This window comes from Pituophis catenifer, unplaced genomic scaffold (assembly GCF_029215685.1).
Source record: "Pituophis catenifer annectens isolate HBS135680 unplaced genomic scaffold, rPitCat1.0.hap2 SCAF_2, whole genome shotgun sequence".
Taxonomy (NCBI): Eukaryota; Metazoa; Chordata; class Lepidosauria; order Squamata; family Colubridae; genus Pituophis; species Pituophis catenifer.
In genome coordinates, this window is record NW_027256882.1 from 182,352,172 (window position 1) to 182,424,260 (window position 72,089).

A 72,089-nucleotide genomic window follows, 5' to 3' on the forward strand; every position below is an offset into this window, starting at 1 on the left:
GGATCTGTCTGTCAATATTGAAATACTGTGTCCAGTTCTGCTCGCTACAATTCAGAAAAGATGCTGAGACTCTAGAAAGAGTGAAGAGAAGTGCAATAACAATAATAAGGGGTCTCAGATAAACAAAAGAGGGAGTTTACAAAAATAATGAATATACAAATTGTAAAGAAAGTCAAATATTTAGGGATCCAATTAACGGCAAGATGTGCAACTCTCAAAGAAGATAATTATGACAAATTGAAAGCAGAAATTGGATTTGTGCTTTCCACAAATCCACAAAATGGATTTGGAAAACTGGCAAAACCTTCAACTGCCCTATTGGGGAGAATAGCCACAATTAAGATGAATATCTTGCAGGGATTATTATACTGTTTCAGATGATTCCAATAAAATTGGGGGGGGGAATACTTTGAAGACCTAAATAAGTTGATATTAAAATTTGTATGGCAAGGGAGAAAGGCGAGGATAAAACTAAAACTGTTATAAGATCTTAAAAGTAGAGGAGGTTTTGGTCTTCTGGATTAGGAGTTATACTACCAAGCATTGGCACTTTCGTGGGTGAATCTGAGGAATGTAAGGCTATTGACATTAGAGGGTCATGATCTGCAATTGGGATGGCATGCCTTCTAATGGTATGAAAAGGCTACTTTTCATACCATTAGCTACGTAGCTACTTCCAGAGGCATCACATTAGAAATGCATTACTGCTAGCATGGACTAAAATTAAACAACAACACTATTTGAAAGTGCCAGTCTGGTTATTGATAATGGAGGCGTGCTAGAGCCAATCTAGCTGCCGTTATTATGTGTAAGATTAACTATTTTATTTCTCTCCTAATGTTTTCATTAATCTTGCCTAATAAAAAAATTTCTGGTTTAAACTCTATTTCCTCTTCTGTTATTTCTGTTAACCAAATTTTTATTTTTTCCCAGTATTTCCTAATTTTTGGGCAAAGCCACCAGACGTGGAAAAAAGAACCCTGTGCCTGCTTACATTTCCAGCAGGTTGGGTTCAAATTTGGATACATCTTCGCTAATCTTGAAGGGGCCAGATACCATCTATACCACATTTTATACTGATTCTCCCTATAAACTACTGATTTTGTCATGATATAATTGGTTTCCCATACCCTTTCCCATTCTTCTAATTGTATGCTATGTCCAATGTTTCTTGCCCATGCTATCATTTAACCAGTTCTTCTGCTAGATCGAATTCTAATAAATATTTATAAATTTTTGATATTAATTTTTCTTCCTTAGTTTCTAATAATTTATCTAATCGATTCGGTTTGGGGTCTATTCCTCCTTCCTCTTGATCTTTTTTATATCTTAATTTTATTTGTAAGTAGGGCCACCAGTCAATTGATATTCCTTGCTCCCTGAGTTCTTCCTGTGTTTTCAATACTCCTTGAGAATCCAATATTTATTTTATTTATTTAATCTAATTTTTATACCGCCCTTCTCCCAAAGGACTCAGGATGGTGCACAGCCCAAAAATAAAACAAACACATATATAAAATTTAAAAGCAATTTAAAAACATATTAAATAATTTGGCCCCAACATCATTAAAAAATAAAAGCAACCCATCAAAATTAATGTTTAGGCCAGCCCAGCTTTTTGGAACAATAATGTCTTGAGGGCACGGCGAAAGGTGCGTAGGTCAGGGATCATCTGTATCTCCAGGGGCAATTCATTTCAGAGGGCTGGTGCCCCCACAGAGAAGGGTTTCCCCCTGGGGGTCACCAGTTGACATTGTTTGACCGACGGCACTCTGAGGAGTCCCTCTCTGTGGGAGCGTACTGGCCGGTGGGAGGCTATCGGTAGAAGAAGGCGATCTCATAAGTATTACAAGTATTACCTTATTATTTTTTGTGTTGCTACTGTGTTGGGGTGCAACATTGTGGATAACCATCCAGGAACTTTCATATAATGTTTATTTTTAATTTCTCGCCATGTTCTGATTAGTGAATCTCTTATTATATGATTATTGAAATGCTTATATGTTTTGTTCCCGGTGTTCCACAAGAAGGCGTGCCACCCCTTCATCAGATCATGTCCTTCTAATTTTAATAATCTTTGATTTTCCAGAATCACCCACTCTTTAATCCATGTTAGACTTGTTGCTTTGTAATATTTTTCCCATGCTGGTAATCCGAATCCACCTCTAATTCTATCGTCTTGCAAAATACTTAATTTGATTCTTAGTTTCTTCCCTTCCCACACGAATTTTGTAGTTATTCTATCTAAATTATTAAAAAAAAAAAAATCCAATTTCACCGGGATTGTTTGAAATAAATAAAGGAGTCTCGGAAGGATGTTTGTTTTTATCTTTGCAATTCTCCCTAGAAGTGATAATTTCAATTTCCCCCATTTTTCTAAGTCCTCTTTTATTTGTTGGACTAAAGTTCCATAGTTATTGTCTTTTATAGTTGTGCTTCTCCTTGTCAGATTTATCCCTAAATACTCACCTTTTTTACTGCCTGTAGTCCTGATTCATTCGCTAGTTCTTCTACTTGTTTTACTGTCATATTTTTCGTTATCATTTTGGTCTTTTCCTTGTTAATTTTTAAACCCGCCACTTTTCCGAATTCCTACTTTTCTACTCTGAAGGGCTATTTTTCATACCATCAGCTACATAGCAACTTCCAGAGGCATCACATTAGAAATGCATTACTGCTAGCATGGACTAAAATTAAACAACACTATTTGAAAGTGCCAGGATGGTTATTGATAATGGAGGTGTGGATATATCCCAATGTTATAAATATGGATGAAATTATATATAAGGACATATTAAATGAAAGGGGAGAACTAAAAACAAATCAAGAACTAAAAAGATTAGGGATTGACCTATCATGATGGCCACAGTTGCAGATGCAATCCAGGTATGAAAAGGACAGACAGGAATATGGGTTTTATAATGAACCAAATGAGCTGGTCCAGATCTTAATGGGAACAGATCAAAAGCTAATTAAGAGGATATATATTAAATTGTAAATTGGAAGAAGAACAAATAAAAGAAACAATGATAATTTGGGCGAAGAATTTTGACTACACAATAGATTTGGACAGGTGGGAGAAATTATGGAATAGAAATTATAAACTTACAATGTCTGCAGCATACAAAGAAAACCTCTATAAAATGTTTTACAGATGGCATTACTCACCTGCAAGATTAGCAAACATGTATAAAAACAAATCGGTTAAATGTTGGAAATGCAATCACCAAGCTCATACTACCATATGCGGTGGACATGTATTAAAGCAAAAAAATACTGGAAGAAAATACACACATGGCTGGAAAATATAATATAATAAGACAACACATAGATCTGAAACCTAAGACATTTTTGTTGGGCATGCTTCCAGGAAAGTACAATAAGGGCAACACATATCTGGTTTTACACATTCTAACAGCTGCTAGGATAGCATATGCACAATGCTGGAAAAACCCAGAAACCCCTGCAGATGATATTATAATAAAAAAAAATTCTGGAATGAGCAGAGATCGATAGGTTAACCCTCTCCGTTTATATATAGAATAGAATAGAATAGAATAGAATAGAATAGAATAGAATAGAATAGAATAGAATTTTTTTTTATTGGCCAAGTGTGATTGGACACACAAGGAAATTGGCTTGGTGCATATGCTCTCAGTGTACATAAAAAAAAAGATATGTTCATCAAGAATCATAAGGTTCATAATGATAGTCATAGGGTACAAATAAGCAATCAGGAAACAATATCAATATAAACAAAATTACAGTCATACAGTCATAAGTGGAAGGAGATGGGTGGTGGGAATGATGAGAAGATTAATAGTAGTCCAGACTTAGTAAATAGTCTGACAGTGTTGAGGGAATTATTTGTTTAGCAGAGTGATGGCATTCGGGAAAAAACTGTTCTTGTGTCTAGTTGTTCTGGTGTGCAGTGCTCTATAGTGTCGTTTTGAGGGTAGGAGTTGAAACAGTTTATGTCCAGGATTTGAGGGATCTGTAAATATTTTCACAGCCCTCTTTTTGACTCGTGCAGTATACAGGTCCTCAATGGAAGGCAGGTTGGTAGCAGTTGTTTTTTCTGCAGTTCTAATTATCCTCTGAAGTCTGTGTCTGGCTTGTTGAGTTGCAGAGCCAAACCAGACAGTTATAGAGGTGCAGATGACAGATTCAATAATTCATCTGTAGAATTGTATCAGCAGCTCTTTGGACAGTTTGAGCTTTCTGAGTTGGCGCAGAAAGAACATTCTTTGTTGTGCTTTTTTGATGACGTTTTTTATGTTAGCTGTCCATTTTAGATCTTGCAATATGGTAGAACCTAGAAATTTGAAGGTCTCTACTGTTGATACTGTATTGTCTAGTATTGTGAGAGGTGGAAGTATGGAAGGGTTTCTCCTAAAGTCTACCACCATTTCTACGTTTTTGAGTGTCTTCAGTTCCAGATTGTTCCGGTCACACCACGAGGCTAGTTGTTCAACCTCCCGTCTGTATGCGGATTCATAATTGTCTCAAATGAGACCAATCACTGTTGTGTCATCTGCGAACTTCAGTAGTTTAACAGATGGATCATTAGAGATGCAGTCATTGGTATAAAGAGAGAAGTGGGGAGAGCACACAGCCTTGGGGGGGGGCTGTGCTAATTGCACAGGTATCTGATGTAATTCTGCTTAGTTTCACCTGCTGATATATATGATTATAATGATGCTGATGATGTTTGTACATTTGTATGTTAACACCTTGGACGCCTAGAGAGCATACTGCTCAACATAGAAAGGAAATGTATGATATAAAACAATAAAAATATTTTTTTAAAAAAACCAATAATAAGGGGTCTGGAGGCTAAAGCATACAATAAACGATTGAGGAGGTAACTATGACTACTCTAATGACATGATAGTTGTCTTATTTATTTATTTATTTATTTATTTATTTATTTATTTATTTATTTATTTATTTATTTATTTATTTTTGAATTTGTATACCGCCCTTCTCCCTGAGGACTCAGGGCGGTGAACAGCCAAATAAAAACATCAAATACAAATATTAAAACACATTTAAAAAATATATATAGATTTGGCCCCATTAATTAAAACGATAAACAAAACAAAACAATTAAAAAACCCTTAAAAAGAAATTAAGCCAGCCCGGCTTGTTGAAAAAAGAAAGTTTTAAGGGCACGGCGGAAGGCACTGAGGTCATGGATTCTCCTTATCTCAGGGGGCAACTGATTCCAGAGGGTGGGTGCCCCCACAGAGAAGGCCCTCCCCCTGGGGGTCACCAGCCTGCATTGTTTGGCTGATGGCACCCCGAGGAGGCCCTCTCTGTGGGAGCGCACGGGTCGGTGGGAGGTCGTCGGTGGCAGTAGGCGGTCTTGAAGATAGCTAGGCCCTATGCCATGAAGCGCTTTAAAGGTGATAACCAACACCTTGAAGCGCACCCGGAAGACCACCGGGAGCCAGTGCAGTTCACGCAGGAGCGGTGTTACATGGGAGCGCCACGCTGCTCCCGTCACTACCCGCGCTGCTGCGTTCTGGACCAGTTGGAGCCTCCGGGTGCTCTTCAAGGGGAGCCCCATGTAGAGAGCATTGCAGTAATCAAGGCGAGAGGTTACGAGGGCATGAGTGACTGTGCACAAGGAATCCCGATCAAGAAAGGGCCGCAACTGGCGGATCAGGCGAACCTGATAAAAGGTCCCCCTGGTTACAGCCGTCAGACATTCCTCCAAGGACAGCTGCGTATCCAGGAGGACTCCCAGATTGCGAGCCCTCTCTGTGGGGGCCAAAGACTCGCCCCCAATAGTCAGTGATGGAGTCAACTGACCATATTGGGATGCCGGGAACCACAGCCACTCAGTCTTGGAAGGGTTGAGCTTGAGCCTGTTCCTCCCCATCCAGATCCGTACAGCCTCCAGGCACTGGGACATCACTTCAAGGGCATCGTTGGGGTGGCCTGGGGTGGAGATGTACAGCTGAGTATCATCAGCGTACTGATGGTATCTCACCCCAAAGCCACGGATGATCTCGCCCAGCGGCTTCACATAAATGTTGAACAGGAGGGGCGAGAGGACCGACCCCTGAGGCACCCCACATATAAGAGGCCTCGAGGTCGACCTCTGCCCCCCTGCCAACACGAACTGCGACCGGTCGGAGAGAAAGGAGGAGAACCACCGTAACACGGTGCCCCCCATCCCCAACTCTTCCAACCGGTGCAGCATGATACCATGGTCGATGGTATCAAAAGCCGCTGAGAGGTCTAACAGGACCAGAACAGAGGAGCAACCCCTGTCCCGAGCCCTCCAGAGATCATCAACCAACGCGACAAATGCCGTTTCCGTGCTGTGCCCAGGCCTGAAACCAGACTGGAACGGATCCAGATAGGATGTTTCCTCCAGGAATTGCGGGAACTGTCGCGTGACCACACTCTCAACAACCTTTGCCAGAAAGCGAAGGTTGGAGACAGGACGGTAGTTGGCCAATATTGCCGGATCCAGGGACGGCTTCTTGAGGAGAGGCCTCACCACCGCCTCTTTCAAGGCAGCAGGGAAGTAACCCTCACTCAACGAAGCGTTGATAACACCCTGGAGCCAGCCTCGTGTAACCTCCCGGGAGGCCAGTACCAACCAGGAGGGACACGGGTCCAGTAAACATGTGGCCGCACTAAGTCTCCCCAAAATCCTGTCCACATCATCGGGAGTCACAGCATCAAACTCCTCCCAGATAACATTCTCAAGACTATTCCTCGTCACCCTGCCCTGATCTACCCAGTCAGAGTCCAAGTCCCCCCGGATCTGAGCGATTTTGTCATGCAGGTATTGTCCGAAATCCTCCGCCCTGCCTTCCAAGGAGGCAGTACTTCCAGTACTTGTCACAGAAATGAAGGGGTTGATTTATTTTCCAAAGCTCCTGAGGGCAGGACAAAAAGCAATGGGCTAAAGCTCATTAAAGAGAGATCCAATCTGGACCTAAGGAGAAACTTTCTGACAGTGAAAGCTATTAACTAATGGAACAGCTTGCCTCCAGGAGTTGTAGGTACAGCATTGCTAGGATTTCCAAGAAAAGATTTGGCATCTGTTTGTCCAGGGTGGTATAAAGATTCCTGCCTGGGCAGATATTGGATTGGAAGACCTCCAAAATCCCTTCCAGCCCTATGATTTTATGATTCTAATCATGGTTCTATGATTGTGAACTCAGCTATTGTATAACAGTGTCCTGTTAAGCATATGGTGCCTTAGCATGAGGTATGAACCATACTTCTTTTCCATTTTTATTTTATGTAGATGTGGCTATATACATGCTTCTCAGGCTTTCTGGTAGGAAATGGGAGGAGGATAAAGAAAAAAATTCTGCAGCAAGTGCACAAATGCAAGTCTTGTCCAACTAATCTCTCTGCTATAGCACTGCCATTCTTTTACACTTCAGCAGTATGTGAGCATTACTGGCATAATCATTGAGCTTTAACTGGGGTTAATTTTGTTCGGCAACTGCTGCAAAAGTTTTAGTGGTGGATCGCAATACTTAATAACTTCACAAGTCATTGGTCTTTATCAATTATTAAACACTTTTTTTAAAAAAATTTGATTTATATGCCGCCCTTCTCTGGAGACTCAGGGCGGCTTACAATGCGTTAAGCAATAGCCTTCATACTTTTGTATATTTTTACAAAGTCAGCTTATTGCCCCCACAAACTGGGTCCTCAATTTACCTACTTTAGAAAGGATGAAAGGCTGAGTCAACCTTGAGCCTGGCAAGATTCGAACTTACTAATTGCAGACAGCTGGAGTTAAATTACAATGCATTAGTCTGCTGAGCTATCCAGGCTCCTTGCCTAAATACCCTGCCCACTTCCTTCAGACCTGCATGTCTTTCCTTCTCTAATATTGATTGGGCTAGGATGTAAAAGACCTGTTAAAGGAACCAGGCCTGTAAGTTATTCAAATTATCTATTAATTAAATAATATGTAATGATTAGTTTTTAAAAAAATTAAATTTAACATAAAACTTACAGTTAAACAATTGAATAGATTTTAACACAGTCCAGTCACCATAATATCATCCAACTATGGCAGCAGCTATTGGGAAAATCACTGTGTTATAAAGCTGCCTAGATTTCAGCTTCATAACTCATTTTGAATGCAGAGAGGTAGGTAGCTGGGAAGCTTCTGGAGAATTGCAGTGGTTTGCTCTATAATCAATCTTCTCTGACAGAGCTTCTATAGCAACTATTTTTTTTTTTTTTGCCAAGTACTGTAAAGATACAGGTACTGTGGATGGGATGAAGGCGTTAGCCCTATTTATGTCAAATGGAATTGAGATAAATTTTGTGAATAACTGGTAATAATTTAGGGTTTGATTAGCAAAACAGAAAGAGTGAGCACTGATTCAACTTACAGTATTCTCTATGTATTCTTTGTGGATCTTCACTTTCAAATTCATATTACTTGTTGAGAGACTGAACAGGCTGATACAAAAGTGGCCCATGATGAGATTTTTTTTTTTAATTTGATTTATATGCCGCCCTTCCCCGGAGACTCAGGGCAGTTTACAATGCGTTAAGCAATATCCTTCATACTTTTGTATATTTATACAAAGTCAGTTTATTGCCCCCACAAACTGGGTCCTCAATTTACCTACCTTAGAAAGGATGGAAGGCTGAGTCAACCTTGAGCCTGGTGAGATTCGAACTTACAGTAATTGCAGACAGCTGGTGTTAATCACAATGCTATCAGTCTGCTGAGCCACCAGGCCCCCATATTTCATTGGTATGTTAGAAAAACTTAACAATTAACCAATATTTTGTTATAATCTTGCTTAATTGTGCGTGGTTGTACTTGTTGATTTTATTTCTTGTTATTCTATTTCAGTTTGTTTATGTTTTTATTTGTTTTAATCATAAATTATATTCTATAATGTTGCAATATTTTCAGGATCAGACTCAATAAAGATAATAGAAGTTAGAGATTTAAATATATTTCTCTTTAATCATAATAGGCATTCTATATTCGCTGAATATTCAAGATAGAAGCAAGGAAAATGGGGAGGATGGCTCCTTATATATACAAGGGGTGGAGCCAGGAATGGGAGTGGTAAATTATGAATACATTAAAGTCTAAAGAATAAGTTAACCCCTGATGTTCCATATATACATTATTTACATATTAGAGAATAAGGCATTTACATCTGACAAATCCCCCTCTAAATGCCGGTTCGTTATACAACACCAGTTACATTCAGATTCAGGACAATATAATACATATAATTTAGAAGTTAAATATTTGTGTTGTTTAGAAGGTAAGGGTTTTGTTAATATATCAGCTAATTGTTCAGAAGTATCACAATGTATTGCTTTGATGAATCCGTCTTGAGATAGTTGTCTCACGTGCTTAAATTTTATATCAATATGCCTGGACCTTTGTCCAATTGCATCGGATCTAGATATTTCAATGGCCGCTTTATTGTCTTCATGCATAATAAATGGTAAAGTAGGTTTCTTCCAAACATCTGTGATCAAATCATTGAACCATACAAGGTTATTTGCAGCTTTAGACAAGCAAACATATTCCGCTTCTGTGGTAGAAGTGGCTACCAGTTCTTGTTTACCAGTATACCAGTAAACTGGACAATCGTTCAATAGAAAAACATAACCAGAGGTACTCTTTCTGCATGATGTATCACCAGCCCAATCTGCATCAGCATAACAAGTAATTTTTGGTTCTTTGTCATTATTTGGTTCCAATATTAAACAAAAATCTAATGTACTTTTCAGATATCTTAAAATTCTTTTGACAGCTTCCCAATGATACAAGGTTGGTTTGCTAACATATCTTGACAATAAATTGAGAGGTAATGCAATATCTGGCCTAGTCCAATTAGATATATAAAGGAGTGAACCTATAACTGATCTGTAAAATGTGTTGTCTTTAAACTCAGGGGAAGATTCATCAGTGTTTCTAAGAAAATCAGTTTGCATAGGTGTGTCACATGTTTTGGCATTATTTAAGTTACATTTGTTTAGGAGTTCAATGATTTTATCTTTCTGAGTAAGTTTGAATCCCCTTTTAGTTTTGTTAATTTGTACACCAAGGTATTTATTCACTCTACCTAGTGATTTCAATGAGAAATGTTCGTTTAACTTATTTACAAAGATTTCCCTGCTCTCTTTATGCTTTCCAATATATAAAATATCATCCACATAAATTAATACAAATTCAATATGATCATTACTCTTTTTTACAAAGAAACAGTTATCAGCAGTGGTGGCGTTGAAATCCATGGTCTTAAGTACTTTTACCAAACAATCGTACCATCTTTTGCCAGATTGCTTCAATCCGTACAGACTCTTATTTAATAACCAAATTTCGTTCTTATTAGTGTATTGACTGTGTGGTGCTCTTACATATATTTCCTTATCTAATTTTGCGTGTAAGTATGCAGTCTGTATGTCATATTGAAACACGTCCAGATTGAGTGCAGATGCTACTACAAGAGCTGTTTTGACACTCTCTGTTCTCACTGTTGGTGAATAAGTGTCAGTATAGTCTTCTGGATATTTTTGTGCATAACCTTGTGCAACTAGTCTGGCCTTGTATAAGGTATTACCTCCTTCTAAATTCTTAATTTTATAAATCCACCTGGTACCTATAATTGTTTTATCCTTAGGTGCGATCGCAGGTGTGAATACATTTAATCCTTGTAAACTTTCCATCTCTTTTTCCATAGCTAGTTCCCATTTTTCTCTTTCTTCACGGGGAAGTTTCAATACTTCCTCATATGTATTAGGTGTTATTTGTTCTCCATCCATATGCATTATGTAATCTTTGTATTTATTTGGTATTTGGTTTCTATTGTTTCTAATATTTCTTTCAGGTTTGCTATGGTTGTCATGCAAATATCTGGCTTCCTTTTTTGTTAATGTGTCTGTCTTTATTTTATGCTGACTATTTGTCCAAGTTTTGGTTTTGTTCTTACTTTTGTTAATATTTTGATTTTCTGTTGTTCCTTCCTCGCAAGATATATTATCTTTGCTTTTATTAGGAAATATTTCATTAAGGTGCAATTTAGACCAATTGGCCTGCTCATGGAACACAGCTGTTCTGGATACTATAAATTTGTTATTATTATCAATGAATCTGTACCCTTTGGTTCCAGTTTCGTATCCCATGAATCTTAATCTCCTGGATACGTTTTCTCCCTTTCTCCTCAATTGTTTAGGTATGTGTACGTCTGCAGTAACTCCAAATATGTGCATGTGTGCTAATTTGGGTTTTCTATTGTACATCACCTCATATGGTGTCTTATTCACAATACTGGACCATGTTCTATTTTGAGTGTAATTTGAATAATGTAAGGCTTCTGACCAAAATTGTTTACCTAAACCAGCATCCTCTAATGTGCATCTAATCATGGTTTGTAGTGTGGAATTCTTTCTCTCTGCAATCCCATTTTGAAATGCAGAAAATGGATTGGACGTGAAATGTAGCATCCCTCTATCCTTTAACCATTGGGAGAATTCTTTAGACATGAATTCACATCCCCTATCTGTCATAATTTGTTTTATTCTGATATTATGCTGTGTTTCTATGCGTTTGTAGAATTCCTTAAATTTCTGAAAGGTTTCATCCTTGTGCTTTAATGTGTAAACAAAACCATAGCGACTGTAATCATCCACTATTGTTAGGAAGTAACGTTTTCTATAGGTAATTGATGGAGTTAATGGACCAACTAAGTCCATATGTACCAAATCAAAAATATTGTTAGTTGATCTGTTAGATTTTTTTGGTCTGGGACTGGTTTTTAGTTTGGTGGATTTACATACTGAGCATTCCAAATAATTTTCACAATTTTTTATTTTGACACCTTCTGCGTGTTCAGTCATTTTTTGTACTACGGGAAAGCTTGCATGTCCTAACTTCCTATGTAAGATGTGAGCACACTCATCATGAATTGGCTTACCTATTTTTGGTTTCTTCTCATTGTGTGTATTTTTGTTATCATGAGTTATTTTACATTCATCATTGTCACTGTTACTGACATTTTCACCATCTGCTTCAATACAATCTTCCATATTTGAATCAATGTTATGTAACCATCTTTCTTTGGTTATCAGATAGGGTAGACCCCCTTTTATCATCACAGTACCTACATCTGTTTTGTTCTTTTCTATAGTTGCTTTCCCCTTTGAGAAAACTATATTGATGTCAGATTCTCTGCTTAGTTTTATAGCACTCAGTATGTTGTGAGGTATTTCTGGGATTAATAATACCCCCTCTATTTTCCCTAAACCAGGCAAGGTCACATTTCCTCTGCCTAATACTTGAACCTTTTCTTGATTAGCTACCTTTATCACAAACTTATCTTCTGTAAATGAAGATAATATACTTTTGTTGTTAGTGGTGTGGTTTGTTGCACCAGAATCAATAAGCCAATTATTGTTCTCATCTTGTTGTGTTCTGGTGCTGTCTTGTTTATTTAGCCCATTTAGTGACCCAGATTTTCTCTCTTTTGAATTTTCTCTACCCCCTCTACTTTCTCTGTAATTTGGTGGACTTCTATATTTGTGTCTATCTGTGGAAGATTGTCTGTAATTGTATTTGCTCCTATATTCTGGCCTATGTCTCTCCCTTGGGACTTTGGGACAGTCTCTTCTACTGTGTTCCCTGGATCCACAATTGTGGCATCTAAAGGCCTCATTATATTTATCCTGAAAGACTACTTTCCTAAAAGATTTGTGTTCTGTTTGGTTACTGGAACGATTTTTTCTTGAATTGTCTTCTGCTATCAATTTGTTAGATAGACTTTCTATTGATAAATATCCCAAATTAATGGTATCTAAGTGTGACATAAAGCTATCCCATGATGGATCAAGTGAATTGATAATAACACTTTTCATTGTTTGATCTGAAATCACTTCCCCCCTCAATTGCAGCTCAGCTCTTATTTTGTTTAGATTTATCAAATGCTCACTTATAGAAACCCCTGGTTTCACTCTAGAAGAAAAGAAATCCTTAGACATTCTTGTGGTTGTGGCTACGCTATCGCTGTGAAATAGATTAAACATGCATTGAATTATTTCTGATACAGTTAGGTTTGGTTTGATGCTATGATACATTGCAGGAGACACGCTAGAAATTATTATGAAAAATGCTCTATGATGTAAACAATCTATTTTTAAAGTCCAAGGTCTTCTTGGAGGACTAGTTATAAAGAATAGTAAATTTTCTTTCATGAAAATAACCTGAAGCTGTTGGTACCACTCTTGTAAATTAATGCCATCAACTCTAAGTTTTGGGAAGTCACTGGGTAAGTTCCCCACATTATTTTGTCCATTACTTACAACCTGAGGCAGTCCGTGGTCTCTCAAGTGCAGGAAATTACAGAACGGCATTGGGATGCTTGTAACGAGTCTGCGCGGTTCTCTGGCCAGTTCAAGTCTTTCGGGGCCGTCTACGTAGTTTTGCACATGCGCGTTGCTCATTTCTTCTTTGGCGCCGTTGTGGAAGGTTCTCTCCATTTCAGCTCTCTCGATCCGCTCCTCTTCAGATGAGTCGGTCTCTGGCTCGGTTTTTGGGGCTTTGGTGATGGCGACGGTTCTTCTCTTTCTCTTGTGTGCGCTGGCACTCGATTCTGTCTGCGGTGTAGGACGGAATCGGCATGGCTCTCTGGGCTCGGGTGTCGTCGTTTTCGAAGTCTGGATGGGAGCGTGCAGGTCTTGAGTTGTCGGTTTGATTTCTTGCTTCTTCATTGATGTCTTGGAAATTTTCAATCTTGGCCCAAAAGCAGCAAAAAGCGTTTTCATTGCTGACTTTACTTGAGACTTTGTTAAATCGTCTTCACTTTCTGATTTTGGTTCATCTGAAGAGTTTGAGACTTCTTTTTCACTTTCTTCGTCTGATAGCGTTTTTCGCGCCAGAAATTTTGAACTGAGCGTTTTGATTGGCTCTGCTTCACTCTCTTTTGAAGTTCGTTGAAACCAAGATGGCTGCCATTCAAAATTTCGCGCGAGGTCACATCTTTTCTTTTTTACAACTATTTTCTCAGTAGTCATTTCACTCACAGTTTTTTGATCTTTGGGTTTTTCTTTAATGACGTTTTTCTCTCTCGCTGCTCCGCTGTTCCTCAGCATCTCTTGGAGGTCCGCGATGAGGCTTTCATCATTCTTTTGGCTTTTTAGTATCTTTAATATCTCTGACCTGAGTTCGTTATTTTCTATCTCAATTTCTTCCTGGTCGTTATTTTCACTCATCAGTTCTTCTTCTTCAGTGGTGTATTCTTCGGATTCTCTCGAAATTGCATTAGTGGATTCGTTGATCATCTCTTGATCAGTTTCTATTTCTTTGCTGTAGGCCCTGGTGTTGGGCCTATCTTTCTTGGACATTTTTAATTACTTATTGAGTCAATTAACCATCCTCTGCTACCAGCTTGTTGCAATATTTTCAGGATCAGACTCAATAAAGATAATAGAAGTTAGAGATTTAAATATATTTCTCTTTAATCATAATAGGCATTCTATATTCGCTGAATATTCAAGATAGAAGCAAGGAAAATGGGGAGGATGGCTCCTTATATATACAAGGGGTGGAGCCAGGAATGGGAGTGGTAAATTATGAATACATTAAAGTCTAAAGAATAAGTTAACCCCTGATGTTCCATATATACATTATTTACATATTAGAGAATAAGGCATTTACATCTGACATATAAGTTGCCCAGAGTCCACTGGAGTGGGCAGCTATATGAAATCTAATAAGTAATAACAATAATAATAAATTGCAAAAGGCAGCTTTACGGAGAACAACTTACATCCTTTGACAATACCTTCAACATTATCAAACAATTTCAGCCTATTCCAGTCCTTGGGAAAGACTTGATAGATGGATAAAAATGTCAAATCCAGTCTAAATATTTGGCTGACTTGCAACAAACCATAATAATAAGGAAAGTTCATTTTCCTTTTTACATTTCCTATCATGCCATATCAAAAAATAAAAAATAAACCTCCTAGCTCATGGCTTCATTAATTAAAATTGTCCACTAATTCATCTAATACAGCGTTAGCTAATATTTTTGTTACTTAAGTCAAACTGTGAAATCTTAGCTACGTAATGAAATCAAAATAACTCCTAAAGATTAATCACCTAGTGACATAAAAAGTATTGCACATGTTTCTTTAATTTGAAATTACAGTATATTTTGTCTTTCAGAATAAAGAATCACTGAGTAGTAAAAGGTTGCATCAACATTGGAGAAATAATTATGGCAAAAGCAGTTAGATTATAATAAAAAGTGTTTTGAGAGTTAGATTATTATTAATGACACAATGCCTGCATCAGCAAATTTGCCTATCCTACATTTAAGTTGCTATTTCATGCAGTATATTTTCAAACCATTCTATGAGGCCAGCACTAAAACAACTCATGCTTTGTCATGGAACACTACTGGGCTATTAACTGTGTCACTTCTGGGAACCAATTCTTCCTGGCCCTCATTCAAAGTTTCCAAACAGGAAATTACAGACACTTTTTACAGCTGCATTCTTAATCTGCTTTAGGATTGGTACTATTTCCCAGTGTGCATTCTCATCAGGTCTGCTAAGCCTGTGCACATATCCTTACAAATAACACTCAAACATATTTAATGTTCTGTTTTTCAAAGTAAATGTTCCTTCTAAAAATTTCCTGGGCTTCCCACCACATAGAACAAATAGTAGTAGATGAAGCCTATTTATTTTCTTGGCATGTCTGACTATGTGATAATTTTTATAGTAGTAAGGGGAAATTAATGATTGATCAATAACATTATCAAAGAGGTTCAAGATGTGGTAGCTCTATAGCTATACAGAGCCACTGAAAGATACTGCTTTTTTTCATTTATGAACAAGGACAATTGTCCTGTCTCTTCCCTGCAGGCACAGAGACTGACTTGGTTGGTGCTTGATCGGGCCAAGGGATGGCATTTTTCTTCAGACCTTTGTACCAATATGAAAATAGAGGATCAAGGAGACAACCATAGCAGCCAGCTACAAAACAAAAGAAAAAGTGAAATGAGAGTGACATAGTTTGCATGCTACTTTACTAATCTGACACACCCTCTGATGTAAAATGGACTTAAAATGTCCTCAAAGCCTGCAGAAGCTACTTACTTATTCTTTTTCTAGATTTCAGAAGGATTATGATAACATTTTGGAGGAAGATATGCAGTAAAAGTTTGATTCATTTTCTATGACAGTATAGTCTGACAGCATCTAGGCAACATCTACAAATGATATAGGTGAATGAAAGAATCTTGCCTGAAATTTATATACAGTAGGTGGGAAGATTTATTTGCTTTTAGAGATGGTTTTTCTGAATCTATTTATCAATTCCACTATAGAAATGAGGTAAAGAGAGCAACTTCTGCAAATTAACCCAGATCAGCATACTGGTATATCTTTGAAGACCAGAATACAAGTGGAGATATTGTGCTGTAATGGACAGGAAACCTCCTGTTGCTCCTGCCCTTTGGAACATCTTGACCCCAAGAAATGAGGTCAGCTCCCATCTTCCGAAAACTTGGCTCTGCCAGTTAGCCTGGGCCCCCAAGTGGGAACATCACACTAGAGGTGGTTAATCGATTAATAACAGATTCACCTGCTCCCTCCCTCACTCCCTCCCCCTATCTTTTAGCTTTATTTATACCTAATAATTCTTATTTTTATAGTGTTTTACTCTTATTGTATACATATTGTTGCATAAGATGCCCAGAGTCACCTTGTGGTTGAGATGGCGGGGGGGAATAAATTTATTAAATAAATAAATAATAAATAAATAAATAAACAAACCACATGGAGTATAATTTTAAATCTGCCAGTGACATTTAGATTTTGGCATTATGGTTACCAGAGTCTTTTAGTTGCAGTAAAACATTTTGGCAATAAAGACATGAAGAATAAAGATTCTTCATAAAGATTGTTAAAAATGCCCAAACTGGACCTGATCAAAGGAGGTAATCAGATGAATGATACAGTATATCTAAAGTCTCTACCAAACAAAACAGTGAACAAACATTATCCACACTGTCTGGGCTTTTGCAATTATTTTAATCAAAAATTAGTTTTGGAAAGCAGATTCTGGGGTCTATGTAAATAATGTCATGAATCTTGAGATCAGGAGAATGAGCCAATGTAAGCCTACCTCAACCATCCCAACTGCTAGAGCCACTGCTCCGACAATCTTCCCATTGTGCTTTAGAAACATCTCAAATTCAAACAAGCAGCCCTGAAAGACAAAGATATGTGATGTAGTGGAGAGAATTTGTTATCATTTTTCCATCAAGAGATTTCAGTATCAGTATTGATACAAGGGTCCTGGATTATTTTGCCAATTTATTGAATTTCTTGGGGCTCTAATAAAGTAGGATGCATAGTGGAAAAATTCAGACACTTTTATTTAAAAAGCATATGTATTAGCATCATTCTATAAAAATATTTTTACTTCTTGTCATTAGGCATCAAGCTTCGAGACAATGGCTATAAAAAAGCTTGCTTGACTTTAGAAAGTTTCTGCATTTTTTTTAAAAAAAAGGTTGTTTAATATATGCTAACCTTGCCAAACAGTAAACAGATTAGTAAAATTCCTTGCGTCTTTTCCTTCCTTCCTTGGTTAGAAAAAAGAACTGTACACGCAACATAGGAGGATACTTTCCTCCTCCCAATTTTACTGCAAATACATCATTCATTCATTCATTCATTCATTTTATATGACTATCCACCTGCAACTGATTCTTCAACTGGCCAATATTGAATCATATAAATCTTTGAAATGCATGTCTGCAAAGAAAGCAGGCTGTGGGGTAGATATCAGGGTGAATTTTAACCATTCTGTTCTGAAGCATTTGGCAACATTTTTGCATCTACTCCCACCAATTGTAACACATGTATGATGCCAGTTTTTATACAAAATCATGTTGCTTTCAGATACAAATGTTGCTATCAGCTATTTAATATATTATTTCAGTCCTCATGCACTGACCAAGGAAAGCAACTATTTTCATTTGTTATTTAAGGGACTTCTAAGCAGAGATGTAGATCCAATAGGGACTGCAATAATTTCCTCCCACTGATTAGATGATGGTTTACGAAAGCAATCCTTGGTTCACATGTTTCCTGAAATTCAGGAATAGCTTTAATAAGGCAGAAAATGCCATAGTTTAAACAGCTTGCTTTTCTGATGGTGAAGAGCTCCAATTTGTCAATCCACCCAAATGTTTCTTTGCCATGGTGGTATTCTGGTTTGACTGACTTACAGGGTCCAATTTTTTTTTTTAATTTGATTTATATGCCGCCCTTCTCTGGAGACTCAGGGTGGCTTACAATGCGTTAAGCAAATGGAGTGATTCTAGCCATTTGAAGGGGACTGATGTAATTTATTTCTTTTTCTTTGATATCTTTAAAGAGAGGGGAGGGATGTTTTGGGGTGAAGCCAACAGTACAGAGAGCAATGCAGTCAATAACAGGCCAACAGCTGAACACTGACTAGATGGCAGTTCTGTGTGCTTGGCTATTGGGCCAAATTAACCAGTTCCCTGCCTACAAAAACATCATCTTTTTGTAGTGTCTTGAATCCTAGCAGGAATTGAAAATTATCAGAGCTGCTTTGAACAATATCATATAGGCTTTGAATTGAGATTAGAATGGTTTGGGGATGAAAAGGTTGGTGGCCCCTCAATTAACTAGATTTTACCTACAGACTGGGTGGGGTGTCACTTCCTCTAACAAAAGTTAGATGGGCTGCTTTTGGTTTTCTTAAAAGTAATCCTTGTCACAAACCTGAAAAGCAACCAGCCTTTTGTGATCTTTAGGAAACAAAGTTACCTGCTTATTATGGTCTATTTCAAATTGCTGGCATTCCTTGCTGGATAGACAGCAAAGAGAAGGATATTTCTCATGAGCTTGATAGAAGTAGGAACTGTTGAAATCTGCATAATTGTTGAATCCACAGCACTTCAGCTAGAACAGGAAGATGTATGAGGTTTACAGTTGCCAAAAGACAGGGAAGCAGCCAGAAAATATATTGACTATCCCAAAGCTGCTAAGATTCAGTACCAGTGGGAGCTTTGATAATAAAACATTATGAGAAATAACACACTACAAACAATATATATACATTTGGAGATTTATATTACCCCATTCATTATGCTTAATGTCTCACAAACTAAGTAGGCAATTTTCCAAAGTTTTTCCCTGGACTTAATAGAAGGATAAAATTGAGATCAGGTGAAGTAATAGTACTGCTTTAGAAAGCCTTAGTGCAGCCACACTTGAAATACTGCATCCATTTTTGGTCACCACAATATAAAACAGATGTTGATATTCTGGAAAGAGTACAGAGAAGAGCAACAAAGATGATTAGGGGGCTGGAGGCTAAAACATATGAAGAACTGTTGCAGGAATTGGGTATGTATAGTCTAGTGAAAAGAAGGAAAGGGCTATGGGAGACATGATAGCAGCATTCCAATATTTGAGAGGCTGCTACAAAGATGAGGGGGGCAAACTATTTTCCAAAGCATCAGAAGGCAGGACAAGAACCAATGGGTGGAAACTAATCAGGGAGAGAAGCAATCTAGAACTAAGGAGAAATTTCCTAATGGTGAGAATAATCAACCAGTGGAATGGCTTGCCTTCAGAAGTTGTGAGTGATCCATCACTGGAGGCTTTCAAGAAGAGACTGGACAACCATTTGTTTGAAATGAGTCTCCTGTTCATGCTGGGGATTGGATTAGATGACTTCCAAGGTCTCTTCTAACTATTATTCTGTTACTCTGTTATTCAGTTGGTTCTTCAGATTGCTGCACATATACAATTCATTATATTTTCTCAGCCTTTCTGTTCCTTCTTGAACTTTATTGATGCATACAGAGATTAAAACAGAACAGTCTAGATGCAAGTACAAATTAAATCATAAATGAAAAAAAGAGACTTTCCCCAGACATACCCTGGTATTTATTTAAAATGCAGCTGTATTTGAACAAAACTGTAGCAGATTTCAAAATCAGACTTAGAATTTGTTTGTGTTAAAGTGGAAGACAGGCTAACAAGATTGCAGTGGCATGCCAGAGAGTCATTTGAGCGCTGACATATTATCACAAGTTAATTTTCAGCAGTAACTATGTGATATCCTATGTGGATATAAAATTTGAGAGATAATTTATGACGATACTGAAGAGCACTGGGCCTAAGACAGAACCTTGAGATATTGCACTGCATGCTTCCCTCCATGTAGACGTTGTTCCATTGAGGACTACCTGCTGAGTGTGATTGGTAGTTGGTTGTGAATCCATGTGGTGGTGATAATGTCTGTCCCATATTGTTCTATCTTTCCAAAAAGTAGGCTGTATTCTACTTTATCAAATAGCTTACCAAAGTCCAAGTATATACACAACATTTCCTTGATTCACTAATTTAGTCACTTTATAAAAAAAGGCAATCAGGGTTTTTTGTTTAGCACAATCTGTTTTTAATAAACTGATGCTGGCTTCTATTAATCACCTTGTTCATGGTTCACAAATCTGCTGCTTGGTTTTTTTTTCCCCCCAGGATCTTTGCAGGAATTGATGTCAAGCTGATTGATCTGCAGTTTCCTGGATCCATTTCCCCACCCCCACCCCACTTTTTTTTTTTTGAAGATGGAACCACATCAGTTCTTTTGGTAGTTCCCGTGTTCCAGGATCTTTGAAAGATATAATTCAATGGGTCTGAGATCTTGTCTGTCAGCTCCTTCAGAACTCTGGGATGTAATCCATCTGGTCCTGGTGATTTGAATAGGGTGAATAGGTGTTGTTTTACCATTTCTTGTCTATTTTAACCTGTACTCCTAGTCTGTCTTTTAGGGTTCTGCTTTTGGTAGGTTGGGCTATTTTTTTTTTCTTTTCTGTGAAGACATATGCCAAGAATGAATTTAGCAGTTCTGCTTTCTCCTTGCTGCCTGTCACCTTCTTGTCATCTTCTCCCATTAGTGGACTGATTTTTTCCTTGACTTTTTCATTGGTTTTTTTTTTTTAATATGTTGAAACTTTTTTAAAAAAAATTCTGACATTTCTTGTAAATGTTCATTCTGACTCTTAGCTTTCCTGACCATCTTTGCAGATTCAGACTATATGTTGGTGTTCTGCCTTAGTTATGTATCCCTCTTTCCATTTTTTTTTCTCTTTGGTAGTTTCCTGGTGCTCCAGGATGCTCGTTAGAGAGAGATCTAATCTAAGGAGGAATTTCCTGACAGAACAATTAGTCAGTGAAAAAACTTGCCTCCCAGAGCTGTGAGTACTCCATTGCTGGAGGTTTTCAAGAAAAGATTGAACATTAATTTGTCCTGGATGGTATAAGGACTCCTGCCTTGGGCAGGGGATTGGACTAGAAAACCTCCAAGATCCCTTCCAGCCCCATGATTCTATGATTTTATAAAACTGGTCTTTGTCGGCTGAATTACCTGTTTCATTGTAGTGTCCCAAATGGCTGTGAGGTCTTCTTGCCTCCCATAGTCTTCTTTTAAAGTCTTCATGGCCCAGATTTTCAAGTGTTCAACAAATATATTTGCCTGGAGTCAAGAGGCATATTAATGGTAAATGATAATACTACAATTTGTCACTTCACTTCCATATAATACTGTTTAAAGTGTCATCTGCCTTATCAACTGTTCAAAATCTTTCACTATAGTTGGATGAACTGTGTCATCAACATGCTAAATCAGCCTGCCTAAATTTGGTGTTCTTTAGACCTATTGGACTATACTTCCAGATATCCTAGTAGGATGGGTATTGAGTAGCATGTGGAAAAATGTGGTTGGGGGAGGGGTAGCCATGACTTACCACAGTGGAGAAAATCAGCACCACAACAGCACCCACCACTTCTGCTGTGAAGATTACTAGTATAACTGCAAAAAACTAGAAACAGAGAAATGTGCTGTTCACTACCAGCAAAGCCAGAGCCAGAAATGCCAGTTAAGGCTCAGGGTTTAGGCAAAATCTAAATAAAGTGACTTCCCAATGTTTTTACATACAGAGATTCAATATTGCACCATATAATTGGTTTTAGTTGTCAGAAAGAGAAACATACTGCAGTGAGTAGATAAGGTGTGCTATTCTTTCTTTTGTTGAGTTTGTTAGCAATAGCACTTAGACTTATATACCGCTTCACAGTGCTTTACAGCCCTCTCTAAGCAGTTTACAGAGTCAGCATATTGCCCCCAACAATCTGGGTCCTCATTTTACCCACTTCGGAAGGATGGAAAGCCAAGTCAATCTTGAGCCTGGTGGAATTCGAACTACCTGCAGTACTGCACTCAAACCACTGTGCCACCGCAGCTCCAGAGTGGAGTGGAGACCCTGTCTTATATTATTTTGAACCCTGAAATAAGCACTTGGCCTTATTGCCATGTGCTCAAAAGTCCTATTGGACTTATTATCAGGGGATGTCTTATTTTGGGGGAAACAGGGTATGTTCTCATAGTATTAATAATATTTATATTATTTCTGGAATCAGCTGCCCCCAGAAATAAGGAGAATCCAAGACCTCGGTGCCTTCCGCCATGCCCTTAAAACCTTCTTTTTCCAGCAAGCCGGGCTGGCCTAACACTTTTTAAAATGTTTTTAATTGTTTGTTATTGTTTTTAATTATGGGGCCAAATTTATATGTATCTTTTTAATTGTATTTTAATGTTTGTAGTTTATGCTTTTACTTGGCTGTTCACCGCCCTGAGTCCTCAGGGAGAAAGGCGGTATACAAATTTTTAAATAAATAAATAAATAAATAAATATAGAGCAACCCAATTTTAGGCATACTGTACTTATACTGACTATAAATGATGTCCATGTGGATTATAAGGGAAATGGATGGAAGGCAACATCCTGCCAAAAGTGAAGTGACCTGAGACTGCCCCCCACACCACATATAAGGAACAGCCTATTTGACAGAATGAAGCAGCCAGATCATTTAACTAAACTGTTTCTAAACTAGGTAGGCTTCATACCCTGTTTCCCTGAAAATAAGACATCCCCTGATAATAAGCCCAATCGGGCTTTTGAGCACATGAGCTAAAATAAGCCCCCCCCCCAAAAAAATTTAAACGTGTGCAGCCGGTCCCCGCCATTTCCTCTGGTTAGGGTTAGGGAAACAGAGCTGGAAATTAGGTAGGACAGCAAGAGGAGCCCCGTCTTGCTCCATGCTTCCCAAAATAATAAGACCTCCCTGAAAATAAGGCCAAGCGCTTATTTCAGGGTTCAAAAAAATATAAGACAGGGTCTTATTTTCAGGGAAACACAGTAGAGAGATAGATTTTAAGGCACTTCTCAGGTGTTTTATAATGATGTTTGATGTCATGATGAAGAAAATCAAGATTAGCCTGCCTTGACTCTCTTGGGTATAAGAAGTAGAAACTATATTAGGCTTTCAAGATTCCATTATTAAAGCCTATTTCAATAAAGTACTCTATGGTTTGTGATACTTGTTTTCTGACCTAATCTGCCTTAAAGACTTGACAGGTTATTTCAAATGTCAAATAGCAACCAGTACTAGGGCTGTGCAGCATTTTGAATTTGAAAGCACTTATGTGCTTCAAAGCACATATCGATATGTCCTCGGGACCTACTTACAACTCCTTTAACCTTTCATCAGTCTTTTGCTGATAAAGAATCTAAGTAGAATAATTCTTTGTACCATCTATTAATATTTTAAGATAATTTTAAGTAACAGAAAATAATATTCCTGCCCACCTAACTGGAATTTTTGAGTAATACCATTATCGAGAACTGACTTCAATCCAGCCCCATAAAATAAATAGGAATAAAAAATTCTTGGAAAAAAAAGCCTGGTGATCCTTTCATGATAAATGCTAGTTGGGACTAGCATTTATTTTGGGACTCTACCAGCATATCAAGATTCAGAAGAACTGGAAGGCAGAAAAGGTCTAGGAGCATAGGTTAAGTCAAGATGAGAGTAGCCATGTGTAAACTTTACAGCTTAGCAACTTCACAACACCCACATTTGGTCCATGGCAATATCTTTTTGCAAATCACTTACTACCAGCAGGAGACATCTGCTTTCTTTCACAGCTCCCCAGCATCCCAAAAAGCCCATGATGAAAAGGATGCTGCCAACTGTTATGCACAGGTAACCCACATGGAGCAGAAGCATCATTTGTGGTGCAGCAACTCCAAGGATCTTCTCAAAGGAATCACCATCTACCTTCACCCAGATACCAATGCCCAGCAAAGCCAGGCCCCCTAGCTGGGAGGAAAATGGAGAGAAACCAGAAGGTATCACTTCTGCACTAGAAAGTTCTAATTCTGCAATAAAAACTTTTGAGCAAAAAGGACTGTTTGCTAGCTTCAACATTTCATTCCTAACAAACTGAACCAGTATTAGAAACATTCATAAATCTCCCTTTTACCACAATGGAGACTTAAGACAATGTACAATCTATATATAGTCTTTGACTTACAACTATAATTGAGCTCAGAATTACAGTCATAAGTTGTTGCAATTGTAAGTTATGGTACTCACAGGGCCGGAAGTAAATTTCCAGCCTCTTTTGCAACAGTCATTAAACAAATATTGAAGTTATTAAGTAAAGGCTACAGTTGTTAAGCCAACCCATTAATTTGAATGAGTGTTTTTTTTATCAGAAATCAGCATAAACTGCTGGAAACTGACAAAAAAACATTGCAAATTGTGGTCAGGTGACCATGGTAGGCTGCAAACAGTTGTAAAGTTGACTCCTCTGACGTGTAGTCAGCGACTATGGGAGGCAGTGTGACCATTTATGACAGCTGGAGGTGCTTACAGACTGTAAAGCACCCATTCTATAGCCACTGTAACTTTAAATGAACATAAAAAAACCAGTTGTTAAGTGAGGACTAGGTGTAAAAAAATATGTATATAAAACCTATAAAAATCTGCTTGGTAGAATCAGCACATGTCTTTCTTGGTTTCTGGAGCCTGATACTATCTATTTAGTGTCCACACTACAGATGGTCCTCTCTTAACAGTCATTCATTCAGTGAGGACTTGAAGCATTTTTCACTGGCCTTTGGCTGTCTGCCTATCTAATGCTGCCAGCTGTTCCTGCTGCCTTGTTCATTACTGTCATACCTGAAGTGGTTCGGGAATAACGAGAGGCACAAGCAGGCTAGTGACAACAGCTCTTTAATATACAGTGAGACTTCAGCAAAAACTCAGGGGCTGCAGCCCTCCTTATATACAATCCTGGAGGGACTGTCAGCCAATCAGAAACTCAGGCAGGTTTGAAACTCCCTCTGAAAAGTATCAATACATAACACCCCTCCCTTCCCAGAAGGCACTAACACTCAAATATTTACATAAGTACACACGAAATCTCGCAGGTGCCCTGGCCGAGTTCTCGTCCTAGTTGACCTGCGCAGTTCAGTGTTTGGTGGGGCGTCGAGCTGGTCAGAGGGACTTTCTGTCTCTCCCGGCTCCGCCAATGGAACCTCCTGGATTTTGTCTGGGGCGTGGTTATCCCCGGTTGGGAGTGGCGACTCACTGGGGCAGCGCTGGAACCAGGGCTTGTCAGATAAGTATTCTCTCGAACCCGGGCTTGAGTTAGCTGTTTTGGGAAAGTCATTGTAGTTAGGTTCAGAGATGTCTAAATTGATGTTTGCTTCGCCGACTATTCTTTTTCTAAGTTGGTCTATGTGGCGTTTCCAGAGTCTGTCCACCCCTACGTCTACCGTGTAAGATTTTGGGCCCGTTATGCCCACTATGGTTCCTGCAACCCATAGAGGTCCGCTAGCATAATTGCGAGCGAACACCGGGGTCCCCACCTGAAACTGTCTAAGTCCGGTGGTCTCTCCCTTGAAATTCTCGTGTGTGTAATTGGGGTGAAGCCTGCCTAACACGCACCGAAGCTTCCTGCCCATGAGGAGTTCGGCTGGGCTTCTCCCTGTGGCCGTGCATGGTGTGGCATGCTGGACGGCTAGAAATTGGTCTATCCTGGCCTGCCAGTCCCCGTTATCTAACCTGGACAATGCTTCTTTGGCCGTTCTTACGAAATGTTCAGCCAAGCCATTAGAAGCCGGATGGAACGGGGCCGATAGGGCATGGCGGATGCCCAGCCCGGCCAGGTAGCCCTCAAACAGGGTCGCTGTGAATTGAGGGCCATTGTCAGATACCAGAGTATCTGGTAGGCCATGTGTGGCGAATAGCTTGCGAAGGACTTTGATGACTGCCTCGGCTATGGTAGAGGGCATTAGTATTATTTCGAGCCATTTCGAAAAGGCATCAACTACGATTAAAAATGTTTGCCCATGGAAGGGGCCGGCAAAATCAATATGGATCCTCCCCCATGGTCCTTTTGGTTTCTCCCACTCTCGGATGGGCGCTATCGGGGGATCGGGCCAAGACTCCTGAAGGGGTCTGCACTTCCCCACCCACTCGGATATGACTTGGTCCATGTTGGGCCACCAGACATAACTGCGGGCTAAACTTTTCATTCGGACAATCCCTGGATGCCCCTCGTGCAGTAACTCCAGGACCCTCGTTCTCAGTTTCGTTGGTATGACCACCCTATCACCCCACAACAAACAACCCTCTTGCATAAATAATTCGTTACGTTTGTTAACATAGCCCTGGTACTCCCCACCGACTGCCTTGACTGGCCACCCCTTAAGGACCCAACCCATTACAGTACGAATTACAGGGTCCCTAGCAGAGGCTTTCGCCACCTCGCAAGAGGAGATAGGTCCCAAAGTCATGGTGTCGATTAGTAGAACGGGGGTCTCCGGCGTGGGGTTGACCAGTAAGTCGGGAAGGGGGCAGCGGCTGAGGGCATCCACGTGGCCCAAGGTCCGTCCGGGTCGATGGACAAGCTGATATGAATAGGCCGACAGGAAAATGGCCCACCTGATCAACCGTGGGGACAGGGCGGCGGGGGTGGGCTTGTCACTGGCCAAGAGTCCAAGCAGGGGCCGGTGGTCAGTCACAAGTTCGAATTGGCGGCCATAGAGATATTCATGGAATTTTTTAACCCCCGCAATTGCAGCCAGAGCCTCTCTGTCCAACTGACTATAGTTCCACTCTGCGCTTGACAGGGTGCGAGAGTAAAATGCAATAGGCGCCTCTAGGCCGTTTGGTAGTCTATGGCCTAGGACAGCACCAACTCCTACGGGGGAGGCGTCACAAACCAATACAAGTGGTAGCGCCACGTTGTATTGTATTAAGAAGCTATCTTCGGATAGAAGTCTCTTTACAGCCTCGAAAGCGGCTGCTTGGGCTTTTCCCCAAACCCAAGGTACATTTTTACCTAAAAGTTTGTGTAAGGGATCTGCAACTGTGGCCTTGTCCTTCAAAAACATTGAATAAAAATTGAGCAGTCCAAGGAAGGCTTGGAGCTCCGCTTTGGTTTTGGGGGCTGGTGCGTTTTTGATTGCTCTCACTTTACTTTCGGTGGGGTGGATGCCTGTGCCATCCACCCTGTACCCCAAAAATTTGACAGAGGGGACAGCGATCATGCATTTATTTTTCTTTAATTTAAGTCCCGCTTCCCTAAATCTGGATAGGACATTCCTCACTCTGTCCCCTAGTTGACGTTCATCCTGAGCGCTGATTAAAACGTTGTCAAAATAGGGCACCACCCCCGGGAGCCCTTGCAAGAGGCGCTCCATGGTGCTTTGAAAAAGGCCGGGTGTGATGCTCACCCCGAACTGGAGCCTGGTGCATTTGAATGCACCCCTATGAGTTACAATTGTCTGTGCCTCTGCCGTGGCGTCGTCAACTGGTAATTGTTGGTAGGCCTGAGCTAGGTCTAATTTCGCAAAAATTTTACCGGGGCCCAGGGAGTGTAGTAGATGATGCACGATCGGCATCGGATAGGCGCTCGGCTGCAAAGCCTTGTTGATTGTGCACTTGTAGTCGGCGCAAATTCTGATTGAGCCGTCAGATTTAACTGGGGTCACTATGGGGGTCTCCCATTTCGCATGGTCAACGGGGACCAACACCCCTTGTTTAATTAATTTGTCCAGTTCCGCATCGATCTTTGGTTTTAATGCGAACGGCACCCGTCTGGCTTTAAGTCTTATTTGGGCTACGTTGGGGTCTAGGTTTAGGGATATAGGGGTCCCCACATACTTGCCCAATGTGTCCCTGAAGACGTCTTGGAACTCGTTCAGGAGGCTGTCCTTCAGTGACGGCTCGGACATTCGGTGGACGCCGGTGAAGCCCATGCCAAGGGCTCGGAACCACCCCATGCCTAGAAGACTGGGTAGCTGTTTTGACACGATGGTCAGCGGCAGGTCTTTTTCGTAGTCTCCGTAGGTGACTCGGAACGTGCCCATGCCTTCGAGGGGGACCCGGTTCCCCTGGTAGTCTAGGATGCGTAGTCTTTGCTTGGATAGCTGGTCCTTCCGGAACGACGGCAGGAGGGTCTTCAGGGTTGCCCACGACATTATGGAGAGAGCTGATCCGGTGTCGATCTCCATCGAGCATGGCTTGCCGTTGATTTCGACCACCGTGCTGACTTTGTCCTCGATCGTCGTGCTGGCCTGGTCTATGTGAACGCTGCGGCCATCTCGTGGTTCAAATTCGCGCCGTTTCTTCGCGCCGCCTTCTCTCATTGGATGCTTCTGACGCATTGATTCTGGTTGGCTGCGGCGCTCACGTGGTTGGTGTTTTCTGGGCAGAATGGCTCTACAGACTCGCGCCAAGTGCCCTTTTTTCTCGCAACGCCTGCAAATAGCCTCTCTGTATTTGCAGGACAGTCTATCATGGTGCCCACCACAGCTGGGGCAGTTTCGCCAAGGGCTGCCTGCGTCTTTTCTGTGGTGCTCTGTTCGGAAGACGTCCTCATCAGACTCGGACTCCGAGCTGGATCCGGCGTCTTCCCTGTGCACTGGTGTGGACTTGGGGCTGTCTTTGCTGGTCAGTGGACACTGCAGCGTTTCTGCGGCTTTTGTTGAAGCTTCATGAGCCCTGGCCTCGTCTAGGGCTCCAGCAAGCATTAAATCAGGCTTGGCGAGCAGACGCCTTTGTAGCCTTATGTCTCGAACCCCACAGATTAGTTGCTCAAGCAACGCATTGTCCAAGTCCCTATAGTCGCAGTGAGTTGCGGCTTTTCGCAGGCTCGCCATGTACGCGCTGACCGGTTCTCCCTCTCGTTGTACGCGCTGTCTGAGTTGGTATCGTTGCACGAACTTGGAGGGCACGGGAGCGTAGTGAGCCCGGAGAGTTGCCATCAGGGTGTCCCAGGAAATGGTCTGGACTGGCGTTGGCTCACAGAGTGACTCCGCCATCTCGAACACGTCCAGTCCGCAGTGGCTTAAGAAGAGGGCTCTCTTCCGATTAGCGGAGAGCCCTTGCATGTCGCTGGCTTCGAGCGAGCACTCAAACCTCGTTAGGTATGAGACCCATTTTTCGCAGGTCGGATCAAAAGGCTTGGGCGGAACGTAGGCAGACATGTTCGGTATGCCTCCTGTAGTTCGCCTCGTCGCCTAGCTGAAGCTCGTGGTCTCATTGGTTCACCTCTTGTGGCCTCGATCCCATCCTCGTCGCCAATGAAGTGGTTCGGGAATAACGAGAGGCACAAGCAGGCTAGTGACAACAGCTCTTTAATATACAGTGAGACTTCAGCAAAAACTCAGGGGCTGCAGCCCTCCTTATATAGAATCCTGGAGGGACTGTCAGCCAATCAGAAACTCAGGCAGGTTTGAAACTCCCGCTGAAAAGTATCAATACATAACAATACCCACTTCATGTACTGTATACTGCTACTATACCAGCTCATGGCCTCTGTTCATGTCCCACCCAGGATCTCTTCTGCTGGCCACAGTCCTCCATTTGCTCCCCACTCCAGAGCTGCATTCAGATATTTTGAGCTAACAGAATACCAGACTTGGAAGGGACCTTTTATCTAGTCCAACCCCCACCCAAGCAGGAGATCTTACACCATTTCTGACATATGGTAGTCCAATTTTTTCTTGAAATTCTTCAGTGATGAAGCACCCACAACTTCTGAAGGCAAGTGTCCAGTGGTGAAATCTAAAATTTGTTACTACCGGTTCTGTGGGCGTGGCTTGGTGGTGGTAGGGGTTAATGTGACTGGGTGGGCATGGCCAATTTTTTTTTTTTACTTTTAAAACCATTTTTTCTACAATCTCTTCGGCGAAGAGGTTGTAAAAAAAATGCTTTCAAAAGGCTCTGACGATCCCAGCTGAGTTGCCTGATCGGCAGAGGCTTTTTTTTCTTTTAAATGCCTCTGACGACCAGGCAACTCAGCTTGGATCGTCAGAGGCATTTAAAAGAAAAAAAACCTTTTTTCTTTTAAAAAGCCTCTGCCGATCAGGCAACTCAGCTGGGATCATCAGAGGAATTTAAAAGAAAAAAAGGGTTTTTTTCTGTTAACAGTCTTTGACAATCCCAGCTGAGCCGCACGATCATCAGAGGCTTTTTTTTTTTTTTTTACTTTTAAAAGCATTTTTTGGCCGAAAAGGGTGTAAAAAAATGCTTTTAAAAGTAAAAAAAAAAGCCCCTGATGATTGTGCGGCTCAACTGGACATGGGGGGTGGGGGTGGGCAGGGATTTTTGCTACCAGTTCTCTGAACCGGGAGCATTTCACCCCTGCAAGTGTCCCATTGTCCCACTGTCAGAAAATTTCTCCTTATTTCTAGGTTGAATTTCTTCTTGATCAGTTTCCATCCATTATTCCTTACTGGCCTTCAGATGCTTTGGAAAATAGCTTGACCCCTTCCTCTCTGTAACAGCCACTCAAATATTGGAACACTGTTATCATGTCTCCCCTGGTCCTTTTCTTCACTAGACTAGCCGTGCCAGTTCCTGTAATAATTCTTCATACGTTTTAGACTCCAATCCCCTAATCATCTTTGTTGCATTTCTCTGCACTCTTTCTAGATGGTGAACCTATGGCACACATGCCACAGGTGGCTCACAGAGTCATCTCTGCGGGCATGCAAGCCATTGCCCTAAGGCAACTCCACTGCGCATCTGCGCGCATCTCCCGCCAGCCAGAAGATTTTTGGCTGGCCCCACCCATGCCTCCCTTCCCCTCCTAGGAGTCTCCATGTGACCCGTTTTGGATGCCAGGTAACTACAGGGCTCGCATGGAGGCTTTGGGAGGGTGAAAAACGGGACTCCCAGAAGTCCGGAAACAGGCCATTTCTGGCCTCCAGAGGGCCTCCGGAGGGCCAGGGGAGGCTGTTTTCACCCTCCCAAAGGTTCCAGGAAAACCTCTGGAGCCTGGAGAGAGCGTAAAACAGGCCTACTGGAAGTATTGGAAGGCTGGAAATGGGCCATTTCCAGCCTCCGAAGGCCTCAGAGAGGCCTGCTAGGCCCATAACGGGACATTGCATTATGGGTGTGGGTATGCGTGTGTGCGCTATCGCACGCACACACTTTCGGCACCCAAGGAAAAAAGGTTAGCCATCACTGTTCTAGAGTTTCAACATCTTTTTTATAGTGTGGTGACCAAAACTGCAGTACTCTAGGTGTGGTCTTACTAAGGCTTTATAGAATGGTATTAGTACCTCACATGATCTTGATTGAATCCCTCTGTTAATGCAATTTAGGATTGCATTGGCTTTTTTGGCTGCTGCCGCACACTGTTGACTCATATTTAATTGATTGTTCACTAAGACTTAGTGGATAAGTCCACTAAGATCCTTCTCACATTTACTCACATTTACTGCTATTAAGCCTGGTTTCACCCAACCTATATGTGTACTTTTGGTTTTTCTTGCCTAAGTGTAAGACGTTACTTTTCTCTACATTGAATTTCATTTTGTTAGATAGGGCCCAGTGTTCAAGTCTGTCAAGATCCATTTGGATCTTGAGCCTATCCTCTAGGGTGTTGGCTATTCCTGCCAGCTTAGTATCATCTGCAAATTTGATGAGTTCCCCTTCTATTCCCTCATCTAAGTCATTTATGAAGATATTGAAGAGTATTGTGCCTAAGATGGAACCTTATGGTCCCCCACTGATTACTTCCCTCCATTTAGATGTAGTACCATTAAGGACTATTCGTTGAGTATGGTTTGTCAGCCAGTTATAAATCCATCTGATGGTGATGGTATCTTTCACACTTTTTTCTAGTTTACCAAAAGTAGGTTGTATTCTACTTTGTTGAATGCCTTGCTGAAGTCTAAGCATACTATGTCCACAGTACTTTGCTGGTCTACTAATTTATTTACTTTGTCAAAGGACGAAATAAGATTGGTTTGGCATAATCTCTTTTTAAAAAACTCATGCTAACTTCTAGTTATTACTTTACTCATTTCTAGATGTTGGCAGATCTGTTTTTTTATTATCTTTTCCAGTATCTTCCCAGGTATTGATGTTAGGATGATTGGTCTGTAGTTTTCTTGGGTCTGTTTCACCCCCCCATTCCCCCCCCCTTTTTTTTAAGATGGGAACCACATCAGCTCTTTTCCAGTCCTCTGGTAGTTCCCCGGTGCTCCAAGATTTTTGAAAGATATGGTACAGTGGTTCTGAGATGACATCTGCCAGGTCCTTTAGAACTCTGGGATGTAATCCATCAGGTCTGGGTGATTTGTATTCATCAAGATCAGACAAGTGTTCTCTTTTCTCAGAGAGAAAGCTCTGCTTTCTCTCTGCTGCCTGTTACTTCCTTTCCATCTTCTCTCTTTAGTGGACTGACTATTTCCTTGATTTTTTTCTTGTTCTTTTTATGTTGGAATTTGGCTAACTAGTAGATGCTCGAGCATACAAGAAGATAACTACAATAAACTACTAATTCAAATAAGAAAAGACTTAGACAAATGGGGTAAAATACAACTCTCACTTCTAGGACGAGTAATAACAGTAAAATCCTATGTGCTACCGAAATTTAACTTTCTGTTTCAAACTGCCCCAGTGAATCTATCTAAAAAAATTTTCATGGACTTAAACCAAATAATAACTAAATTTATCTGGCAGGGGAAAAAGCCACGGATTAAAAAAAAGATGATGCAAGAGATAAAAGAAAGAGGAGGCCTGGGCTTACCATGTTGGGAGAATTACTATGTAGCCGCTCTGTTAACCTGGGTAAAAGAATGGATTACTTTAGGTAATAGCCGTCTCCTTAAAATAGAAGGTTTCGACCTACCGTATTTTCCGGCGTATAAGATGACTTTTTAACACATGAAAATCTTCTCAAAAGTCGGGGGTCGTCTTATACGCCGGATGTCGTTCTCCTGTAACCAGACAGACCAGCCCGAAAGGCTCTGACAAGCCTTAAATGGCTCTGACGATCCAAGCTGTTATGTATTGATACTTTTAAGCGGGAGTTTCAAACCTGCCTATGTTTATGATTGGCTGACAGTCCCTCCAGGATTGTATATAAGGAGGGCTGCAGCCTCTGAGTTTTTGCTGAAGTCTCACTGTAAATTAAAGAGCTGTTGTCACTTGCTTGGTTGTGCCTCTCGTTATTCCCGAACCACTTCATTGGTGACGAGGATGGGATAGAGGTCACAAGAAGCAAACCAGTGAGACCACGAGCTTCAGCTAGACGACGAGGCGAACTACAGGAGGCATACCGAACATGTCTGCCTACGTTCCGCCCAAGCCTTTTGATCTGACCCGCGAAAAATGGGTCTCGTACCTGACGAGGTTCGAATGCTCGCTCGAAACCAGCGACATGCAAGGGCTCTCCGCTAATCGGAAGAGGGCCCTCTTCCTAAGCCACTGTGGACCGGATGTGTTCGAGATGGCAGAGTCACTGTGTGAGCCAACACCGGTCCAGACCGTCTCCTGGGACACTCTGATGGCCACGCTCCGGGCTCACTATGCTCCCGTGCCCTCCAAGTTCATGCAACGATACCAACTCAGACAGCGCGTTCAGCGAGAGGGAGAACCGGTCAGCGCATACATGGCCAGCCTGAGAAAAGCCGCAACCCATTGCGACTATAGAGACTTGGACGATGCGTTGCTTGAGCAACTTATCTGTGGTGTTCGGGACATTAGGCTGCAACGGCGCCTGCTCGCCAAGCCTGATTTGATGCTTGCTGGAGCCCTAGACGAGGCCAGGGCTCATGAAGCCTCCACAAAAGCCGCAGAAACGCTGCAGCGTCCGCTGACCAGCAAAGACAACCCCAAGTCTGCCCCGGTGCACAGAGAAGACGCCGGATCCAGCTCGGAGTCCGAGTTGGATGAGGACGTCTTCCGAACGGAGCACCAGAGAAAGGACACAGGCAGCCCGCGGTGAAGCTGCCCCAGCTGTGGAGGGCACCATGATAGACTGTCCTGCAAATACAGGGAGGCTATCTGCAGGCGTTGCGAGAAAAAAGGGCACTTGGCGCGAGTCTGTAGAGCCATTCTGCCCAGAAAACACCAACCACGTGAGCGCCGCAGCCAACCAGAATCAACGCGCCAGAAACAACCAACGAGAGAAGGCGGCGCGAAAAAACGGCGTGAATTTGAACCTCGAGATGGCCGCAGCATTCACATAGACCAGGCCAGCGCGGAAATCGAGGACAAAGTCAGCATGGTGGTCGAAATCAACGGCAAGCCATGCTCGATGGAGATCGACACCGGATCAGCTCTCTCCATAATGTCATGGGCGACCCTAAAGACCCTCCTGCCGTCGTTCCGGAAGGACCAGCTCTCCAAACAGAGACTGCGCATCCTAGACTACCAGGGGAACCGAGTCCCCCTCGAGGGCGTGGGCACGTTCCGAGTCACCTATGGAGACTACGAAAGAGACCTGCCACTGACCATCGTCACGAAACAGCTTCCCAGCCTTCTCAGCATGGGGTGGTTCCAAGCCCTCGGCATGGGTTTCACCGGCGTCCACCAGATGCTCAAGTCATCGTTAAAAGACAGTCTCCTGACCGAGTTCCAGGACGTTTTCGGGGACACGTTGGGCAAGTATGTGGGGACCCCTATCTCTCTTAATCTAGACCCCAACGTAGCCCAAATAAGACTCAAGGCGAGACGGGTGCCCTTTGCATTGAAACCAAAGATCGATGCGGAACTGGACAAATTAATTAAACAAGGGATCTTGGTTCCCGTTGACCACGCAAAATGGGAAACCCCCATAGTGACCCCAGTTAAGTCGGACGGCTCAATTAGAATTTGCGCCGACTACAAGTGCACGATCAACAAGGCTTTGCAGCCGAGCGCCTATCCGGTGCCGATCATGCATCATCTACTACACTCCCTGGGGCCCGGAAAAATTTTCGCCAAACTAGACCTGGCCCAGGCCTATCAACAACTTCCTGTCGACGATGCCACGGCTGAGGCACAGACTATAGTAACCCATAGGGGTGCATTTAAATGCACCAGGCTCCAGTTCGGGGTGAGCATCACACCCGGCCTATTTCAAAGCACCATGGAGCGCCTGTTGCAAGGGCTTCCCGGGGTGGTGCCATATTTCGATGACGTCCTAGTCAGCACCCAGGACGAACAACAACTAGGGGACAGAGTTAGAAACGTCCTGTTCAGATTCAGGGAAGCGGGACTCAAATTAAAAAAAAACAAGTGTATGATAGCAGTTCCCTCCGTCGAATTTTTGGGGTATAGGGTGGACGGCACAGGCATCCACCCTACAGAAAGCAAGGTGAGGGCTATTAAGAGCGCACCTGCCCCCAAGACCAAAGCAGAGCTCCAAGCCTTCCTTGGACTGCTCAATTTTTACTCAATGTTCCTGAAAGACAAGGCTACCGTCGCAGATCCCCTACACAAGCTATTGGGGAAGAATGTACCATGGGTCTGGGGGAAACCACAAGCAGCCGCTTTTGAGGCAGTAAAGAGACTTCTATCGGAAGACAGTTTCCTAATCCAATACAATGCGGTGCTACCGCTTGTATTGGTTTGTGACGCCTCCCCCGTAGGAGTTGGTGCCATCCTAGGCCATAGACTGCCGAACGGCCTAGAGGCGCCCATTGCGTTTTACTCTCGCACTCTGTCAAGCGCAGAGCGGAACTATAGTCAATTGGACAGAGAGGCTCTGGCTGCAATTGCGGGGGTTAAAAAGTTCCACGAATACCTCTATGGCCGGCAATTCGAACTTGTGACTGATCACCGGCCCTTGCTAGGACTTTTGGCAGGCGACAGGCCCACCCCCGCTGCTCTTTCCCCATGTTTGACTAGATGGGCTATTTTTCTTTCGGCCTATTCATATCAGCTTGTACATCGACCCGGACGGACCCTGGGTCACGCGGATGCCCTCAGCCGCTGCCCCCTACCTGACTTACTGACCAATCCAACACCAGAGGCCTCTGTCCTTCTACTGGACACATTAACTTTGGGACCTATTTCCTCTGCCGAAGTGGTAAAAGCCTCAGCCAGGGACCCGATCATTCGCACTGTGATGGGGTGGGTGCTAAAAGGGTGGCCGGTCAAGGTGGACGGGGGGGACTACCAAGGTTTTGTAAACAAATGAAACGAACTGTTTACGCAAGGTGGTTGTTTGTTGTGGGGTGACAGGGTGGTAGTGCCAACGAAACTACGAACAAGGGTCTTAGAATTGCTGCATGAAGGGCATCCGGGCATTGTCAGAATGAAAAGTTTAGCCCGCAGTTATGTTTGGTGGCCCAACATGGACCAAGTTATCTCCGAGTGGGTGGGGAAGTGCAGACCCTGCCAGGAGTCTCGCCCCGATCCCCCGGTAGTGCCCATCCGAGAGTGGGAGAAACCAAAAGGGCCATGGGGGAGGATCCATATTGATTTCGCTGGCCCCTTCCATGGGCAAACATTTTTAATTGTAGTTGATGCCTTTTCGAAATGGCTCGAAATAATTCTAATGCCCTCTACCACAGCCAAGGCAGTCATTAAAGCCCTTCGCAAGCTATTCGCCACACATGGTCTACCAGATACTCTAGTATCTGACAACGGCCCTCAATTCACAGCAACCCTGTTCAAGGGTTACTTGGCCGGACTGGGCATCCGCCATGCCCTATCGGCCCCGTTCCACCCGGCTTCTAACGGATTGGCCGAATGTTTTGTAAGAACGGCCAAAGAGGCCCTATCCAGACTAGATAACGGGGACTGGCAGGCCAGGATAGACCAATTCTTAGCTGTCCAGCATGCCACACCATGCACAGCCACAGGGAGAAGCCCAGCAGAGCTCCTCATGGGCAGGAAGCTTCGGTGCGTGTTAGATAGGCTTCACCCTAACTACTCGCACGAAAATTTTAAGGGAGAGACCTCTGGACTAAGACAGTTTCAGGTTGGGTCCCCGGTGTTCGCTCGCAATTAGGCCAGCGGACCTCTATGGGTTGCAGGAACCATAGTGGGCATAACAGGCCCGAAATCTTATACGGTAGACGTAGGGGTAGACAGACTCTGGAAACGCCACATAGACCAAGTGAGAAAAAGGGTAGTCGGCGAAGCAAACATCAATTTAGACATCTCCGAGCCTAACTATAACAACTTTCCCAAAACAGCTAACTCAAGCCCGGGTTCGCGAGAATACTTAGCTGACAAGCCCTGGTTCCAGCGCTGCCCCAGCGAGTCGCCACTCCCAACCGGGGATAACCACGCCCCAGACAAAATCCAGGAGGTTCCATTGGCGGAGCCGGGAGAGACAGAAAGTCCCTCTGACCAGCTCGACGCCCCACCAAACACTGAACTGCGCAGGTCAACTAGGACGAGAACTCGGCCTGGGCACCTGCGAGATTTTGTGTGTACTTATGTAAATATTTGAATGTTAGTGCCTTCTGGGAAGGGAGGGGTGTTATGTATTGATACTTTTAAGCGGGAGTTTCAAACCTGCCTATGTTTCTGATTGGCTGACAGTCCCTCCAGGATTGTATATAAGGAGGGCTGCAGCCTCTGAGTTTTTGCTGAAGTCTCACTGTAAATTAAAGAGCTGTTGTCACTTGCTTGGTTGTGCCTCTCGTTATTCCCGAACCACTTCAGAAGCCCTGACGATCTGCTAATCAGGCAACTCAGTTGGGATCGCCAGAGCCATGGAGAAGGAAAAAACTTTCCTCCTTTCACATGGCTCTGACAATCCAAGCCCTGACGATCAGCTAATCAGGCAACTCAGTTGGCATCGCCAGAGCCATGGAGAAGGAAAAAACTTTTCTCCTTTCACATGGCTCTGACAATCCAAGCCCTGACGATAAGCTAATCAGGCAACTCTGGGATCGCCAGAGCCATGGAGAAGGGAAAAAGTTTTCCCCCTCCAGCTTGCTTACCTTAGCTGCTTGCCTTGCTTTGCTTGCTTTGCTTCGCTTGCCTGAATCCATTCCATCAGCAAGCAACTCCCTGTCTGCAATCAAGCAAAACAAAGGTAGCTGAGGAATTCTGGGAGTTGAAGTCTACAAGTCTTAAAGTTGCCAAGGTTGGAGACCCCTGTTCTATTGGGTAAGTTTTTTTCCCCTTTGGGAACTTAAAAAAAAATAATTAATTGGGGTTTTTTTTAGTTGTTCTTTTTTAGACCTAGCCATTTAAAGTTTAGGAAGTTTTAAATTTAGCTTTCATATAAAAATAAAAATAAAATTATATATATATATATATATATATATATAATTTGATTTATATGCCGCCCTTCTCCGGAGACTCAGGGCAGCTTACAATGCGCTAAGCAATAGCCTTCATTCTTTTGTATATTTATACAAAGTCAGCTTATTGCCCCCACAACTGGGTCCTCAATTTACCTACCTTAGAAAGGATGGAAGGCTGAGTCAACCTTGAGCCTTGGCGAGATTCGAACCTGCAGTAATTGCAGGCAGCTGGTCTTAATAACAGGGTGCTTTAGACCACTGTACTACCAAATCTCAGCTTTCTGAGATTTAGTATGTTTTTGTAGTGTTTCACTCTAACTACACAAACACACAAAATCTCACAAAGCTGTATGTGGAATTTTGTGTGTGTAAGTGTGAAAGTTGTTTTTTGGGGCTTTTTGTGACTGTTTTTTTTTTTTAATTTTGATTTATATGCCGCCCTTCTCCGGAGACTCAGGGCGGCTTACAATGTGCTAAGCAATAGCCTTCATCCTTTTGTATATTTATACAAAATCAGCTTATTGCCCCCACAACTGGGTCCTCAATTTACCTACCTTAGAAAGGATGGAAGGCTGAGTCAACCCTGAGCCTGGCGAGATTCGAACCTGCAGTAATTGCAGGCAGCTGGTCTTAATAACAGGGTGCTTTAGACCACTGTACTACCAAGGCTGTGTGAGGTTCCTGCTTGTTTCAGGGGCCATTTTGGGTCTAGCACAGCTGCTTTTACATTGTGGGTGAGCCAGTTGTGTTGTGTTGTGTTGTGTTGTGTTGTGTTGTGTGTGTGTAAAGTGTGAAAGTTGTTTTTTTGGGCTTTTTGTGGCTGTGTGAGGTTCCTGCTTGTTTCAGGGGCCATTTTGGGTCTAGCACAGCTGCTTTTACATTGTGGGTGAGCCAGTTGATGTTTTTTAATTTTTATTTGGTGTGCATTGGAAGAGGGGTAGTCTTATATGGCAAGTATAGCCCAAACCCTATATTTTAACAGGAAAATTCAGGGGTCGTCTTATACGCCCAGTCGTCTTATACGCCGGAAAATACGGTACATCAGGGTTGGCATATGGCACTTTGGCGAGATAATACCCCACAAAGCAAATGGTTCACCCGACATTACATAAGAAATATTTTAATTCGGAATTGGGAAAAAGTTAGTAAAAAATATTATATTAAAACACCGTGCTGGATATCACCCTTAGAAGCACTGATATACCCCAAACTCTATAACTTCGCGGGAAAATTAACATATAAAGATTTGCTGAATGTACAAGGAAAATTAAAATCTAAACAGGAATTGAACTCCCAAGGGGTACAAGTGGACTGGTGGACCTATACACAGATTCAATCTAAATACAAAAAAGATAGAGAGAAAGGTATTAATGGTGAGTTACAAAAATTAGACAAAATTTTGATGGGCCAAGAAAAAGGCATGATTTCGAAAACTTATAAATTGTTGATGAAAATAGAGATAGGTGAAGAAATAATTAAGGATACAATGATTGCCTGGGGGAAAAATTTTGGATATTCAAATTTTAGAGAAATGGCAAGAGATTTGGTGGGAGAATATGAAATTAGTAGTCTCCATGGCATACAAAGAAAACATCTACAAGATGATATACAAGTGGCATCTTCCCCCGGATAGACTAGCTAAAATGTTTACTGGACAATCTGCGGAATTCTGGAAATGTGGGTTTGAGCGTGGCACTTATTACCATCAGTGGTGGACGTGCCCAAAAGCAGTAGAATTCTGGGGGGAAATAAAAAAATGGCTGAATGAGATTTTAAATCAAAAGATCGAATGGCATCCAGAGACATGCCTGCTCGGCTCCAAGCCAGAAAATATGAAAAGAGACTTATGGTATCTTGCATTGCACATCATCACAGCGGCGAGATTGGAGTGCACTCAACTTTGGAAAAATCAAAATATCCCATCAGAGGAAGCTATTATAAAGAAGATTTTGGACTGTGCTGAAGCAGATAAATTGATTAAGAAATTAAAAGACAAGAGATCAAACACAAATAGGTTTATATTGGGAAAAATTTTATGGGTGGCTAGAGAAGAGGAAAATATAACCCAAATTAGATGAGAAATTATATCTATTGAGAAAATTATATTATACAAGTAAAGTGAGGTCAGATAGACCTAATTGTTTTATAAAGGTATGTAAGATGTTCTGTCTTCTCCGGATTATAATATAGATATACGGTACCGAATACTAGGTTATTAAGGTACTGTTTAGAGATACGCTTGCTCTTTTTTTTTTTTTGTCTATTTTGTTGTTTGGTTGTTTGTTGCTGTTGTGTTGTTTTGTTTGTTATTTATATGTTGTGTTGTTTTTCTTTTGTTTTAATGGAAAATGTAAATAAAGATTATTTTTTAAAAAACAAACAAACAATGAGTTAAGCAGCTCTGCTTTCTCTCTGCTGCCTGTTACTTCCTTGCCATCTTCTCTCTTTAGTGGACTGACTGTTTCCTTGATTTTTTTCTTGTTATTTATATGTTGGAAGAAACTTTATTTTTTATCTTTGACTTTTTTTTGCAAGTCTTTGTTCATTCTGAGTCTTTGCTTTCCTGACTTTGTCTTTGCAGATTCTGGCTATCTGCTGATATTCTGCCTTAATTACTGGTATGTGTCCCTCTTTCCATTTTTATACTTGTCCTTTTTGTGTTTCAATTTGTCAGAGAGATCTTTGTGCGGCCATGCTGGTTTCTTCTTGGATTTGTTTTCCTTTTTCAGTGGTATTGTACTGGACTGGGCTTTTATGATTGTATTTTTCAGAGTTTTCCAAGCTTCTTGAATTTGTTTTCCCCTTTAGGATTTTCACCCAAGGAATCTTTCCCAAACTCTCTTTGGGTTTGTTAAAATCAGCTCTTTTAAAATCTAAGACTCTGGTATCATTATATTCTATTGCTTGTGTTTGCATTATATTGAATTCCAGTAGGACATGATCACTCTCACCCAAAGTTCAACTCCATCACTTCTTCTCTGTTCGTGAGAATTAAGTCCAGTTTGGCTGTCCCTTAGTTCCCTCCTCTATCTTTTGGGCAACAAAGTTGTCAGCTAGGTTGGTCAGGAACCTATTCGATTTCTCACTTGGTGCAGAATTAGTCTTCTAGTTGATGTCAGGGTAATTGAAGTCCCCCATTGGTATTGTAGTGTGTTTCCTACATATATTTGTTAATTGGTTAGCAAAAAGTACATCTATTTTTTCTGCTTGGTTGGATAGCCTGTAATATACACATATGCCAATGTTATTATTATTTTTCTTTTATATTGACCCATATGCATTCTATGGAGCTTTTTGTCTTTGGTTTCATGCATTTCTGTGGCAATATAGTGATCCTTTACATATAGTGCAATTCCATCTCCTTTTATGGGGTCTGGTTTTTTTTTGAAGAGTTTGTATCCTTTTATCAGTATGTTCCAGTCAAGTTTCAGTAATTCTAATTATATCATATCTACCTTTGTGTATTAATAATTCAAGTTCACCCTGCTTGTTCCCAAACTTTGAGCATTTGTATATAGGCATTTTAGATCTTTATGTCTGACTGTTTGTATGCGTCCTATGTCTCCTATTTGGTGTTTAAATTTTCTTCCTTCCCATCCCTCCTTACCTCATTGATTTGTTTTCTAGGGCTTTTTGCTTGGAATTAGGTCCTGGAGATCCTAAAGATTGGTCTCCTTCCCCCCTCAATTTTAGTTTAAAACCCTCCTGATCAGGGCCGGATTTAGATGAAAAGAGGCCCTAGGCTATTCCACTTATGAGGCCCTTTCACCTATAGTGAAAGTGTAATTTTAATTTTGCTAACAATTTGAATGTAGGCCCCTCTTGATCTTGAGGCCCTAGGCTGAAGTTAGCCTATAGCCTATAGGTTCTGAGATTCTGAATTGAATCTCCTATCACCAACAATCACCTTTTTTTTTCCTAGGGAGGTTTGGGGTATTTTTCTACCTATCACAGAAGCACTTGATGATGCTACTTTTTAAGGGACATTTGATGATGTTTCTTTTCTAAGTGTCTGCATGTTTTCTTCCAGAGAAAGTCTATGAAATTGATTGCTCAGCACCAGTGGGGCTGCATCAGAGTGGGTTGGGTTGGATAGAGGTTCTGTACTAGGTTTGTGGTTTTTTTTCTATGATATTGATCAGGGCTTCTGTTTGTGAACTAGCCAAGTGCAAATGGAAGCCCAGGCTGGTGCACAAGGTAGACCCTGGCTACACTAGCATGAAAGAAGGTGGCATGAAAGAAGACCCTAGCTGGTACCATACTGGTATATAATGCAGTGAGTATCTAGTATGGGGGCAGCAGGCAGGGCTGGGTGGCAGCAGCAGCAGCTAGCAGCAATGGGTACAAAGGAGGCCAAAACAGCAGAAATGTGGGAAACAGGTGAACCAGGGAAGTTGAAGTGGAGGTATCCCCTTACCTTTTTCCAACAGCGGCTTGGGTTCTTGCCTAACGACCATTTGGTATTCACTCAAAAACAGCCAAAACTGCTGTTGCTGAGTGGAACAGTAATGTGACATTTCACTCAGCAACAGGGTTGCCAGTCCCAGTTAGGGTCATTAAGTGATGACTACTTATACTGAGAATGGAACTATTTGTTGGTGAGCAAATCCACATACTAGAATAAACAAACTTAAAGAGAAGGATGGTACTTAATCCTTCAAATTATCCCATGCAATTATTTCTATCAGACATTGTTGGACAGGATTTGTTAAGGATTGGAGGATAGAGGAAATTGGGGTCATTCCCAATTTATGCCATTACATTATAAGAGAACTACAGTGGGAAACAATTTTTTCTTTTCATATTTGTTCTGTTGTATGAACAACGGAACATATTAAGATTGCTTTCCCATGCTGAGTATTTCCACACACGAGATTCATACTGCTCTTAAACCTCTCACATCTGCACATCACAGATATTTTGCAAAAGTATACTTTGTGCATTTGTTCAACCTCCTGAACTATTTATTTAACTATTTATTTAACTCTCTGCCACAACCAGTTTTCATCCACCCTAGAACATACTTACAAAGATCACTCCATTAAATACAAACATCATCATCTTCAGGAAGGAGAAACAGATATTCATTTTGTACCTGCAGTCAAGAGAATGATAATTATCATTTTGGTGAGAAAACCATAGAAAGCACAGTGATAGGGTAGGGTTTGGCCATATTTTTGGCCATAAAACAAAGACATTAAAATGAATGACAAATTTATGAAGTCATTAATAGTACAGTCTTAGATTGTAGATTTTAGAACATCAATTTTCTGTTACCTATCATTTGCTGCCAAATAAATGTACAAAATTTAAATAGCTGAAAAATTCCAACTTCAACAACATAACCATGTCATTGCAATGCCTCATACTCAGATACTTCCAGAATTAAGAATGCAAACTTAAATGTACTTGTCCACCATGTTGTTCTATTTTGGGGCATCAACATTATACAAAATACAGAAAGGGAATCAGAAACAATGTTAAAGTAATTAAAGGTGTGAGCTGGAAAAAAGGAAAGGAAATACAACTAATTCTAGTTCAATATAAGTTCAACACTGTTCAATATAACAAACTTTTCTATCCTTATTTCTTGCATATAGATATCATCATCATCGCCATTGTCTATCCACTGCAGGATAAAGGCCTCTTCCGCATGTTTCCAACCAATATGGTCCTGAGCTTTGTTTTGCCAATGGGGCCCTCAATACTTGCTGATGTTATTGATCCATCTTGTTTTAGGTCTCTTTTGTGGATTCCTTTTATCAAGTGGGATCCATTCTATGACTGCCTTGGTCCACCTGTCATCAGTTTTTCTTGCTATGTGACCAGTCCATTTCAATTCTTTTACTCTCTCGATGACATTGTACAGTTTCATTTGTTCTCTAATCCATGTGCAGGTCTTTCTATCTTGTCCTATAATGCCAATCATGTATCTTTCCATGGCTCTTTGCGCCACTCGTTGCTTTTGTATCAATTGTGAGGTTAGTGTCCATGTTTCACTGGTATATAGATATACAAATTGATACATTGTCCTTTGTTCTTTAAAATTCTCACCCTTTTTCAGGATTTTATCTACTTCATCCAATCATGATTCTCTTATGTTTTTTCTTTCTTTTTTACCCATTCATTTTTTTCATATATTTGTTCTTCAACTCAACATTCTCTCTATGTAACTAAATCACCTCAACATGCCACTTTCATACATTTTCCATATTTAGTCAATAAATATACTAAGGTATACAAATTCATCTACTTGCTCTAGTTTGTCATTTATGTATAATTTTTCATAGTTCAATTTACCTTTCTTTGATAAATTAATTTATTAATTTAAAAAACCCATGGTAATAATTGCATATACATTCTACTATTTCTTGCAATTGATTCATGTTCTTAGCCAATAATATGGCATCATCTGCACGCAAAAATACACAAATATTTGTGTCCTCAAAAAACACACCTCTGGGTGGTCATCAAGGTCACTCCCATGTACATTATAGTAGTCTGCAAGGTGACATGATGATTAGCCAGGGTCTGTTGCTCCAACATGAGCCATGTGTGGGGCATTAGCTACAATTGGACAAAATCTCTCTTATCCATAGCTTCTATCTACTATTTCTGCAGGAACTAAGAGTCCAGGAACACCCCCAGATTGCACACCAACTCTTTCAGTAGGAGCACAGCCCCATACAGAGCTAAATTTGACATTAGTCAAGTGTTTCTGAACCCACTGCATTGTGTTTTACCTATTCAAAACTAAAGCATAATAATTGCCAAAGCAACCAGTAAAACTACAGCTTTCATCTTTACAGGGAATCAGATGTACACATGTTTCTCTTTATATTTTGGGATTGCACTATATACTAAGCCAGTACCAAACAACCACATTATGGCTTAACTTAATGTGTAAACCCAACTACCTGCACCTTCAATAGCTCAGCAGAGTGACCCAGGTATCACCAGGACCCAAATTAAGCACTTCAGAAGCCTTTCACATAAACAAAAACTTGTATCAGCTTCAATTTGTTTTCTCAGGAACTGGCTGAGGAGAGGACCTTATTTATTTTGAAAGATTATCAGAGCCCCCAGTAAAAAAAAAAAAAAAAGCATGGTAACATTTAGCCTTGTGATCATGGCAAATGATGAGATAATGTGAAGAAGAATATCAAGGAAGACTCCACTTGCAGTTGCTTAATTGCATTTACAGGAGCAAAGAAATGAAAGGTACTGGACAACTTGCCGCGGCAACTTGGATGCTGCCACCTGGCCATGGGACACCTTGCCTTGGCCAACTTGCTGCAGGGAAAACTCACCATGAGCCTGGACTTTTCATTCTGGTTTCCAAAGCAGGCCTGGCTTAAGGGAGGCGAAAGTTCCTGCCAGCCTACACTCTTTCTCTGAAGGCTTTCTTGCCTCATTTTCCATGAAAGGCAAGCTAACTGGGAGTTATTGTTCTGCACACACCTAGACACACAGACCATACCAAGCTTAGGGATTTTTATCTGCATCCAAGCTGGCAAGCTGCCAATCATGACTGGGCTTGGGAAGAAGGACCTCTCCTTCAGTGTGCTGTCCTGGACTATGACAGCTTTCAGGCAGGAAAGGGAACAAGCAGGGATGGTGACAGGGTGACCAGCACAGAACAATAACTCCCACTTAGTCTGCCTTTCATGGGGGGGGGGGGGCACTGGAAAGTGAGGCGAGGATGCCTTCAGAGAAGGAGTCCAGGAAGGCTATACAGGAATCATTGTTCCAGGCTGAACCCTTCAGGAGGAAGAGCCTTTGTGGTGACAGCCGTTGGGAATGAGTTGCCCTATCATCATCCCTCTTGCCTCTCTCCCCACCCGGGTGCTGTCAGGGTTCAGTGCAGCACACCAAATGAGAGGTCCTTCTTCCCACGCACCTCAAGCTTGGAATGGTCTCTGTGTATGTGTGCACGCATGTGTGCATGTGTGTATGCATGGAACAATGATTCCCGCTTAGCCTGCCTTTCACAGGGGGCTGTTGGAAAGCGAGGCAAGGAAACCTTCAGAGAAAGTGGGCTGGTGGGAACTTTCACTTCCTTTAAGCTGGCCTGGCTTTGGAAACCAGAGTGGAAGGCCCAGGCTCACAATGAGCTGTCTCTGTGGCAAGTTGGCCGGTGTGAGATGCCCTGCAGCAAGGTGGTGGTGGGTGGCCAGATGGTGGTAGCAAGTTGTGATAGACTCGGTGCTGGAATGGCTTCAACCCATATAAGGGATGTGGGGTGGAAGAGTGTTGGAATGCACCTTGTAACATTAATTCCTCTTCCCTCTCCCAACTAACGTGTCAGGATAAATGGCTCCAGAGAGAAAGCTAGAGAAACAAACTGTTATAATTTTTCTTGGCTACCAAGTAAGGATGTTTTTAACCTTTCCTCCACCCTACTGTCTGTCACTACTGAGCCTATTGTTCAGAAATTAGCAGCACAGCTCTGATCCCACTTACTCTGGCAGTCCACATCAGATTCACTAAAAATCTATTTCTTAGAAGTGAGTGAATGGGAAGTAGTCCTCTTCCCTCTTCAGGTCCTCAATGTTGTGTTGTCATTACAAACAATACGTTCCAGAAAAACTGCCATCAAACTGTAGTCAATGACTCTGGGCCATTTTGCCAATATCCTTCAGTTGTTAACTCAGGCCTTGTTTTCTTTGCTGCTGCTGGATACAAGCTGAAGCTGTTGCTTAGCAGCACTCTAGCAGCTGTTATTTTCTTGCAACTGCCAAGCTCTGGTTTCTGATAGGCAAGGGATCTCCACTAGCGCTTTTGTATCATGTATTTAGATCAGGGGGGCAAAAAATGTCAATCTCTTGCCTTCTCAACTTAACCATGGGAAATGATTTGTGACACCGAGATGCCTTTTTTGGAGGGGAGAGCTACCTGGTATCCTCTGTACTGCGATCCTTCTGTTAAGAACCAGATTAAATCTTACCTCTAGGAGATTATTCCCATTATCATAACTAGTTGTTGGATTTGCTCTTCTTCACCTTAGGATCCTTGGTTTCCTGCTGAATTACTTCCACAGATTCTGACCTAATATTCCATTTCCTAAATTTTATAGCCTCCATTCTCTATTGATGAACTTGATACGTTTTCATTAAACCCACTGAAATACCCACCTGAAAATCAATGCCAGGGAATTGCAGAGTGCAGACCATCCTTTGACAAACAAGATTGTAGCTCATCCTGGATTTGGACTATATTAACGTTATATAGAAGAGGGTGGTAGGAAGGCTAAACAGAATAATTTCATGCTGAGGCAAGACACTAACTTTATGGTCCAATATTTCATGTTGTACACCAGTTATGCTCATTACTGTATAGGGAGGCTCTCCACTCAGTCACTTGTGCCCTGGCCATCCCCTGTCTGAATGATTGCAATACATTCTGTATGAGGCTACCCTTGAAAAATATCTGGAAGCTTCAGCTGGTATGTGGCTGCATAGGCAATTTTGGGTGCCCAAAGAATGATGCACATAACATCTCTGCTGCGTGATCTGCATTAGATGCTGGTTTGTTTCCAAGCCCAAGGTGTTGATTATGACCTTTAAAGCCCTACATGTGCATGTGGTCAGATTAACTACAGAACCGTCTTCATCCTGTTACATTATCTCACCCCAGCCGGTCAGGCAGGGAAGGTATGTTGCAGATCCTATCAGTTAAAGAATTCCAACTGGTGGAGTCCAGAAAGAGAGTCTTTTCTGCTGTTGCGCCTTCCCTGTGGTGCACGCTCCCCCCAGAAGTGAGGCTCTCCTCAGAGGTGAGGTGAGTCCACACTCTCCTAGCTTTCTGTAAAACCATAAAAACAAGGTTCTGTGCCCTTGCATGGGATGCACAGATGGGCACACAGTTGTGGGGTTAGTTGGTGCTTTGAATAACCCCTCCCCATCTTTTAATTAATTCTTCTCTTGCCTCTTTTAAATTTTATATACTGTTTTTTTATGCTTTTGATTTTTTATTCTACACCATCCAGACTCCCTTTGTAAGGAGAAGGGTGGTTTTAAATATGACAAATAAATAAACAAACATATTCATCAGGACTTGGGATGATGTGAAAAAGGTTAGTGCTACCCTCCAGTTCTTTTGATAAAATTTTGTTAAGCATTTACACATTTCTTCAAAAGGTCTGGACTTATGGTAACAGACGTTTTGTCAAAAGCTGCACAATGCAATCCTTGTGGTTCTTTTATACATTGAAGTTGAATTTTACATCTATATAACAACAGAAATAATACAGTGTAGTTGAAGGAAAATGTATTGTTGTGGGCTGGTGTCTTTATAGCTGTCCTTGAAATATTATATGTACATTATTTTGGATTTTTTAAGCATTATAACACTTATATGGCAGATACAGCCTCATGGGCTTTATAAGAGCTTGACAGTGATGCAATACTGTGCAAAGTCCCACTGTATTCACAGGTAATTAGAAATTATAGGCAATTTAACATGAAATATACTTTGATATGGCCCAAGGGCTAATCAATAAAGTAAACTGATCTGAACTGAAACATTCAATAAATTATTCCAGAAGCGGGTTACCATTAGTTGCCTGTTCAGCTTTATAGTTATCTCTGTGTGTAGGACACACAGGCAATTATCCAGTTTCTGATGAGTTTCTATCTTTTAGAATGAACTCCAGTGGGAGTTCACTTTAGCTTTAGGGGGATGAGATGTAAAGTTAGACAACTTGAATATCTTGACTCATTATTTTCATACAATTTAGGCATTATTAATACTGACAGGATGTAACATACTTTCTGATTTTTATTTATTTGCATATTTCTGTCATAATACTGAGCTTCTCAGCCCCTTAATTTTTCTTAAACTGATTACACATCTCTCAAAATTTTGTATCCAGACCACAATACTTTGCATTCTGTTCAATGCATCCAATGAAACTATTACTCTAGTCTCAAAAAGTTCTTACCTTTAGGAGATTTTCAATCACGAAATATGTGGCTGTAGCCCCTGTACCTTCTATGTGCTTGGTTTGTGGGATATCATGAGCTACTAAACCAAAAATCTACCTATGGCTGCGGTTTGTCTCTTTGCCTCACACCTGGTGATTTTGAAGCTTATCACTCTCCATCTTTGCTCTTCACCTTAGTTTAGAAAGAGGGAGGAGAAAATACAAGGTCTCTTGAGAAGATGTTAGTTCTTTAACCCTTTATTTCCAGAGAGGAATCCATTAACTGTAGACTTGAAATGTATTTGAAGGGCTTGTGTCTTCTTCAGGAAGTATTAGTGTTAGCTCTGCCATCTTTGCTCTGCTCCGCTAAGGTGCTGGCATCCTGCCATAAATGGGGGGAGGGGGCACAGCCATTTGTGGAAGAAGTGCAGGAGGAAGTAGGAGGCAAAGTGGGGAGAGATTATGGTAATGATTCACAAACAGTCTGTGAAGATTCTGACAGATGTCTGCTCGAGTTGACACAGTTGAAAAGTACCCACCTTTATCTCCCTTGAAACACTGCCAGAGACCTAATTGTCAATTAGTTTTGCAAGGCCAAACGGAGCACAGAGTCAAATGGACTTCTCAGAGCTTGAATTGACTATATGAACTGGCAGCTCTGCGCATGCGCACACTGGGAACAGGCTCACAGTGTTCTTCTGCCTCGCTGATGTCAGATTCCAGAGGCTCCGGAGGCAGCACATAACTCCCAGATGGCCCTGGCCCCCAGGGCCAGAACTGAAATTTGTGGATCCTGTTAATCAACTAAATCCAGAGATAATCCAGATGTGGGAGGGGATAGCATTTTCCTGGCACAGATTTTACCAGACAGATAGTGAAAGCTAGGAAACCTGAATGATAATGACAATGATGATCATCATCAAATTTCCAAATTCAAAGTGTTTTTTCTTATTATTGAATTCAAGTCCTATCCTTCCATCCTTTAGCAACAGTTGAATATTTATATCCTGTGTTAGGACTGATTAAAAGAGATGGTGAAATAAAAATGGTTCTATACAAATATTGTATATACAAATGTAGGTTGCAAATATGCTTGGGTATGATGTGCTTGCAATCACATCTCAAAAAGCAGACCTGAAAAATTTGCAGAAAAGAACAACCAGAATGCTGAGGAGCTATAATTACTCCCCTAGGGGCATTTGAGACTAAGATATTAAGATGATGTGGAGAAAACAGAAAGGAATAGGTTTTTTTCATTTTTTATATACAGGCACAGGTGAAATTCAGCCTGTTCTCACTGGTTCACCCGAACTGTTAGTAAATTGGTTAGGCAGTTCGGAGAACCAGTTAAAAATAAAGTGCAAGAGAGGTTTTTCTTCTCTTTCTCTCCCTTCAGTTAATAGCTCCACTTAACGGTTACAGCTGGAATGCAGCCAATACATGCTGAATCAAGTCAATAAACAACAGAAATTGACAGGATTAGGGCAGGGAAACCCATAAATCACCCATCTAGGGATAGGATTAACCTCTTCCCTTCAGGAAGAAGGACAAGATTACAAACATTTTCTTTATAAAGGTATTAAGTAATACTTCTGTGATCAGCTGATACTCCCCGGAGTTTCCCAAGACCTTTTATAGCTGCTGCAGTGTTGGCTACATCTTGTTTCTTCCTGGGGGAAAAGATACAGGAGGGAACAATGATGATCATGCAGGCCGTGAATTTAATGCATGTGTGATCCAGCCAGCTATGTTGCTTCTGCTGTGAGCATGCAATTTAGAACATAGATAACATAGAACAGTGATGGCTAACCTTTTACGTCATCGCGTGCCGGCCTGTGTGCCGGAAATGGCATGCGAAACCATCCCACCTGAACTGTGCGGCCCCACTGGCCTTTGTGCACATGGGAGCGCCGATACCCAGAAGAGTGGTGGGCTGTCGCACATGCGTGAGCCGGCATCCAAACCTCCGGTTTCTGGCAAGGATGCACGCCCGACAAACAGCTGGCCATTGCGCATGCACGCGCCGTAAATCGGACGTTCAGGTGCTGTCTTGTGCATGTGCGACGGAATGCTGCTCTTCCGGGTTTCGGCGCTCCCACATGCGCGACGGCCAGCCGACCGGTGCGCATGTGTGCACAGGAACGTGGAAGAGGAGCCAGCGAGACCACACATTCCTCGCAGGATGGTTCTGCATGCCGCTTCCGGCACACGTTCCATAGTTTTGCCAACATGGACATAGAATAATAGAGTTGGAAGGGTTAATGGCTTTTGGCCGCACGCCTAGGCTTTCAATTAGGTTGAGCAGCTGCTCTTAGTTTCCCTCTCAGCTGCTGCCTTTGCTTTGGGGTTGCCTTTTTTTTAAAAGGGGAATGGCTGTTTTAAGTTTTCTGCATTATTTTAGTGGTTCCTGGCCCTTTCCTTTTGGGGTGTACTTCCCTCGCTCTTTTTGAAAGCCTCTAGACCCACAACTTCTGAAGGCAAGCTATTCTATTCCATTGGTTGATTGGTCTCATCCTTAGGAAATTTCTCCTTAGTTCTAGGTTGCTTTTCTCTTTGGTTAGTTTCCATTCATTGTTTCTTGTTGTGTCTTTTATTGCTTTGGAAAATAAATTAACTCCTTCATTTTTGTAGGAGCCCCTCAAATTTCCTGACAGAACAATTAATCAGTGGAACAACTTGCCTCCAGAAGTTTTAAATGCTCCAACACTGGAAGTTTTTAAGAAGAGATTGGACAATCACTTATCTGAAGTGGTGTAGGGTTTCCTGCCTAAGCAGGGGATTGGACTAGAAGACCTCCAAGGTCCTTTCCAACTCTGTTATTTTATTCTATTCTAAATATTGGAACAGTGCTATTTTATTGTGAGTTGGACTAAGGAGAAATTTCCTAAGGGTGAGACCAATCAAGTTGGCCACGCCCACTCAGTCCCATGACCCATTTCCCACAGAAAACATCGGGAGCCACAAAACCTAGGTAGATATGGTGGATGTGTGTATGTCATGTGACTGAGTGGGACTGACATTGTGTTGGCCATGCCCAGCCATTCACATGACCACCAAGCCACACCCACCAAGCCACATCCACAAAACCGATAGGGAAAATTTTTGGATTTCACCACTGGATATAGGATTTCTACAAGGCTGAGTGATGAGTAGTGAAGTATTTCTTCACACAGTTAAGGCAATAATATAGAATAATAGGGTTGGAAGGGACCTTGGATGCAGCATTCCAAGTGTGGTTTTACTAGTGCAGTATAAGCAGCTCTATCATAACCAGTGGTGGGATTCTGCTGGTTCTAGGCAGTTTGGCCGAACCGTTTGTTAAATTGCTGGCTTGCCCCACCCCTTGCCCTGCCCCTCCGCACCACTATTTATTGCCAATAAATAGTGGTGGGCGGGGTGGGGCGAGGGGCGAGTGAGCCAACAATTTAACAAACGGTTCGGAGTTTTTTTATTGGCCTCGCAGCACACCGAACCGTTTGTTAAATTGCTGGCTCACCCGGCCCTTGCCCCGCCCCGCCTTCCACCCACGTGGTGCCAGTCTACCCTAGCCCAGGGGTGGGCAAATGTGGCTCTTTTACAACCTGTGGACTTCAACACCCAGAATTCCTGAGAAAGCCGTCTCAGGAATTCTGGGAGTTGAAGTCCACAGGTTGTAAAAGAGCCACATTTGCCCACCCCTGCCCTAGCCCATCCAGTCACTGGGGGAGATGTGAGACTTTTCTCCACTCTGGAACCCTGGCTGTCCAGGCTGCAGCTGAAGCTTTGCATTGTAATGGGCTCCAGGAGGAGGAGGGGCGCCGTCTGCCCCATTGCGAAGCTCAGTAAGAGCGACCAGAGCCAGCTGGAGGCGCAGCTGGGCGGGTGCACACGCAGTGGGGTGCAGACTTAAGGTGCCGCCTCCAAGTCGAGGGGTGACCTGATGGTGCGGTAGGTGCGCTGCCACCGCTGCCCAAACAGGAGAGGAGAAAGAGATGGAGAGAAAGAGAGATGAAGGAGAGAAAGGGGAGCAGAAAGAGAGATGGAGAGAAAGAGACGGGGAGAAAAAGATGGAGAAGGAGATGAAGGAGAGAAAGGGGGAGAGAAAGAGATGAAGGAGAGAAAGAGGGGGAGAGAAAGAAATGAAGGAGAGAAAGAGAGGGGGGAGAAAAAGATGGAGAAGGAGATGAAGGAGAGAAAGAGGGGGAGAGAAAGAGATGAAGGAGAGAAAGAGGGGGAGAGAAAGAAATGAAGGAGAGAAAGAGAGGGGGGAGAAAGAGAGATGGAGAGAAAGATGAAGGAGAGAAAGAGGGGGGAGAGAAAGAGATGGAGAGAAAGAGATGAAGGAGAGAAAGGTGGGGGGAGAAAGAGAGAATATTTGTTTGCAAACCACCATTATGGAAGTTCCTTATAGAGCAAATGTTGCCTAATTACATTTCCGTTTTCCTGAAATACTTTGGATAATCACTGTACAGCTACATAAGGCAGCCCAAGGGAAGGGCTTGCTAGAGTTGTGTTAAAAACAGTTTTGTTTATTTATTTTTAGATATAAAATTTAGAGGCCCCTCATCTCACTCATAGAGCAACTCTGTGATATTTACATAATAGTTTATGCTACTATTAAGAGCATAAATAAGAGCAAACTTATTTTTTGGGATCTCAATCCTTATGTAAGCAAAGTACCATCAAGTCCATAAGCAAAAGGAGATGTCAGCAGACTTGATATGCTACTAATGAGCAAGAAAAACTTAGGTGAGGAAGTGGAAACAAGTTGTAGCATTGGGGGGAAGTGTCCATTTAATAAATACTAGGGTAAAATAAGCTAAAACTTCCAAAAAGTGGATGTTATTGTGAGATGTAAATGCCTTATTCCCTAATGTGTAAATAATGTATATATGGGACATCGGGGGTTAACTTATTCTTTGGTTCCTAATGTATTCATAATTCACCACTCCCATTCTTGGCTCCACCCCTTGTATATATAAGGAGCCACCTTCACCATTTTCCTTGCTTCTATCTGTGAATATTCAGTGAATATAGAATGCCTGTTATAATTAAAGAGAAATATATTTAAACCTCTAACTCTTATTATCATTATTGAGTCTGATCCTGAAAATATTGCAACAAGCTGGTAGCAGAGGATGGTTAATTGACTCAATAAATACTTAAAGATGTCTAAGAAAGATAGGCCCAACACCAGGGCCTACAGCAAAGAAATAGAAACTGAACAAGAAATAATCAACGAATCCACAAACGCGATTTCGAGAGAATCCGAAGAATACACCACTGAAGAAGAAGAACTAATAAATGAAAATAATGACCAGGAGGAAATCGAAATAGAAAATAACGAACTCAGGTCAGAGATATTAAAACTATTAAAAAGCCAGAAGAATGATGAAAGCCTCATCGCGAATCTCCAAGAAATGCTGAAAAACAGCGGAGCAGCGAGAGAGAAAAACATTGCTAAAGAGAAACCCAAAGACCAAAAAACTGTGAGTGATATGACTACAGAGAAAGTCGTTATGAAAAAGAAAAGATGTGATCCCGCGCGAAATTTTGAATGGCAGCCATCTTGGTTCCAACAAGCCTCCAAAGTGAGCGAAGCAGAGCCAATCAAAATGCTCAGTTCAAAATTTCTGGCGCGAAAAACGTTATCAGACAACGAAAGCGAAAAGGAAGATTCAAACTCTTCAGAAGAACCAGAATCAGAAAGCGAAGACGACTTAACGAAATCCCAAGTAAAGTCAGCAATGAAGACGCTTTTTGCTGCATTTGGGCCAAAATTAAAAATTTCCAGAGCGACAACGAAGAAGCTAGAGAACAAGCCGATACCTCAAGACCTGCACGCTCCCATCCTGACTTCGAGAGCGACGACGCCCGAGCCCAGAGAGCCATGTCGATTCCGCCCTACACCGCAGACCGGATCAAGTACCAACGCACACAAAAGAAAGAAAAGAGCAGTCGCCGCCATCAAAACTCCTAAAACCGAGCCAGAAACCGACTCGTCTGAAGAGGAGCGGAGCGAGCGAGCTGCAATGGAGAGAACCTTCCACGACGACGCCAAAGAAGAAATGAGCAACGCGCATGTGCGAAACTACGTAGACGGTCCGGAAAGACTTGAACTGGCCAGAGAACCGCGCAGACTCGTTGCAAGCATCCCCATGCCGTTTTGCAATTTCCTGCACTTGCGAGACCACGGACTACCTCAGGTTGTAAGTAATGAACAAAATAATGTGGGAAACTTACCCAGTGACTTCCCAAAACTTAGAGTTGATGGCATTAATTTGCAAGAATGGTATCAACAGCTCCAGGTTGTCTTTATGAAAGAAAATTTGCTATTCTTTATCACTAGTCCTCCAAGAAGACCTTGGACTTTAAAAATAGATTGTTTACATCATAGAGCATTTTTCTTAATAATATCTAGCGTGTCTCCTACAATGTATCATAGCATCAAACCAAACCTAACTGTTTCAGAAATAATTCAATGCATGTTTAATCTGTTTCACAGCGATAGTGTAGCTACCACTACAAGAATGTCTAAGGATTTCTTTTCTTCCAGAGTAAAACCAGGGGTTTCCATAAGTGAGCATTTGATATCTCTAAACAAAATAAGAGCTGAGCTGCATTTGAGGGGGGAAGTGATTTCAGATCAAACAATGAAAAGTGTTATTATCAATTCACTTGATTCATCATGGGATAGTTTTATGTCACACTTAGACACCATCAATCTAGGATATTTATCCATAGAAAGTCTATCTAACAAATTGATAGCAGAAGACAATTCAAGAAAAAATCGTTCCAGCAATCACACAGAACACAAATCTTTTAGGAAGGTAGCTTTCCAGGAAAAATACAATGAAGCTTTTAAATGCCATAATTGTGGGTCCAGGGAACACAATAGAAGAGACTGTCCCAAAATCTCAAAGGAGAGACATAGGTCAGAGTATAGGAGCAAATACAATTATAGACAGTCTTCCACAGATAGACATAAATATAGAAGCCCACCAAATTACAGAGATAGTAGAGGGGGTAGAGAAAATTCAAAAGAGAGAAAATCTGGTTCACTGAATGGACTAAATAAACAAGACAGCACTAAAACACAACAAAATGAGAACAATAATTGGCTTATTGATTCTGGGGCAACCAACCACACCACTAATAACAAAAATATATTGTCTTCATTTACAGAAGATAAATTTGTAATAAAGGTAGCTAATCAAGAAAAGGTTCAAGTATTAGGCAGAGGAAATGTGACCTTGCCTGGCCTAGGAAAAATAGAGGGGGTATTGTTAATTCCAGAAATACCTCATAACATACTAAGTGCCATAAAACTAAGCAGAGATTCTGACATCAATATAGTTTTCTCAAAGGGGAAAGCAACTTTAGAGAAGGACAAAACAAATGTAGGCACTGTGATGATTAAAGGAGGCCTACCCTATCTAATAACAAAAGAAAGATGGTTACATAACATTGATTCAAATATGGAAGATTGTATTGAGGCAGATGATGAAAATGTTAGTAACAGTGACAATGATGAATGTAAAATATCTCATGATCACGCAAATACACACAATGAGAAGAAACCAAGAATAGGTAAACCAATTCATGATGAGTGTGCTCACATCTTGCATAGGAAGTTAGGACATGCAAGTTTTCCTGTAGTACAAAAAATGACTGAACACGCAGAAGGTGTCAAAATAAAAAATTGTGAAAATTATTTGGAATGCTCAGTATGTAAATCCACTAAACTAAAAACTAGTCCCAGACCAAAAAAATCCAACAGATCAACTAACAAAATTTTTGACTTAGTACATATGGACCTAGTTGGTCCATTAACTCCATCAATCACTTATAGAAAACGTTACTTCCTAACAATAGTAGACGATTACAGTCGCTATGGTTTTGTTTACACATTAAAACACAAGGATGAAACCTTTCAGAAATTTAAGGAATTCTACAAACGCATAGAAACACAACATAATATCAGAATAAAACAAATTATGACAGATAGGGGATGTGAATTCATGTCTAAAGAATTCTCCCAATGGTTAAAGGATAGAGGAATGCTACATTTCACGTCTAGTCCATTTTCTGCGTTCCAAAACGGGATTGCAGAGAGAAAGAATTCCACACTACAAACCATGATTAGGTGCACATTAGAGGATGCTGGTTTAGGCAAACAATTTTGGTCAGAGGCCTTACATTATTCAAATTACACTCAAAATAGAACCTGGTCCAGTATTGTGAATAAAACACCATATGAGGTGATGTATAATAGGAAACCCAAATTAGCACACATGCACATATTTGGAGTCACTGCAGACGTACACATACCTAAGCAGTTGAGAAGAAAGGGAGAAAACGTATCCAGAAGATTAAGATTTATGGGATATGAAACTGGCACCAAAGGGTACAGATTCATTGATAATAATAACAAATTTATAGTCTCCAGAACAGCTGTGTTCCATGAACAGGCCAATTGGTCTAAATTACATCTTAATGAAATATTTCCAAATAAATGCAAAGATACAAAATCTTGTGAGGAAGGGACAATAGAAAATCAAAATATCAACAAAAATAAAAACAAAACCAAAACTTGGACAAATAGTCAGCACAAAATAAAGACAGACACATTAACAAAAAAGGAAGCAAGATATTTGCATGATAACCATAGCAAACCCGAAAGAGCTATTAGAAACAATAGAAATCAAGTACCAAATAAATACAGAGATTACATAATGCATATGGATGGTGAACAAATGACACCTAATACATATGAGGAAGTATTAAAACTCCCTCGTGAAGAAAAGGAAAAATGGGAACTAGCTATGAAAAAAGAGATGGAAAGTTTGCAAGGATTAAATGTGTTTACACCTGCGATTGCACCTAAAGATAAAACGATTATAGGTACCAGGTGGATTTATAAAATTAAGAATCTAGAAGGAGGCAATACTCTATACAAAGCTAGATTGGTTGCACAAGGTTATGCACAAAAATATCCGGAGGACTACACTGACACATACTCCCCCACAGTGAGAACAGAGAGTGTTAAAACAGCTCTAGTAGTGGCATCTGCACTCAATCTTGATGTATTTCAATATGACATACAGACTGCGTATTTACACGCAAAACTAGATAAGGAAATATATGTAAGAGCACCACACAGTCAATACACTAATAAGAATGAAATTTGGCTATTGAACAAGAGTCTATACGGATTAAAGCAATCTGGCAAAAGATGGTACGATTGCTTGGTAAAAGTACTTAAGACCATGGATTTCAACGCTACCACTGCTGATAACTGTTTCTTTGTAAAAAAGAGTGATGATCATATTGAATTTGTATTAATTTATGTAGATGATATTTTATATATAGGAAAACACAAGGAGAGAAGAGAAACCTTTGTAAATAAGCTAAACGAACATTTCTCGTTGAAATCTCTAGGTAAAGTAAACAAATACCTTGGTGTACAAATTAACAAAACTAGAAGGGGATTCAAACTTACTCAGAAAGATAAAATCATTGAACTTCTGAACAAATGCAATTTAAACAATGCCAAACCCTGTGACACTCCTATGCAAACTGATTTCCTTAGAAACACTGATGAATCTTCCCCTGAATTCAAGGATAATACATTTTATAGATCAGTCATAGGTTCACTTCTTTATATATCTAATTGGACCAGGCCAGATATTGCATTACCACTCAACTTATTGTCAAGATATGTTAGCAAACCAACAATGTATCATTGGGAAGCAGTCAAAAGAATTCTAAGATATCTGAAAAGTACATTAGACTTTTGCTTAGTATTAGAACCTAGTAATGATAAAGAACCAAAACTTACATGTTACGCAGATGCGGATTGGGCTGGAGATATATCATGCAGAAAGAGCACTTCTGGTTATATTTTTCTATTAAATGACTGTCCAGTTTACTGGTACACTGGTAAACAAGAACTGGTAGCCACTTCGACCACAGAAGCGGAATATGTTTGTTTGTCCAAAGCTGCAAATAACCTTGTATGGTTTAATGATTTGATTTCAGATGTTTGGAAAAAACCTGCTTTGCCTTTTGTTATGCATGAAGATAATAAAGCAGCCATTGAAATATCCAGATCTGATGCCATTGGACAAAGGTCCAGGCATATAGATATAAAATTTAAGCATGTGAGACAATTGTCTCAAGATGGATTTATCAAAGCAGTGCATTGTGATACCTCTGAACAATTAGCTGACATATTGACGAAGCCTTTACCTTCTAAACAGCACAAATATTTAACATCAAAATTATATGTCTTATATTGTCCTGAATCTGAATGTAATTGGTGTTGTATAGCGAACCGGCATTTAGAGGGGGATTTGTGAGATGTAAATGCCTTATTCCCTAATGTGTAAATAATGTATATATGGGACATCGGGGGTTAACTTATTCTTTGGTTCCTAATGTATTCATAATTCACCACTCCCATTCTTGGCTCCACCCCTTGTATATATAAGGAGCCACCTTCACCATTTTCCTTGCTTCTATCTGTGAATATTCAGTGAATATAGAATGCCTGTTATAATTAAAGAGAAATATATTTAAACCTCTAACTCTTATTATCATTATTGAGTCTGATCCTGAAAATATTGCAACAGTTATAAAATGCAGAACAATGATAAAAAGGAATCTAAAGAAGTAGAAATGGAAGAAGTTGAAGAGAAGTTGCAATTCCCTAAGAATGCAATATTAAAAGCACAATTGTAAACACTTCTAATTTAGAGAAAAATATGGAGGACAGCCAAGGAAGTCAATGTAGCTATGTAAACAATCTGAAAACAAAAAAAGGACATGCAGGAAATGGAAACTGGACCAAGTCACAAAGGAAAGGTCAGAACACAGATAGAATGCAGACTAGATAACCTGGAGTTAATGACAGGAAAACGAAAGCAAGAAGAAGCTGAAGTTAGCAAAGGTACTTAAAATAAAAGGAGTTTAGATATGCTCACAATATAATGTAATTATTTATTTCTCAAACTTATAACTCACTGCAATTACAGGTCTCTCAATGGCTCACAAAACAAAACGGAATGTTTAGAGGTAATCCTTAAGTTACGACCACAATTGAACTTTTGTTAAGTGAGTTTTCCCCATTTTACGACTTTTCTAGCCCCAGTTGTTAAGTGAAACATGTTGTTTATTAAGTTAGTAACATGGTTATTAAGTGAATCTGGATTCCCCATTGACTTTGCTTGTCATAAGGTCACAAAAGCTGATCACATGACCCCAGGACACTGCAACCATCATAAATATGAACCAGTTGCCAAGCATCTGAATTTTGATCATGTGACAACAGGGATGCTGCATCAGTCATAAGTGTGAAAAATGGTCATAAGTCACTTTTTTCAGTACTGTTGTAACTTTGAACCAGGGGCGGGTTTCAAAACCCGTCGCTACCGGTTTGATCATGGGTGTGCACATGCTCATGCGCAGAAGCGTCCAGGTGGGTGGGCAAAGCCTCCCGCCACTGCTACCGGTTCTTCCGATCCAGGGCGAACCGGTAGCAACCCACCACTGCTTTGAACAGTCACTAAATGAATTGTTATAAGTCAAGGACTACTTGTATACCTTCTCTTTTATAAAGAAGGCACAATGCCCCAATTGTCTGAATTGACAGCTTGAATAATTTTGCAAATCATTTACTTTCTAAGCAGATTTTACCAAATCTTCTCTTTCTTCCTCACTAACAAGAATTTGAACCACTGTCACAACAGAAATCTTTTGTCAACTCCTACCCCTCCTCCATGTTATGCAATGTATTGGCAATAGTAAGTCTTTGAGGGGCACACATCAGGGGTGGGTTCTAAATTTTTTTACTACTGGTTCTGTGGGCGTGGCTTATTTTGTGGGTGTGGCTTGGAGGTCATGTGACTAGGTGGGCGTGGCTAGCTGGTCAGAGTCATTTCTGGAAGGTCCTCACACTTACGACCAGTCCTCGCACTTACGACCTGACTCATTTGTTTGCTTTTAACACTGATCAGCTGTAGGACGGCCCTTTGAAGCCCCACGGCAAGAGTTTAAACAGTTTTTTTCCCTCTAGTCATCAGCTGGGACTCAGGAGGCAGCAATAGATTGGGGGTGGGACCAAATAAAAGGTAAGAATAACGTGGGTGGGGGGGGGAAGGGGGGGAGAACCGGTTCGGTGACGTCATATCGTCACTGCTACCGGCTCGGCCGAACCGGACCGAACTGGGAGGAACCCATCACTGGCACACATATAATTTAAATCTTGCTCTTGTTAATTTAAACTGTACACTGAGTCACTTTGAGAGTAAGATGGCCCTTACCTAAATTTGACAAATAAATAATAATAAATAATTTCATGTTAAAATGAAAAATTAACTTTAAGGGGGGCAGACACATATATCATTGCACTAGCCCAAACTGAGAAACAGCAGCTGTATCCAGGCCTCAGAGGCCTACAATAGAGCATTAAAGTGGGCCTCACTAATGCAAAGGAGCTAGAAAGTCTAGGAAAGATCCCAAACAATGGAAATGTGCCTTTAAAGCACCCACTTCTCAAATGTTGACTAACCTCCATTTTTATGTGTAATTCTTCTGCTTCACTTCTGTAATTTTATAGGCTATTTATTACTATACCATCTTGCACTTGTTGTCTTGGGATTGGTTTGTTTGCTTTTTAAAAATCACAACAAAGTAGAAGGCATGTTTTACTGGACTACTGTGCAATGGAATTTACAGTGTGTTGAAAGAAAAATCTGGCCTGGTTCCAAACTGGGAGAAAGACTGGAAATAAAATGGAGTCTGGCTACATGTTTATTTGGTTTCCAGAAACTTCAGTGACAGCAGCATGTTTCTGGAATGGTTGACAAAATGGGATTGGGATAGGTGGGTTTTTATACATTCTTTGGGGCTTTGAGATTGAGATGCCTGTTCCTGTGTAATAATATGAAGACCTGCTGCTAAAATTGTCACATATAAATGCCATACCTGCTCAACATACTCCCCCTAGCCTAGCACCACAAGGGTTAACCCATACACATCTGGTCCCCTCCCCTTCCTCTGGGTACTCCTTACCTGAAGCTCCGCCTTTAGGATACTTAAGGTCGCCCCACGCTGCTCCCCTGGTTGTTGTCTCTGATACCTGCAAAGAAAAACATCTGTAAATAAAGGATGATCTACTTTAAACTTGAATAGTGTCTTTGTACATTATTGGGTCCTCTCTCGATCCCTCACAACAAAAATAAAGCCGATCATGGCACACACTTGAAAGTAAATCAGGAAGACTGTAATTGTGGAGGGTGTCTGGCAAGAACAAAGAATGCTTATCCACAGGAAACATGCATGTGTAAATCTTGTAACAATTCTGGGTAGTTAGAAAGCTCATAAAAAGAACAAGAGTTAGACAACTTGCAGGCCTTAGCTGAAAATTAAGAATACAGATGGCCTGCAGCCAATAAAATGTGAATTAGATAACTCCTGGGGCATTCATTAGCCAAGGTTTAGGAATAGGGACAGCTAGAGACCAATAGAACAAATTGTAGAATTATTACTAAAATGTTTATTAGATGATATTTCTTATTATCTTGCCTTGTCCCGCCTTCTCTTTTAGTGAAAATATATAAAGCTTACTTAATCTTTTGTTCTTGGTTCCTGGCATTTTGGCCAGAAGCCCTTTTCCTTGGAGTACTCCAATAAACAGCAATCAGAAAACCTACACCTCGTGTCTGGCATCCATCATTAGCTTCAGCATCGGGCTCAGACCCGAATTGGAGACAACAAATGTGTCCTTTAATATTTTAATGCCTGTTGCCAGATTCCTATGGGGTCATGGCTGACTCTACAGGCACAGGGGGAAATACAAATCCTAGGTCCATGATGGTGAACCTATGGCACGCATGCCACAGGTGGCACACGGAACCATATTGGTGGGCACGCGAGCTCAGCTCTGCCAGCTGATTTTCGGGCCTTCTGGGCCCACCAGAAGTAGGGAAACAGGCTGTTTCCTGCCTCCAGAGGGCCTGGGGGTGGGTGGGGAAGGCCCGTTTGTTGCTCTCCCCAGGCTCCAGAGCCTTTCTAGGAGCTTGGGGAGAGATAAAAACGGGCCTTCCCCACCCCCCCAGAGGCCCTCTGGAGGCTGGAAATGGCCTGTTTGCCAACTTCCAGTGGGAAAGGGAAGACTCTTTTTTTGTTTTTTGCCAGAGGCTCTGGATCCTGGGAAGAGCAAAAATGGGCCTTCCGGTCCCACTGTAAGTTGGCAAATGGGCTGTTTCTGGCCTCCGGAGGGCCTCCGGGGGAAGTGGGGAAGGCCCTTTTCACCTTCCCCAGGCTCCTAGAGAGGCTCTGGAGCCTGGGGAGAGCAAAAAATGGGCCTACCAAGCTCATTGTGCCATTGCGTGCCAAAAGCGGGAGGAGCGCAGGGGGGTCGCACACGCATGGGCGGGGGACAGGGCACATAGAATTATGCGTGTGGCCACACGTGCGTGCGACCTCCCCAAGCTCCCCCCCGCTTCTGCTTGAAGCTGTTTTCCTATCGCAGGAAAACTGAGGCTGCTTTCTGCCTTTGCTAAAAAAAAAAATTCTCCATTTCTCCTTTGGGGAAAATATTCTATCCTGCCTCTTCTAATGTTCTTATGTTCCCCAAAATATTTCATTCTCTGGGAGGAGGGGGCAGCTTCTCACAAGTGCAACAGACCAATCAGCTGCTGTAATTTACCTTATTCCATTTTATATATGACATCAATTGAAGTAATTCATATGACTTCCCCAAGAGATGTACCGTACAAAACAACATATTACTACACATATTTTAACATTTAACATTTTATTAAATAATAATAATTTTCAATATATTGTAAGACATTTGGGATCCTACTAAGACCATTAGGTATCACTTGTTTGAAGAATGTGACAGATGAAATTGGCATTTATTGATCTAAGCTCAACTTGTTTAAACATTCCCAGTTCTGTCAAAGAATGCTCAAGTCAAAGTATATGCCACCTTCTCCAACTAGCATCCTCCAGATAATCTATGATCTCCTTGGCTGGATGTGGGTTGAGGAATGTGGCTGTGCAGTTAATTGTTAAGGTATAAGAGTGGGTCTGGGGAAAATCACATTAAACTATCCACACTGTGTCTGTTCCCTGGGTGACTTGGGCCAGTGACTCTCTTTCAGGTCACTGAACCAGAACTGGTTGCTGGGGAGGGGAAAAGTGGGAAGAGGAAGTGCTCAGGACTGTTTGAAACATATTATATAGTTAATCCAGCTACATCCCAGTTCTGAACATGTTACATCATAGCCTAGACTTTATGAAAAGATGGGCTTACTTTAAAGCAAGACTAGGCAAACTGGTACTCTTCAAAGGTTTGAGACTGTAATTTCCTGGCCACCAGTCCCACATGCTGGGATTAATGGGAATTATAATATTAAGCAACTGGTAAATAAAAATCTGAATATCCACACTCTGTCAGTCAGTATATTCTACATCTAAATGAACCAGTTCTTTATGTTTGCTCACATTTTAAGCAGCAAAACAGCACTATTTGAGAAGTGTATTGTATTTGTTTATTGAATAGCCCGAAGGCCTTTTCAAACAAAACAGAAAAGAAAAAGGGAAAAAGACAAAACAGTTACAAAAGTAACAATCTAAAAATATATGATATATGACATTAAAATTTTACAATATCAGATTTCAATAGCTAAGTGTAGTAATATATGATGGGACCAATTCACTGTTATCATTGGAACAAAAATCCTATCAATTTCTTAAAGGAAACCACTATATCCAGACAGCAAGACAATTGTACTGCACAAACCTTGCCAACAATTTAGAAAATAGGTTCAAGATCTAAAAAGATCTTGGCAGACTTGAACATTGGGCAAGAAAAACCAAGTATACACCAAGTGTTTAGAATAGGTAATTGGCTCAATAGCAGTAACTATGAGTGGGATCAAGGCATCCTAGTGAGCAAACACTTAAGTATGAGCCAGCAATGTGCTGCTGCTAATGCAGTCCTAGGCTGCATTAACAGAAGGATACTATCAAGATCACATGAAGTCTCAGTACTACTTCTTACTGCTTTGGTAAGACCACTCTTTGAATACTGTACCCAGTTTTGATCATCACAATACAAGAAAGATGTTGAGATGCTTTAAAAGCACAGAGAATAGCAATAAAGATGACTAGGGGGCTGGAAACTAAAACATATAAAGAACAGTTGCTGGTATTGGGTATGTCTAGACTAGTGTAAAGAAGGACTGGGGTGACATGATAGCAGTGTTCCAAAATTTGAGAGGCTGTCACAGAGAACCAATTTTTCAAAGCACCTGAGGGCAGAACCAGAAGTAATGGATGATATCTTAAAGGAACAATCAAACCTAGAACTAAGGAGAAATTTAAGTGAAACAGTGAGAACAATTAACCAGTGGAACGGCTTGCTTCCAGAAGCGGTGGATGCTCAATTACTAGAGATTTTAAAGAAGAGATTGGACAGCCATTGGTCTGGAATGGTACAGGCCTGTGATGGTGAACCTATGGCACGAGTGCAAGAGGTGGCATGCAGAGCCCTCTCTGTGGGCATGCACGCTGTCACTAGCTGCTCTTATGGTTTCCAACGCATGCATGCGCACCAGCCAGCTGGTCTTCGCGCATGCCGGAGCACTGGAAACCTGAAGATCAGCTGGCCAGCTGCATGTATGTGCTGACCATCTGGTCTTTGGGTTTCCAGAGTTCGCACAGGCGTTGGCCACCTGGTGTTTGGGTGCGCTGGAGCGCCGGATACCTGAAGACTGGCATGCGCACCTGCCACCTGTTCTTCGGGTTTTCGGTGCTCGGGTGCATGCAAAGACCAGTGGAAACCCGAAGACCAGGTGGCCAGCGTGCGCATGCATGCAGGCCAGCTGGTTTTTGGGTTTCTGGCAATCCAGCACACGCATGTTGTGGTTTGGGCACTTGGTCCCGAAAAGGTTTGCCATCACTGTATAGGCTCTCCTGCCTGAACAGAGTATTAGACTAGACCTCTGAGGTCCCTTCCAAGTCTGTTATTCTATATTCTGAATTGTGAATGTGGGAATGTGGCATGAGTGTCAAACTTGATTTCATTTTTTAAATATTTTTTTATTTTATAAACAAACAAACATACAATACATAATCATCATTCAGTGTGTCATCTAGGTGTTTCTATTGTCTCTTCATCTTCTTCTTCTTACTCCTCCGATCTTCATCATTTCTTTATTTTTCCCATTTCTTTATTATAACATTCTTCCCATACTTCATTTAATATAACATTATCTTGTTTATTATTAATACATTTATTTATATCTCTTCTCTAACCAATTGTAAAATTGTCTCCATACCTTGTAATATTCTGAATCTTCTCTTTAATTATCAAAGTCAGTCTATTCATTTCTGCACAATCTAATATTTTTTAAATTACTTCGTCTTCTGAAGGGATTTTCTCTACTTTCCATTTTTGCGTAAATACTATTCTTGCTGCAGTTATTACATGTATAATTAAATATATCTTTTCTGTACTAATTTTCCCTGGAAAGATACCCAAAAGGAACAGCTCAAGTTTCAAATCCATATGTTGTTCAAGCATTTCTTCTAACCATGTTTTAATTCTAATCCAATAATTTCTCGTTTCTGGACATGTCCACCACATATGATAGTACGATCCTGGTGTCTGATGGCATTTCCAACATTTAGCTGATTTGTCTTTAAACATTTTTGCCAATTTTTCAGGTGGCATATGCCATCTATAAAACATTTTATATTGATTCTCTTTATATGTAGTAGACATTGTTAATTTATAATTCCTTTCCCATAGCTGCTGCCATTTATCTAATTCAATTGAATATCCAAAATTTTTTGCCCAAGCTATCATTGTTTCCTTTACTTGTTCTTCTTCCAATTCAATACTAAGTGGGAAGTTGTATATTTTTTTGATTATTTTATCATTTGTTCCTGTGAGTATCCTATCCAGATCTGTCATTTCTAAATAAAAACCATATGATTTTACATCTTTTTCATATCTTGTTTGTATTTGCATGTGGGTATACCAATCCATCTTAATCCCTTGTTCTTCTAATTCTTGTTTCCCTTTCAGTTCCCCCTTATCTGTTAGTATATCTTTGTATCTAAAAATATTTTTGAAATTAATAATATTTGGGTGTATTAGTGCTTCCATTGTTGATAACCATATTGGTATTTTCAATAGTATTTATCTCTGACCCTCTCCCACGCCAATAACAATGCATTTCTTACATAGTGTCTGTGAAAATATGTATGCATCTTACTTCTACCGTACCATAATCCCAATTGTAAATCATGTCCTTCCAAAGTTAATAATCTTATGTTTCTTAATTCAATCCATTCTCTCATCCAAGTCAATGCTATTGCTTGATAATATAATTCCCAATTCAGCAGTCCAAATCCTCCACGTAGTCTCACATCCTGCAACATCTTTATGTTAATTCTTGCTTTCCCCCCCGCCATATAAACTTTCTTATTATCTTATTGAGATGTTGAAAATAGGTCTTTTCAACTTTTATCGGGATTGTTTGAAATAAAAACAATAGTCTCGGTAATATATTCATCTTAATTGTTGCGATCTTTCCCATGAATGATAACTGCAAGTTTTTCCATTTCTCCAAATCTTTCTCAATTTGTCTTTTTAAGGTATAGTAGTTATCTTCTTTTATTGTTACATATCTTGAAGTTAATTGTATTCCTAAGTATTTCACTTTCTTCACAATTTGTATAGTTAGTTTCTCATTTAAATCTCTTTTTTAGAACTCTATTTCATTGAGGGACGCATCAGGGTTGTGTTTGACTTGGGGAGCCGGTGTGGGCGTGGCCAGGGTGGGTGTGGCCAGCTCAACGTCACTTGTGTCGGGGGTGCCTGTGGTGGCCTGAGCGCTCTGCCAGTGAAAATGGGCTCCCAAGCTCCATTTTGGCTGTGACAGCTTCTTGCAACCCTCTGCCAGCAAAAATGGAGCTTGGGAGTGCTACTTGTGACCCTCGCGAATTCTATTTCTGGCTGCGATGGCCTCCTGTAACCCTCTGCCAGCAAAAATGGAGCTTGGGAGTGCCAACTGTGGCTCTCGTGAGCTCCAATTTTGGCTGCAATGGCCTCCTGCAACCCTCTGCCAGCAAAGCAGAGCTCAGGAGGGCCGCACACAGCCTTCACGAGCTCCGTTTTTTCTGGCAGAGGCACTGCAGGCCAGTCCTTCACTGTTTCCAGGGTGGTTCCGCAGGCCAGATCTAAGCACTCTGCGCTCCGGCTCCCGGGCCTTGAGTTTGACACCCCTGGTCTATGGAGCTAATAGAAAACCAGTCTTCAAACAGCCCTTGCCTCCCTACCCACAAACTGAGCATACGGAACAGTTGTACAATCAATGCAAAATTTCTGGTTATTTAATCTTGTACTTAAGCCATCAACACTCTGAATCATTGGTATGTGCTTGCATTTTATTACATCTGATTCCAGGATAGATGGGAAAAACTTCTGCTAAAAGTTTTATAAAATTTAAGAGTTTTGTTAAAAGAACATGTGTGCATAAATTAGGAAGATTGATAGAGAGTTGTTAATCCTGCCTGTAATGAGTCACTAAGAGAAAGCCAGTGGTTTTCACTACAGTTAACAGCAGGAAATGAGTGATTTGATAAGAGGTTTCTCTTTCTTTTCCAGTGATTCTGTTTAAAATTGTTTTCCATGATAAAAAGCCAGAGATCTGGTAACACATTACTCAAAGTAGAAATCTTATTGCCTTCTTTATCAGCAAGTCTGTACTGAATCAGAGCATTTCTTTCCTCTTCCAGAGATCACCTTAAACATCCAGCCTACCCACAATAAAAAAAAACCAATTATCTGTAAAAATTCAGAAATATTCTGGTAACATCTTTTTTTAATAAATTGCAAAAGTAACATTTAACTGGTACTTTTAATTTTCCTCACATGTAGCCTGCATCTGCACAATCACTTTGCCTATCTTCCGTCCTGTACAGCCTCAACCCAATTTATTTCTTTATTTCTTTATTGAATTTTTATACCGCCCTTCTCCCGGTGCACAACCACGGTAAAACCAACAGTAAATAAAAGTTAAAATTAATTAAAACAAATTAAACAATCTGGTCAAGAACATAATTAAAAACTAAAATTTCCCAATTAAAATTCAAATTTTTTAGGCCAGCCCAGTTTGCTGGAATAAAAGCGTCTTGAGGGCCCGGTGAAAGGTGCGAAGGTCGGGGATCCTCCGTATCTCCAGGGGCAATTTGTTCCAAAGGGCAGGTGCCCCCACAGAGAAGGGTCTCCCCCTGGGGGTCACCAGTCGACACTGTTTGACCGACGGCACCCTGAGGAGTCCCTCTCTGTGGGAGCGTACTGGTCGATGGGAGGCTATCGGTGGCAGAAGGCGATCTTGTAGGTACCCAAGTCCTAAGCCATGGAGCACTCTAAAGGTGGTAACCAACACCTTGAATTGCACCCGAAAGGCCACTGGGAGCCAGTGCAGCTCACGCAGGCAAGGTGTTACATGGGAGCACCGCATTGCTCCCATAATCACCCGCGCGGCCGCATTCTGGATCAGTTGAAGCCTTCGGGTGCTCTTCAAGGGGAGCCCCATGTAGAGAGCATTACAGTAGTCCAGGTGGGAAGTGACTAGGGCATGAGTGACCGTGCGTAAGGAGTAAATTTAAATCTTACATCTAGCTCAGGCATGTTCAATCTTTTGGCTTGCCTGAGCCGCACTGAGTGAAGAGGAATTGTCACCAGCCACATATAAAATATATATCATTATATTTTATATATTATAACATTGAATGTTTATGCAGCCTGTGAGCAGTGGGTAGGACATGTCTGGCCTAGCTACTTCATTGCATCTGATTAAGAGAATGAATATAAATTATATATGATTTATAATAATTTTTTAAAGAAAAATGCTTCCTGACTCCTCCTGATTGCTTGTTACTATATACTAACACAGTTCTTTTCCTACAGTCTACAATCTACTTTAAGTTCCCCAAAGAAGGAAGATTTCATTATTCCCTCTTTCCTCCCAAACAAATTTGCTCAGTTTATTAACAATGGAAAAATGAAGGAGGGGAAATGTCTGGTAAAGATATTATAAATTTCTGTTAATATTTATAATGTGTCAGCATTTTCCCCTCACCCTTAGAATAAATATAGCCATTCTTGCTGCACTTTCTTAAAGACACAGTAATATTAATTCAGTACAGATGATTAAATTATATCTAGGAGACCAAGGATACTCACTCCTTGTTTTAAAGTATTTGATATTGGAAATAATTAGTCATCTTTTATTGTTCAAATTTGCTGCTTGATGAATTGTCTCCTCTCCTTTTTAAAAATTAATATGTGAGGAGATGCTAAAATTTCATATGGTTTGGATGGAACAATACTGGGGGAAATTGGTGACTTAGGAAGACTTAAGGTAGCCAGACCTACAAATGTCTTCTGCTCTTTTCTCAGAAGTGAAAAGATAAGATATCCAGCAAATGTTCATATCCTTCAGCAGGTATAGCCTTAAAAATCAAATATTGTCTTGTTTTTTAGTATCTTTGTATATGTGTGTGTGTGTGTGTGTGTGTGTGTGTGAGCATGTTTTGAATGTTAGACTCTTTTCACAACAGTAGTCATTCAAACTTTTGTGTATTGTGTTTATTCCCTACATCCATGAACAGATTCCACAGACTTGAATTACATTTCCTGATTCCAGCCACTGATTTCAATTCAGCTCCTTCAATCATTCTAAAGGTAGTTCTTCCTTACCAATGGTAATTTGGATTGGTAACTTCGCCACTTGGAACTGAAGTTCTGGTAGTCCGTTGCTGTTAGGTGAATCCCATACTCCCATAGTCATGTGATCTCCATTTTGTGACTTGTGATCCTTCCCCATTAGCTTTTGTTGTTGGAAGCCAATAAAAGTCTCAAATGCCAGGAAAGCTAAAGGACACTGTGAGGTCATAACTGCAAGCAAGGGCCCAAATTGCTATCACATAACCACAGGGATGGTATAACAGCCACAACCATGAGGGTGCAGCATAAGTACCCCTTGTACAGTGTTGTTAATGTCAAACAGTTGCTGAATAAATGGATGCTTAAAGGACTCACTGGAGAAGAGCCTAATCCTGGAAAAGAGTGAGGGTAAAAGAAGGGGATGACAGAGAATGAGGTGGCTGGATGGAGTCACTGAAGTAGTCGGCGTGAGCTTAAATGGACTCCAGGGGATGGTAAAGGACAGGAAGGCCTGGAGGAACGTTGTCCATGGGGTTGCGATGGGTCGGACACGATTTCGCATCTAACAACAACAAGAATAGTCTATAGATCACGACTCATCACACTAGATGAAATTTGAAAAGCTCATTGCCAATTCTATATTGTTGCTAGGTTATGTTCTTGGAATTCTTTTGGAAAACATTGCAATTGAACAATATTGCTGGAAGAATTCTCTATATGTATAGGCCTACAGACATTTTTTGCAGGGTTTTTTCTTTGCAATTTTTGTCACAGATATCACAAAAGTTGAAGAGTTAGTGTCTCCTCCCCCCACCCATTTGTATTTCTTTCCAATTGTCCCTTTGCTTGTCCAGGTATCTGGTAACCCTAGGGCTGCACAAATCAAGACCAGCCCTAGATGGCAGTAGAATTAGTTTTATTTCTTTTCTGCCATCTAAGCCCTGTTTTCAGGCCTGATCTGCTTGAAAGATTTCAAGAGAGCTTTTTTCTGTGGCTG

General features: G+C 41.2%; 2 protein-coding genes across 2 annotated transcripts in view; one reads left to right on the top strand and one right to left on the bottom strand.

Annotated features, from left to right (window-relative positions):
- Window positions 1-15,951: 15,951 nt before the first annotated feature.
- On the bottom strand, window positions 15,952-43,520 carry TSPAN16 (tetraspanin 16). Its single transcript, XM_070935276.1, has 7 exons — window positions 43,461-43,520; window positions 24,040-24,246; window positions 21,831-21,905; window positions 21,452-21,559; window positions 18,841-18,975; window positions 17,162-17,245; window positions 15,952-16,008 (listed from the first exon to the last, which is right to left on the bottom strand). Exons 1-7 carry the CDS (start codon window positions 43,518-43,520, stop codon window positions 15,952-15,954), a joined length of 726 nt encoding a protein of 241 aa, XP_070791377.1.
- A 22,463-nt stretch (window positions 43,521-65,983) lies between these two features.
- The window catches only part of DOCK6 (dedicator of cytokinesis 6), a 208,460-nt gene continuing 202,354 nt past the window's right edge, over window positions 65,984-72,089 (top strand). Inside the window, exon 1 of the mRNA XM_070934460.1 lies at window positions 65,984-66,160. Within this exon, the coding sequence (XP_070790561.1) occupies window positions 65,984-66,160 (177 nt within the window). The remainder of the gene's footprint in view (window positions 66,161-72,089) is intronic.

Coding starts and splice junctions, on each gene's coding strand:
- TSPAN16 (XM_070935276.1), bottom strand. CDS start 43,520: ATGAATATCTGTTTCTCCTTCCTGAAGATGATGATGTTTGTATTTAAT. Junction 21,560..21,830: donor TGCTGATTTTCTCCACTGTG/GTAAGTCATGGC, acceptor TCTTGACTCCAG/GCAAATATATTTGTTGAACA. Junction 18,976..21,451: donor GGGACACTACAATGAAACAG/GTAATTCAGCCG, acceptor TTCCTGTTCTAG/CTGAAGTGCTGTGGATTCAA.